At 41.5% G+C, this 72089-nt stretch overlaps 1 protein-coding gene across 1 annotated transcript; it reads left to right on the plus strand.

Annotated features, from left to right (window-relative positions):
- Positions 1 to 21111: 21111 nt before the first annotated feature.
- On the plus strand, positions 21112 to 25187 carry LOC122000981 (amino acid transporter AVT1C-like). Its single transcript, XM_042555506.1, has 11 exons — positions 21112 to 21481; positions 21585 to 21874; positions 22194 to 22408; positions 22494 to 22517; positions 22592 to 22772; positions 22857 to 23076; positions 23745 to 23880; positions 24017 to 24179; positions 24611 to 24654; positions 24752 to 24814; positions 24887 to 25187. The coding sequence occupies exons 1-11, from the start codon at positions 21285 to 21287 to the stop codon at positions 24974 to 24976; spliced, it is 1623 nt and encodes a 540-aa protein (XP_042411440.1). The 5' UTR covers positions 21112 to 21284; the 3' UTR covers positions 24977 to 25187.
- Positions 25188 to 72089: the final 46902 nt, after the last annotated feature.

The raw sequence follows: 72089 nt of genomic DNA on the forward strand, positions 1-72089 counted from the left end.
ATCCCTTTTAACGTTAATACTCATTATTCATGAGTCCCACCGTCCACTCACTCATTTTAACATTATATCATATTAAATAAATATATTTTAAATATGTTTTAAAATATTTAAATTATTATTATTATTTTTAATAATATAATAATCTTACGTTTTAAAATATAATTTTATTATTTTCAAAAATAATATTAATTTTTTAAATATATTTATTAAATAAAATAGATGTTTGTGAGAAAAAGAAATTAATGGAATTATAAAGTTGGGAAAACGAAATTACAACTGAACACCTAAAATTATAAAGTTGGGAAAATAAAATTTATTTTAAATATTAATTCATGGATTGTTGTTGTATTGCCCTCAGATATGCTCAACTAAGTCGGCGCGAAGTTGGTGATGAACTTGAGTGTCACGTAGCTCAGAATTTGTTCGAAGATAATCCTGAAATCCTCAGTTTGAGCCATGGATAGGTTGTGCGGGTTCGTCACCTTCTTCGTTGTACTAATTTGTCATGTGATCTCCCTCATCCTCAACAATCATATTATGCAAAATAAAGCATGCTAACATGATTTGTTTTAACTTTTTCCTATACCAATACCGAGCTGGACCTCTAACAATTGCCCATCAAGATTGGAGCACCCCAAATGCTCGTTCAACATCTTTTCTTGCAGACTCCTGTCTTTTCTTAAACAACTTCCTCTTGAGATCCTCCGGGCAAGGAAAAGCCTTAACAAAAGTAGCCCACTCGGGATATATTCCATCTGTTAGATAATAGCCCTTTGTATATGTAGTTTCGTTCACCGTAAAATTAATCTCCGGCATATTTCCTTGCAAGACGTTGTTTAATATGGGAGATTCATATAACACGTTAATATCGTTACGTGAACCAGCGGCCCCAAAAAATGCATGTCATATCCACAAGTCATGAGACGCGACCGCTTCAAGTATGATTGTTGGTGACCTATGTCCCCTTGTAAATTGACCTTTCCAAACAACTGGATAATTTTTTCATTTCCAGTGCATACAATCAAGGCTACCTAACATGCCAGGAAAGTCATGTCTCTCATCATGCATTTGAAGAAGATGTTGAACATCATCAACATTTGGCCTTCTCAAGTACCTATCACCAAATATTTCAACAACGTATTCGCAGAACTTGAAAAGGCACCTGATGGCAGTTGATTTACCCATACGTAGGTACTCGTCAAGATGATCAGCGGGGACTCCATAAGCCAGTTGACGAATCGCAGCGGTGCATTTTTGTAGTGGTGACAACCCTTTTCTTCGTACAGCATCATCCCTTTGTTGAAAAAATGCTGAATGATTCTCTAATGCATTTACTATGCGGAGGAATAACTCTCTTCGCATTCGAAATCGTCTTCGAAATATTTCATCGTGATACACCGGGGTTATAGAGAAATAATCATTGACGTGTCTCTCATGCCCGGCGTCATGATTTCTTTGGACGAACCTTCTTCTGCGCGTGTCCCTCCTCTGATATGCTTCCATAAGTTGTTGGTGTTGTTGAAGAACCAATAACATCAGTTCTTCACGCAGATCATAAGCTTGCTCATCGATTTCAACATAGACTTCGTCTTCGCTTGTCGAGCTAGAACTTGAGCTAGAGCTGTCTGTAGAATGAGACATTTTTGGAGGAAACACGTTTTAGTACATGTGTTTGAGAAATGATATGATGGTCTATATATATTGTTTTTCTCATGCAACGGCTAGTTTGCAATGACTAGTATGCAACGTCGCATTGCAACGGCTAATTTGCAACGACTAGTTGTAACAGCTAGTTTGCAACGGCTAGTTTCCAACGACTATTTTACAAAATTATAATAATTAAAAATCATATTAATCTAAATGAGAAATACAATAATTAAAAATTACAATCACTCGAAAATATAATAATACTAGAAAATGAACGTTAAATAAACAATTTAGATATTTCATCTTGACCTAATATCCTTGCATAGACATTCATGTATGATAAGCTGCTCCTTAGTCATCTGCGAGGTGTCTTTGTTCAATATTTCATACTCCTTCAACTTCAAGCGACGATTCTTAGCTTCAGATTTGGACAATGCAGATTTTGCCTTAATCTCCTCTACTTCGAGTTGTTTTTGTTTTAAATCGACTTCGGACTTCTTCACGCTTGTGTACTCAGTGAACTTTGTGATAATATTATTGTAGTTTACTGTCAAATCCTCCATGGTCGACTTTACTTTGTCTTTTCCCTTTCTTTTTGCTGCCTTTTGCCCCATTGGACGAGTATCTTCATAATCCAGGTCTATACTCACATCTTGGTTGGAGGAGATGTTGCTTGCTCACGACTCTGAGGTCCTCGTCTTCTTTGTGGCCACAAAGTGATCAGCGGACTGTGGAGTAAACATTAGACGGTCTTTGACAATTCTCCACACATGTTCGAGATTGAATGCAACACCATTGTTTTCGGATAGATATTTTTCGTACGCAAACCTCAATATATCTTCATCACTGTGACCACTTCGATATGAACTATAAATACTATTGTAATTTGCGTTGAATCGATATACCTTCTTTTAGATTGTATTGTGCCAATGTGACCGTATAACATTTGCATTTCTGGTGTTTGAACCTAGGGGAAGATTCTCATTGTAGTAGCTTGCAACCCGTCCCCAAAAAGCATCCGCCTTTTGATCATTGTCGATTATTGGATCATCACTGACAGTGACAAAACTTCTCGCTAAGACCTCGTCTTCAACCTTTGTCCAACTTGAACGCTTTCTTGTACCCTCACCATTTGAAACCGCCTTTTCTAAATTGACCACCTCAATTGGGGATTCACGGTTGGAAAGTTGAGTCTCCGGGACAAAAGTGGGAGTTGCAGGTTCATTCGACATCGAAGGAGTGAAAGACATATCAGTTGTGTGCGGGGTGTCATATCCATGAACAACCGACGGCGTGAAATATGGATGACTCATGTTTCGCCAATATTCGGCTGGAAGCGGTTGATATAGATCTCGAAGGGTATAATTCAGATGATTCATATAATTTCCAAAACCTTGGAAATTTTGAAGATTTTGTGGAGGGAACGACATATTGGGAAATGGATGTGAGTATTGATAATTTGGTGGAATTTGTGGATTTTGGGAAGATGAGTACTCTTGCGAGTTGTTTGTAGAATTCAAGAAATTTGTAAAAAATACCCTATTATTTTCATCCATTTCGGATAGAAAATAAGATGGTAGGAACTTGAAAAAATAAATGGGGAGAGAATTTAAAGAGTAAAATTGAAAGAGTAGTAAGTGGGAATGAAGATATATACACATATGGATGGATATTTATAGTCGAAATTTCAAACTAACCGTTAAAAATAACCGTTAAATAACTAGCCGTTATTTAATTTTTAATTCAAAAATTTACATTTTAAAAAGTCCATTATTAAAAAAAATAGATTTTACATTTGGGGTGGGCCCACCCTTTGAACGCTTGAACGCGTTCAAAAGCTTGAACGCATTCAAGCGTTTTAACGCCGCACATTCATATGCAACGCGGCGTTAAATGCACAGAAACATTATAACGCGGCATTAATGTCGCGTTACAGATGCTCTAAGAGAAGATAAATTTTAATTTTTAACTTGTGCCGACTTAAACATGGGAGGGGTAAAATTGATACTGCCAACCACCACCGATTTGTATTGACATCTCATATCGGAAGCTTACTCAGCGACAACGACTGCTATTGGAGGCCAACCTTAGGCTTAAAAAAAAAAAAAAAAAAGAACTCTATCAGTGCAAACTCGAGTTAAGTGGTGCAATATAATAGGAGGTCCGAAGCCTTTGAGAGACCGATTCTGACTGCATCATCACATTTCCGTCATATAAAATGATAGGATTATATGGGATAAGTACAACAATTATATTTTGTCTAATTCGTTCACTTATTTTGTTAGACAATTTAACACGACAGGCTCTTTTAAACTCATTGGACAATCTTATTGAATATAAATACAAAATTATTAAATGTACAATTCAGATTTATTTGATCTCCCGTGATGACCTTGACGCCTTCAACTCAAGGCTGTCAAATTGAGAAGGCTGAGCTGCAATGGAAAGCTAAACTGCTGTCCGAACTAGTTGAGTGTGAAGTGGGCCAAACGGTCGAGTATTTGAATAGGTTGAGCTGTCGAGTGTTTGAGTGGATCGAGTGCTGAGTGGGTCGAGTTATTGACAGTATGAGTCGGTTAAGTTGTCGAGCAGACCGAGTGCTGAACAATTTGAGTAGGCCAAACAGACAGAGTGCCGAGATGTCGATCCGAGAAGGTCTGAGTGCGGAGCAGTGACTGGGGAGGAATGTTAGCACTGCCGGTACATGTGATAATTTCATCTCCTACAATAGTATTTAAAGGTTTTGTAGGATGTATGTTTCTCAGAATACAACACAACAGCTTAATCATGTATGTGGAGGAATTGTTTCCCAATGAATGAATCGATTATTTGACTTTTTAAGAGAGGAGTCTCCTTGGATTGGATTTTTTTTAATTGGGTATGCAGTTCTTGCGAGATGATTAATTCTGGGATAGACAATCTAATTCCATATTTTACCTATCAAGCAAATTTAAGAAATATGGTGGTTCCATATGTGGTGATTTATATGGTAAAAAAAGTGATTCGTTCGTCTCTAACGTTCTCACTAATTCGTCCTTAGATAAATACGGAGAAGGTAAATCATAGATAATTATTAGCCATTAATATAAATGGTTAAGGCATGAAGAAGATTTACTCAGACGTGTCGAGTTTCGACTTCAAAATTTTATTTGGTAATATCATATCGTAACTATCGTACTATCGTAAGGAGACTCCAAATGTAGTGATCCAGCAATCATTAGCAGTTTTATTACCGTAGGTATGCCTAACGTGAGAATTAAATTTTACTGATTGCTTGGCATAGAAATATATTAAATTTTACTTATTGCTTGGCTTAGAAATAAGCCCTATCTTTTACCATCCGATGGGGCTACAGGAAAGTTTAGCTGCTGTTTAACTCTGCCGATTTAATTATGATCATCATTTTCCTCTATCAATTAGCTCCAAATGTCAACAACTGAACATCAAGTCGATCGTTACCGTTCGAACAATTAGAGATAGGCCATCAACGTCAGTTTTAGGTTGGCAATTATCCGGTACATTCTTAAAACACATATGAAAATTAATTTATGCGACAAATAATTGATTGACGTGCCTGGATTTTTGTCCCGAACGATGTGACATCCCAAGGAAGATTTTGTTTGCACATGGGTCAATGATTTAGTTGGGTTAATTAAATTTACCAGTTTGATAATAAAAGTTAGCAAACACCGTCAAAAGAGATTTAGTTTTTGTGTGTGGATTGATAAGGGAGGTAAGGGGCGGACCTACAAAATGAATGATTAAAGTTAAAATGATGAGATAGTTAAAATAAGGAAAGAAAGCATCTCTCACCGAACTCTGAGCGTTTGCATAGTGCTGAGGTTCATTGGTCCATCCTGATGAGATGGCAGGCCGTTCGAAGAAGGTTGACCGGCCCTTAAGCCAATCGAATCCAAGAAATTTTTAATGCTTTACTATGAAATTAGGAATACAATGTATCTGGTCATTCAATAGCTGATCGGTGTAGGGATGACCCACCTTACAAGCCGGTCGGAATAGCTGAGCCATCTTACACTATGTTTGTGTATCCATTTGGTCAGGGAATTAAACAGGTTACACGCCCGGTCAGACAAGAGGTCAACTGGGTCCGAGACACCTCGACTCAAAATACTGACCAAATTTTTCAGAACACATCTTCATTTCTCTGGTTGGCCCATTATACGTCCGGTCGAACAAAAGTCCGGCCGGGTCTGTAATACTTAATTTCATCATGTCCTAGATGAATTTCCAGTACACTCGGTTCATCATATTATTATTTCCTGAACGGATTTCCAAATAGTCCTCAGTACATAACAAAGTAGCTTAATGCGAGGACATGCATAGAGACGGCAGGCCTTATGGGTCAGCCGAGGTATACTCAGCCGACAACATGAACAAAGAATCCTAACAATCTGTCAGAATAACAACTGTGTCAGAGAATATTCTTTTGGAACTTTCTTCAGGGATTATCTTATGTCCCATCAGCAAACCACTTATGACATCATTTTTCCTTCAACAACCTCAACAATAGCATAAGCTATAAACAACAAAAAAAAATATAGATATGGGTAAATGGAAGATTCCTCAGACAATTAAAATACATTGCTTAGATTGTACACTCTCCTTTACCTAACAACCTCTAACACATTTTTCTATCTCATGATTACGGAGGTTATGACAGGTGGTATATAAAGGGGGTCCTCTCCATTAGAAAGGTACGTTCTCTTAACATCTGAACTCCATTCTCGCGCACGTTTTTCACTGTTCTTCATTCACCCGTCTGGAACGGGACTGACTTGAGCGTTAGACGGCCTTCGCCAAGGACTCCCCCTGGTTTCTCAGCGTTGACGTTTTGTTGGCTCGTCTCCATGTGTGCAGGATTGAAGGGAAAGCATCTCCGTTGAGTAAAAAGTCTTCTCTCGATCAACCACAGATCCACCGTGCCCAGCGAGCCATCTCTGTAGTTTTCAAACAGTATCAAATTTGACGCCGTCTGTGGAAACTTTCTCTTGAATTTGAAGATCGGAGATGGAAGAAGCTGGATGACTCACCACTGTTACCTTAACGCAAGAAGATTTAGATCTGCTCATCAACGCCTGAGCACAAAAATTATTTCAACAGTAACAAGTAGTTATTAGTGGTACTCTGCCGCCACCCAATCCCGTCGTATCAACAACAACCCATCAGAGGGAGAAAAGGAGCTAGGGAGGAAGGCCTAGCTCATTTGCCACCAGCGTCTCACTCACCAGTTGCACACCATCGAGCGCTCTTCCGCACGTCGCCCAAGCACATGGGCCAGGAAGGACTACACCAAGAATCCTATGGAGAAGCGTCTGTCCAAGACGGACGCAGGGGACAAGCTTTAGCAACTTGCAACTCCCCTGAACAAATTAGTACCACATTCTCTTAGAAGGTGTTAGAAGACAAATTGTCGAAACATTATCAATCCCTGGCGATAGGGGAGTACTCAGGGTCAACTAGCCCTGAGGATCATCTCCTCAAATTTTAGCACGCCACCCTCCTGCATTAATATACTGATGGTGTGAAGTGTCGAGTGTTCCTCACCACACTTGCCGGCTCGAAATAAAGATGGGTTAAGTGTCTACCGGCAGAATCCATTCTCAGTTTTAAGGATTTTGGCAAGGTTTTCCTTCATCACTTCGCTAGTAGTTGTCGTTATCAGAAGACAACCCTGAGCCTTTTCTCACTCAAGCATGGGCCCAAAGAGACGCTTAGGGCTTATATAAATAAATTTGATCAAGTGACCATAGATGTTCCTGTAGCCACCATTGAGATTCTAGTGAGTGTCTTCTTCCAAAGGCTCGTCGATAATGACTTCTTCCGCTCCTTGGTTAGGAAACTTCCAAGGAACTTTGATCGCCTGCTAGACCAAGCTTCCGAATTCATTAATGTCGAAGAGGCGCAAGTCACCCAGAGGAAGGAGGTCACCGCACCAGCCATGGCTCCAGCACCCTGAGCGTCGAGCATTATCCACTCCTCCACCTAGGGGACCCGGACGGGTCCTCAGCCTCATCATCAAGAACCATGGCCTCAGGACGTGTAGCATGTGGAGGCGGAGCGAGAACGATATCCCGAGATCCCTCGGGGAGCCCCACGATGGTGGTGCACATACCACTGGTCAACTACTCATGATACCCAGGATTGTTATAATCTGGTAAATCTCCAGAATAACGATCAAAGATTCTGTTGATGCTCCCCGTTACCCAATCACCACCCTTATCAACAGCTAAATGGCTCACCAAGGAGAGACTGAAGGGAGGCTGAGCGATGCCAAAGAACACCCCTATCGCCAGCAGAACGGGCACAAGCTCCCGCCAGGGTCCAACAAGAGCTCCCAACCCGTTAGGAGAAGAATCACAATAACGTTGCTTAGGGCAATATTGGCATGATAGTCAAGGGTCTAACTGATGGAGACTCCAACCGAGTGAGAAAGTCACACATTCGAAGCTATGAGATTCATACAGTCGGCTGCAGTACACAGTAGGCGGTCGAGCCTGAAATCAGTTTCGGGCCTAAAGATTTAAAAGAGATAGAGATACTCCATGATGACGCTTTAATAATTATGGTTGTTATAACCAATTATAACATTTATCATACTTTCATTGACACAAGAAACTCTGTCAATATCATCTTCAAACAAGCATTTGAACAACTGTAAATAGATCCGAGCGAACTTCAACCCATGGAGACTCTTTTGTATGGGTTCATGGGCAATGAGGTTCTACCGCTTGGCCAAATAAAGCTGGTCATATCCTTGGGGGAGGAGGAACCCCTAATGAGGACGCACTGATCAACTTTCATAGTCATGGATGCACCCTCGGCCTATAACATCATTTTGGGTCGATCGGCCCTAAATGAATTCTGATCAGTCGTCTCATCTTTCTACCAAAAAATAAAATTTTCCATGAATAATCAAGTCAAGGAAGTTAAAAGAGATCAGCTAGTAACATGCAAGTGCTACGTAGAAATTGTCAAAACAGAGGTCAACTCCGCCTGAAAAATGTAATGAATGGAGGTCAAGACCATCCGAAAAGCACCGCCCACCCAGGTCTATGAAGAGAAAGAGTAGGTTCAAATCTGACCAGGCCAGTCAGAAGCCACTACGCAAATAGCGGTCGACCTACCTCCGAAGCTTAAAGAAGAGTTTGTTACATGTTTAACATGTAACAATGATGTTTTTGTTTGGGAGCCCAAAGAGATCACGGGTGTCTCACCCAAAGTCATGGAGCACGTACTCCATGTCTTCCCTAAAGCCCAACCAGTCAAGCAGAGAAAGAGAGACTTCAGGGCGGATCAGAACAAAATCATCCGGGTGGAAGTAGACAAGCTGCTAGAGGTCGACTATATTCGAGAGGTACAGTTTCCAAGCTAGTTAGCCAACATGGTCCCAATGTTCAAGCCAAGAAACAAATGAAGGGTTTGTATGGACCTCAATAAAACATACCCCAAGGATTATTACCCCTTGTCGAGAATTAACTAGGTAGTAAATTTGACTTCTGATTATGAGCTAATTTGCATGCTGAACGTCTATCAAGGGTATCATCAAGTATCAACGACCAAGAGAATGTTATCTTTATAACTGCTTAAGGCACTTACTGTTACAATGTTATTCCCTTCGGACTTAAGAATGCAGGCACTACTTACCAATGACTTATGAATAAAATATTCCGAGAGAAGATCGGGCAAAATATGGAAGTTTATATGAACAATATCCTTATCAAGTCCCTCTAAGCGACTGACTTGTGTGTCGATGAGGAAAAACCTGCCAGACTTTAAGGCAGTATGATCTGAAGCTCAATCCCAGCAAATGTTTTTTTCGGAAATAAAAAGCAGGAGGTTCTTTGGATACATTGTGACCGAGTGAGGGATAGAAGTCAACCTAAGTAAAGTTTAAGCCCTCTGAAACATGGCTCCCCTGCGCAATCTGAAGGAGGCACAAAAATTGATTGGTCAGATCACAGCTCTGTCTCACTTCTTCTCCTGGCCTACTGATCAAAGATTACCTTTTTTCAAGATCCTCCGCCAAACGACCAAATTCTAGTGGGATGCTGACTGCGACAATGCTTTTGAGGAGTTAAAAGATTATTCATCCACCCTACTTATACTTGCTAAGCCGATGGCGGACGAACTTTTGTGGGTGTATTTGTCAACCAATAAGCATGCAGTCAGATTAGTATTAGTGAGCCAAGAGAGAAAAGATCAACAACTTGTATACTTTTTAAGTCATTTATTAAAAGGAGCCAAGTGTCATTACACTACACTTGAGAAATTAGTGTATGGATTGGTCTTAGCTGCTCGAAGATTGCGTCCTTATTTTCTTTCTCATCAGATCATGGTACTTACTAATAGTACCTTGGGTTGAGTATTGATTAACCCAGAAGCCTCAGGGAGATTGATTAAGTGAACCATGGAGCTCAGCGAATATAACATACAATATTAACCCCGAGTGACCATCAAGGCTCAAACCTTAGCTGATTTCATAACAGAGGTGCAAAACCCTGAGCCTAAAGGAACTTGAAATATATATATATATGGATCCTCCACTGGTAAGGTAGCAGAATAGGTATTCTAATGATATCCCCCAGGGAAGACAGAATGTAGCTATCTGTTTGGCTGAATTATCTGGCCACTAACAATGAAGCAAAATACGAAACGTTGATAGTCGACTTGCAAACCACCAAACATGTGGGAGTTTCTCAAGTGTTAATTTATTCATATTCTCAATTAGATGCTAAGCAATTATCAAGAAATTTTGAGATCAATAATGAGCGACTCAAGCTCTATGTAGAAGTATTCAAGAAGCTCAGAGTTGGATTCCAAAAAGTGATCATACAAAAGATTTCTCGGGCAGAAAATCAAACAACAGATGACTTGGCCAAATTGGCCCCTGTTATAGTCCCATGGATCCTAGATAAGCTTGTAGAGAAAACACTACTAGGAGCTTGTATTGAGCGATAGGCTGATTTAAAATTATAAAGTGATTGGAGGACACTCATCATTTTATTTCTACAGCAGGATGCCCTACCAGTAGATGGTGAGAAAGCGTGCATGATCAAGAAAAGAGTCGGTTAATTCATTATGATTGGAGATCACTTTTATAAATGGGCTTTCTCATGTCCTTTACTCAAGTGTATTGGATCAGACAAAGTGCAATACATCTTATAGGAAGTGCATTGGGGTTCCTGTGGCAGTCATTTAGGTAGTCAGTCTCTTGCTCTGAAAGTATTACTGGCTGGATATTTTTGGCACACTTTGCAGGTTGATGCATCTTAGTTAGTAAGAATCTGTTTATCCTATCAGAAGCACCAAAACATCTCACACCATCCCATGGAGTTGTTGAAAACTTTCGTTGTCTCTTGCTCATTCGATTAGTGTAGTATGAATATAGTGGGGTCTTTTCCCTTGGCATCTGTTCAGAAAAAATTCTTACTAGTGGCAGTGGACTACTTTTTGAAATGGGTGGAAGCTGAGCCATTGGCCAAGATAACTGAGCATATGGTTATCAAATTCCTATGGCAACATATTATTTGCAGGATCAAAATTCCACATAAACTAGTTTCAGATAATGGAAGATAATTCTAGGGCAGGAAAATCAGTGAGTGGTGTTCAACCTATAGTATCACACAGGTCTTCACATTTGTGGCTTATCCCTAGAGCAATGGTTAAGTAGAAGTAACAAATAAAGAAATTATCAGAGAGCTTAAAACCAAATTGGACCATGTCAAAGAAAGTTGGATTGACGAGTTACCCAATGTACTGTGGGCATATCGCACAACCCTCTGAGGAGCAATAGGTATAACTCATTTTCACCTGGTTTATGGTGGTTAAGCAGTGGTTCGGTCAAGATTAGCATGGAGTTCGATCGAAGGCAGCTGTACGATGAGGACAATGTCGATCGATGCCTCATGGAGATTGATCTAATAGAAGAAGTCAGAGATAAGGTGGTAGCTCGACTAATGACATACCACTAAAGGATGAGGCAAAATTACAATAGAAGGGTCATCCCCTAATTTTTTCAGGTTAGCGATCTGGTCTGAAAGAGGATTAAGCTGGTCGAAGATGTTAACAAGCTGGAACCACAATGGAGAGGACCATACAAAGTGGCGCAAAAGCTTGTCTCGGGCTCCTATTATATCCAGGACACAGAGAGAAAAAATTTAGAGCGACCTTGGAGTGCTAATCACTTACAGCCTTATAGACCTAAGAGTACGCTTGTAATACATTAATGTAATACTTTAAATATTTTTTACTCAATGAAAATGTAGGTAATTCTATCTCAAAAGGTCCTAGCATATTCCAGACTCCCGAGCCACCGGCCAAGTTATAAGCGAGAATGCTCTCATACCTATACTCCAGACTCTCGAATCACCTACCAGGTTGTAAGCGAGCATGCTCTCATGCCTGTATTCTAGACTCCAAAACCACCGACTAAGTTATAAGCGAGTATGCTCTCTTACCTATATTTCAGACTCTCGAGCCACTGATCGGGTTATAAGCGAGCATGCTCTCACGCCTGTATTCCAGGCTTCCGAGCCATCAGCTTGGTTATAAGCAAGTATGATCTCGCGCCTGTATTCCAGGCTCCCGAGCCACCAATTTGGTTATAAGTGAGTATGCTCTCGTGTCTATATTCCAAACTCCTGAGCTACCAGCCAGGTTATAAGTGAGCATACTCTCGCGCCTATATTCTAGACTCCTGAGCCACCGGCCGGGTTATAAGCGAGCATGCTCTCTCACCTATATTCCAAATTTTTGAGCCATTGACCCGATTATAAGCGAGCATACTCTCGTGTCTATATTCCAGACTCCTGAGCCACTGGTCTGGTTATAAGCGAGCATACTCTAGTGCCTATAGTCTAGACTCCCCAGCCATAGATCGGATTATAAGCGAGCATGCTCTCGCGCCTATACTCCAAACTCCCGAGCCAACGGCCTGGTTATAAGCAAACATGCTCTCGTGCCTATATTCTAAACTCCCGAGCGATCGACCAGGTTATAAGAGAGCATGTACTCACGTTTATATTCAGACTCTCGAGCCACTGGTCGGGTTATAAGTGAGCATGCTCTCACGTCTATATTCCAGACTCTCGAGCCATTGTTATAAGTGAGCATGCTCTCGCGCCTATATTTCAGACTCCCAAGCCACCAACCATGTTATAAGCGAGCATGCACTTGCGCTTATATTCCAGACTTCCGAGCCACCAATCGGGTTATAAGCGAGCATGTTCTCGTGCCTATATTCCAGACTCCTGAGCCACTGATCGGGTCATAAGCGAGCATGCTCTCACGCCTATATTCCAGAATCCTGAGCCACCGTCCGAGTTATAAGCGAGCATGCTCTCGCACCTATATTCCAAACTCCTGAGCCACCGGCCAAGTTATAAGTGAGCATACTCTTGTGCCTATTCCAGATTCCCGAGCCACTGGTCAGGTTATAAGCAAGCATACTCTCATGCCTGTATTCCAGACTCTCGAACCACCAGTCAAGTTATAAGCAAGCATGCTCTTGCGCCTATATTCTAGACTCCTGAGCCACCAGCCTGGTTATAAGCGAACATGATCTCGTGCCTTTACATTCCAGACTCTTAAATTCTCACACAAGTTCTAGTTATAAGGCGTTCATTGTGTTAGTCGGTCTGGTTATTCCACTCGGCATCTTCAGCTCGTCTGATTTATTATTCAGTCCGACAATCAATGATGAAAAATTACGTGCCTGGTCATTTTGTTCGGTATCATCTCATCCAATTTAATATTCAGTCTGATAATCAATTATGATAATTCATTCAAAGGTCACATCATAAATATATCAAGGGATCATAGTCATCCACCCTAGTCATTCTATTAGTGTTAGCTTCCCGTCCAGCATATTATGCATCCCGGAGATCCCTTATAAGATACCTCCTTTGCTTGACTTGATGGTTCTACTCAGTGTTATTATCTCACCCAGTCTATCAGGCAGAGTAATAAATATTTCTGGAGGATTTCATATGGACCTATTTTACAAAGAGATACTGGTAGTTTTGAAGATACATGAGAAAACAGGTACAATTTAATAATATTTTATAAATATTTTGGCATTTAAAGTTTACTCCCTTCAACGATTATACAATATGAAAAATACACTTAGTCAAATCTACTCAAGAGATCCTTTGGGAGCTCTTTGAGAAGTTGGTGACGGTCTATATAAGGATTGTTGAGGAGGTTCTACTGATAGATATATGTTCTCCTATAATTGTTGGGTAACCACTCTGGCTGCATGGGAGAGCGTTCTCAAAATGCACTTGGCGAATTTTTTATTGAATTTATTGGACTCAAAATAAGTTTTTTGTCTGGCCTCAAAGCACTTGTCCTCCCTGACTTTGTACATTTCTAGTTCAATCTTTGCAGAGTCCAATTAGGTTTGTAGCAACTTCAACTGGGATGCTTGTGTGCCCAATTTACTCCATTGTTCTAGTATCACTAAGTCCATTGAAGATAATTTGTCAGTTTGCTCAAAGGGTCCAGACATATGAGAAAGTCTCAGCTCCTCTAGCAGGACAATTTTCTGAGCCAGGTCGGAAATAGCTCTGACCTTCATTGGGGTTTCTGCTTAGAGCTTGGATTCGCTAGTTTGTAGCAAGATTTCTAACCTTTTCTTGTCCACTTGGTGAGAATCAGCCAGTAGTTGAGATTCCTTTAGAGTTTTCCCCATGCTTAAGGGAAGCTCGACCTGAGCTTTCACTTCCTCTCACAAGCTGGTTGCTTCGGTGTTTGGAGCGGATGTGGCAGATTCTAACACCTCTACTCATTCTCGTAGGATCTTGTTAGCATGCTCTAAGTCCACAATTAGTTGGCTTAAATGTAGCCTAGAAGCATAAAGTTAAAAAAAGAACAACGTTGATATTTTAATTCATAAGGTAGGTCAAGTTAGGATCTTATTGCAGTAGCATTTTGTGCGTGTTCATATGCACGCCGACACTGTGAACCCTTTTGATTGTCCATGTGTCTTCACCCAAGATTCGGCTAATAGGCTATTTAGCTTTAGTATCCCATAAGAGGATGAAGCAGTAGACCCTAACCCTTGTTGAGAGAGTAATCCATAGGATTGTTTGAAGTACTGGCGGGGGTCAGTCGGAGAGCTAGGCCTTGAAGGAAGAGAGCCCAAAACCCTTGGTAATTCTGAACAAGTGGCTGGGGAGGGTGCCAGTGTCGTCTCGACCGAGTCAGAAGCATGTACACCCTTAGAGAGCGCAAGTGTAGGGCCGACCGAATTTATGATGGGTGCTAGTGTCAAACTCCCCAATATGGTAGGAGTGCCTAAAACCTCCGACGGCGTTGGATGAGCGAACTCCAGCATTGTCTCAACCGGTTTAGGAGCCCATACAATCGTAGGAGGTGTAAGTGTAGTACTGGCTAACCTCACAGCAAACTTAGATCTACGACATTTAGGAGGCATGGCCCTTTTCCTTGGATAGGAAGAACTTCAGTCATGTCAATTGAAGTTCGCTCGTCCTATGGTTGCTCAGGCATGTCTAGAGCATTCGATTAGGGTCTTTCGTGCTTGAGTATGAGTGGAATATCTGAATCAGAAGAATTAAAAAAAAAAAGATTTCTATGGGGGGATCTATAGGGGGGAGGTAGCCAGCAGAGGATAAGGCTTGCTCGGTTTTGCATTCCTTTAGCAGGGCCTCACCCAGGCAATTCAAAGTGTCCTCCTTTATCTAAGGCCTCTTAAAAGGAAATGACAAGATAATAACCTCTACAATAAAAACAAGTATATGTTATGAGAAAAGTCTTCATAAATAACTTAGAGGGGGTGATAGAAATTCCTTACTAAAAGTGGCACTTACCCTAAGGTCAACTTGACTAAGCCCAAAAACGTATAATAATCCCTCTATAGTTAGCTCGGACAGACTAAACTTTAGATCACGCAACCTCTCCAAGGCCTTGCGTAGGTCCTGATCCATGCAGATATTGCCCAAATCTGGGATAGAGGGAAGGTGTTGTTGCCACGCAACTGGTTAAGATGGAGAAGGTGTAACTCGAATGAAGAAGTATTTGGTTCTCCACTTGTCTTGAGGGGGAATCTTATCGAATAAAGTCGCTTTAGGGCAAACATGAAAATGGAACAAGGCATCTGTCACTTGTTCAGGGTAAAAGCAATGATGAAATAAGCAAGGAAATAAGGGGATGCCAAGTAGACCAAAAGCAATACTGGCCCCGCTTAGGATGTAAAGGGAACTTGGAATAAGTTGGTGGAGTGGAATATGAAAGTATTAGCTGACGACGGAAAAGAAAAAATGAACGGGGAAGCAAAGCCCCACTATAACTTGCTCCCTAAAGATAGCGACACTTTCGTAGGAGGAAAGTGGAGACGATCTTGGTTCTGAGGTATGACTACATAGGTGGGGAGCCCGTAGTTAAAATTGAAGTCGTCAACATCCACATTACTAAGAAATGGGGAGCAGAGTGCATACCACACGTTATCCTCAACCATTAAGAGAAGGAAGATGAAGGATTAGAGGACGAAGATTGTGAGAACAACGAAGAAGAAGATGAAGAGAATGCGCTAAAGTTTTGGAAAATTCCTTACAAAAGCCCTTAAAATTAAGTCACTTTTTGAGTCTTATTGAGCAAAGCTGTTGGATCATAACAATAAAGAGACAAGCTAAATTTTGGATCGTAGGATGGTAAGATAAAATTATGGGTATAAGGAAAGGTGTACACTGACCATAATGAGAGTGCACACGTGTTACCAATAGGAAGAGCACGTTGGTAACTAATGTGATAGGTATTTAGCCTGAAGCATCGACGGATTTACCGAGGTGGACTTTGATTTTTGTATAAGCCCTTAGGGAAGCTTGATCGATCCTAGATTCGATCGAGTTTTTATGACTTGCTCAGAAGGACAATAATCAAACATCCATCCAAATTCATCTCTGACCAGTTTTAATTTCCATCAGAGATAAATCCAAATGGGTTTAAGCCTGAATGGTTTTAAAGTTTTACCTCATTAAACTAAAAGAGAACCATGCGATTACATCCCATTCAAACGTCGGTCCAGACAGATTTTCATGATCCTTAGTATATCGCACACACTTAGAGAAAGTAAAAGATACTAGACAACCAAACATTAGAATAAAGATAGATGACAAATTCAACGTAAACTTAACCGTATATATAGTGGATATAAACACCAAGTTCTGTTTCAATTAACTAAAATAAGAAAGGAAAATAAAGAAAATCATAGCAAGTTGGAAAAAAAACTGGGCAGGCGATTCTTGAATAGTTGTTTACGGCCGTCATCTCCAAAAAGAAGAGTTTTGTTGATGGAGCTGGTGATGAGTGCGTTGAATTCGCGTGTTTGAAGGAGGACATTTTTCCTTGTTTCAAAATGCTCATATTCTCCCGCTTGATAGGCCACTAGCTTCGCTCGGGCAACTGTTAATGTCGTTGAAAGACCCACCAGTTCATATTCTTTATCAGATAAGGTGGTCTAGGCAGTCTTTAAGTCCGAGCTCAATGATTCTCGCTCAACATCCTTGCCAGCTAGCTCAGTGTCATATGTAACTTTTAATTCTTTCAGCTGAGTGGAAAGTTGTTCTATCTCTGCAGTTTTCCCGTTTAGCTTTGCCTTCATGCTCCCTTGGAGAGTTGCATCTAATCGAACTTGAGCTTCAGAAGTCTCCAGGCCAGTCTTCAATTTGGTTGTGCTCTCGCGCACAATTTTCACCAACCTTTGAGCTTCTTGAAGCTGAGTCTCTAGCCTGCTTAGCCAATCACTGGAGGGTATAGAATTAGCCTCAGAAACATGTTGCCTCAGGGATTCATTTTCCTGAGTTAGGGAAGACAATTACTGCGCAAGGCTCATCCTCATCACCCAGTGCTAAAAGGCAAATAACATTAGAAACATCCAATATGAAAAACAAGTAAATAAAGTCATATTACTTTGGTTAGTTCATATGAGTATTCATCAGCCAGCTCCTGAGGAGTAAATTCACTAAGCTGATTTCCAGCATCCTCCCAGGAATCTGTTAAATGACCCCTCAATGGTATTTGACCAGTAGAGTGAGGAGCAGTCGGTGGAGCAACTATGGTCTGGGCGGACGATAAATCAAAGATAGTTGAAAATTGGTAAGGCCTCTCAGGTGTGGTAGAGAAGGAGACCGAAGGGGTTCTTGCTCGAGAAGAAGCAAGAGGCGCATGAGTCAAAGAATTGCCCGATGGAGAAGTGACCTCCTGTACTTGGGCAGCTCCCAGCATTGGACTGGTGGAAGGAAGGCTTACAAGGATTGCTCGGAAGATTGCTCCTGTGTCATTTCACGGGTGGGATCTTCCTAGACATGAGATAAACACGGGGAGGGTACTTCGATAGAGGGTGTCTGTTCTTCAGGGACTTGAGCATGGACAAGCCTGTGCCCCTTTTTCAGGACGTCCTTCGCTTCTGTAGAAGAATCCTCAAGCAAGGAAAGAGGATCGAAAAACATCTCCCCCGAGGCTGTGGCCGCACTAGACTCGGTCGATTGGCTGCCAGACGCTCTGCTGAAAGGGACTGCCGGTTGGGCAGCCTGCTCAGCTAACAGTGCTTGCCCCGTAGCAAGGAGCTCCCTTTCCTCTAGGGTAATCTTGTAGTTGACCAAGGATTCATAAATAGCATCCACTATATAAAATAAAAATACCTTAGTTAGTGACAATGCAATAACCGAGTTAACAAAACTTACCAAAAGAGCAAGAAAGCTTCTTTCGAAGGAGGCTCAAGATGAACATGCACAGAAGACCTTCGTACAACTATTTGTTGATTTTAAAGCGCTGGCCGCTTAACTTATTGGAGTTGAGATGAAAATTGGATCGCGCTTATGATTTCCAAGAACAAGAAAAGGAGGAAGGGAAGATTGCCATTAGGTAGACCAAGTAGCGAGTTCCGACATCTCAAGATAAAAGAAGTTAGATTTCCAACCCTTGTTTAAAGAAAGCATATCCTCAAAAAAACAAACTCAGGGCATAATTGAAAAAGAAAAACCCCTTCCCTAGTTTGAATTTTTTGGGGTAACCAAACAGAAAAAGATTGCATGGTGTAGGAGGAATGCCATATAGGTAAAATAATATGAATGTACCACACATGTAGCGGAAGACGTTTGGAGCAAATTATTGTAAAGGGATATGGAAATATTGACTCATCTCCGATAGGAACGGAGGGATAGGAAAATGTAGACCGACTACTAATTGGTCCTTAAAAAAAGTGATGTATTTGTTAGGAGGACGATGAGGATGGGCATCAAAGGAAGGAATGACGATGTGATAACTCCCAGGGATTTCATACCAAAAGCGGATGTAAGCTCTATCGGAGTTATCGAAATTAGAGCAGGTAAAAGTATACTAGGGGGTGAAGGATTCTTGAGCCATGAGAGAACGCAGACTCAAGAAACGAAAAACTTACTAGGTCACTTAGGGCGCAAAAGAGAAGAAGGTTGCAAAGGAGAAGTCGTCGATCAGGAAAGATGAAAGGCGAAGTGTTGAGATTTTGCATCATTTAGGATTTTTCACTAAGTATAAGTTAATCATCGTCGTCCGATTAAAATAAGGGGCAAGCATCGGACTGTTAATATGCAAAAGGAGAGAAGTCGTTGGTCCGTACGAAGAAGCATGTGCTAGAAGTCATTTCAAAAAAGAAGGAATAGTGTCACGTGGCGTCTATCCATAAATAAGCATTTATGATGGAGGTAATAACCAAATCATTCCACTGCTACTGCGCTTCTCCACATGTCCTTGGTAGTCTCTTCTAAAGAAAGCACCTCTAACAAGCAGTTTTTGAAAATTTTTTACCAAGTGTTCAAGGCGCAAAGGGAAACGTGAATTTCCAGATGGCCTTAGCGAGAAAGATGAACGGATGAGAGTTAGATTTGGGTCCAGTCAATTAGCTACACCTCCTTCGACTATACTTGAAGGGGAGGCTAGCGATATGGGATGTAAGGGGTGGACCTAGAAAATGATGTGGTGGTCAAAGTCAAGGTGACAGGGAGGTCAAAGTCGAGGGAGAAAAGCATCCCTCACCGGGCTTTGAGTTTTTGCCTAGTGTTAAGGCTTGCCAGTCCAGCCCGATCGGATTGCAGGCCGTTCGTAGAGGGTCGGCCGACCCAATCTAACCTAAGGAGTTTTTAGTGCTTTAGTATGAAATTAGAAAGATAATGTGTCTGGTCATTCAATAGCCGACAGGGTGTAGGGATGGCTGACCTTACAAGTCGACCGGATGCCCGATCCACCTTATACTATGTTTGTGTATCCATTTGGTCCTGGAACTAAACAGGTTTACATGCCAGGTCGGACAAGAGGTCGATCGGGCCCGAGGCATCTCGACTCAAAATAACGACCGAATTTTTCAGAATACAACTTTATTTCTTTAGGTGGCCCATTATACGCCCGATCAGACAAAAGTTCGATCGAACCTGCAATACTTAACTTCATGTTGCTTCCCAGATGGATTTTTAGTACGCCTAGTGTATCATATTATTACTTCCTAAATGAATTTCCAAATAGTCCTTAATGTGAATACAGACTTAATGCGAGAAGAGACACAAAGATAACCTTATGGGTCGGCCGGGGTATACTCAGCCGACAACATGAGCAAAGAATCCTAACAATCTGTCAGAATAACAACTATGTGTCAAAGAATATTCTTCTAGAACCTTATTCAGGGATTATCTTGTCTCTCATCAGCAGACCACTTATGACAGCATATTTCCTTCAACAACCTCAGAAATAGCATAAGCTATAAACGACAAAAAAAGATAAACATGTGGGTAAATAGAAGATTCCTCAAACAATTAAAGCACATTGTCTAGGTTGTATACTCTCCTTTACCTAACAACCTTTGATACACTTTGTTACTTCATGGTTACGGAGGTTATGAGAGGTGGTATATAAAGGGGGTCATCTCCATTAGAAAGGTACGTTCTTTGAACATCTAAACTCCACTCTCACGCAAGTTTCTCACTATTCTTCATTCATTCATTCACCCGTTCGAATGGACTCTCCTTGATTTTTAGATGTTAATATTTTATTGACTCATCTCCATATACACATGAGAGAAGGAAAGCATCTCCACGGAGCAAAAATCGTTCTCCCGATCAATCACAGACCTACTGTATCTAATATATCTCTAATGATAGGATCATGAATAGTTATTTTATATCCTCGGGGGTATAGTATCGTGGTAAAATATTTAAATTATTATCTAAATATTCGTAATTCGAATTTTAATTATGACATATTTATAGAATTTTTTTTTTCAAATAAAGAACGTAATCAAATGAGGTTAAATTCCTGAGTTAATCCTCACGTGTTTATCTTGATGACAATTACTCCACAGCCGTAGGTTCATAAAGGCGGTCTCCCCTTTCAAACCAAAAGAAAAATCCTGGAAAACAAAAACGAGGTGGCTTGTCGTACGCCACTCGCCGACGCACGTGGTTCAGACTCCTGTCGTAGTGTTGTTCTCCTTCGAAAGAGGCAAAACTTAAAACGAGAAGAAGACGGGAATTCAACTTCATTTGCTTGGTGCCACGATAAATATTAAGTTTATAGGTGATATGTATCACCTAGAAACCTAATATTTGAGATTATAGAGAGAGGAGGAAGAGATGAAGAAAGACGAGAGCGATCTTGCCAGTGCAGTCAAGTTAGAGATTGACGACGAGGGCAACCTCGGCCACCACAATGACGGCGCTGTGATTTTCTGGTCTTCTTCTTCTTCTTCTTGTTCGTCGTCGTCGTCCCGTGGCGACTGCAATGGCGAAGATCCCGATCCTTATCAGACAACCTGGCCCCAGAGTTACAGGTGCCGCTGCTATGCGTCTTTCAGGCATTTACCCTAAAGATTAAGCAAACGATATCTCCCGGTTAGGGTACACTGTTATGATGGCTTTTGATTGCATTTTCAGGCAGTCGATTGATGTTTTTAGCAGCGAGTTGAGTCAAAAAGTTGAGCTCTTGAAAGATTCAGGTTTCGCCCGCGTTAGCAATTCATTCATCAGGAGTTCATTTGCTTTCGACCGGGAGGAATTGAATTCTCCAACACAATCCCTGTTACCTCGTGCTTCAGAGCGGAACCATGTTGGAGCTGATCTAGCCTTCGTAGACACTGTTCCGCCAAAAATTTCACAAACCTTTTCTTCTTACAATGACTTGCCCCCTACGCGGCAATGCTCTACTGCTCAAGCATTGGTCAATGGTACTATTAATTACTTTTTCGATTTTGTTTAATTGATTAGTGACGATAATACAGATTACATGAGGCTAGGAACAGTGCACACTAAATGTTCTAAATGGCAACTCCCAGATAGTTGGAGTATCAAGCTGCTCGTCTACTTGCCTTATGTTGCTCCTCTTAGGACATCATTTAGCTTATATCACATTTTAATCATATGAAATGGTAGGATCACTTGGAATAAGTACAAAAATCTTGGATACAATTACATTTTGTGTTCATCCACTTATTCTATTATATTCTGTTTTGTAAGCTAATTACAAAATGGAACTCCTTTTTTTAGGAATGAATGTTTTATGTGGAGTGGGAATCCTCTCAATTCCTTATGCAGTTAAAGAAGGAGGATGGTTAGGCTTGATTTTACTGTTTGGAATGGGTTCCATCTCATTTTACACTGGAATCTTGCTAAAGCGATGTTTAGATAGCTCTCCCGGACTGAAGACTTATCCTGATATCGGACATGCTGCATTTGGATTGGCTGGACGTGTATTTATATCAGTGAGCCTCCTTATTGATATTTAGCGATATATATTAATGCTTTCATGCTTCATCCATTGCTAACTTTTAAAACAATTTGATGCAGATAGTGCTTTACCTAGAACTCTATGTAAGTATTTGAAAAATCTAAGATCATATTTTAATCTATTGTGCAGTTTTACTCTGACTTCCATTTTGCCACAGGGATGTTGTGTTGAGTTCATAACTATGGTAGGTGACAACTTGGAATCTATCTTCCCAAATGCCCGGACAAATTTCTTGGGATTTGATTTAAGTGCTCAACAGTCCTTTGCTGTTGCAACAGCCATTGTGGTTCTCCCTACCGTTTGGCTGAGAAACCTCAGTTTGCTATCATATATTTCAGGTGATGCTTGTTGAAAAAGTTTTGAATTTTCTAAAAATCATATTCCGATCGAGCTTTAGCCTGAGGTGCCTATTTTCTTGTTAGCTGGTGGGGTGTTTTTATCAATATTGGTGACAATCTGCTTACTTTGGGTCGGTGTGGTGGATAAAGTGGGTTTCCATTCGGGTGGAACTGCACTGAATCTCGTCGATCTTCCGATTGCAATTGGGCTGTATGGGTTCTGCTATTCAGGACATTCAGTTTTTCCAAATATATATTCCTCCATGAAGAACCCATCTCGCTTTCCAATCATCCTACTAATCTGGTTAGTTGCCTATGGAAGTTGTATATGGTACTCATATTTTTCATTGTATAATTCTGTACTTGCTTTTCTGACTATGGTTGTTTAGAAAGTATGTTGAGATGGTATGGATTCGGAATGATAAATTTCAGAGGTAGACAAGTTAAATCAACTAAATGTTAATGCTCACAGAACGAACCAAGAAAAGTGCTTTAATGTTACTAAAAAGATCTAGTACATAAATCCAGAATATATGTGATTGTTATAAAACCAAGGTAGAATAGTTCCGGGATAATGATTTTTTACTATACATCTACATACTTCTAATTTATGTCAACTATGTTTGAATCGAATAATATGTATGGATATGGACCTGAATCATTAGAACTGATTTCTTGGATGGAGGCATGCTCAGTAACTACTAATGAAAGTTGACCAGAGAATAAGCTTGAGAACATATAGATTCGAGATGCAGTAAGAAGGTTTCCTGGCTCCTATGGATTTGTTGTACTTATAGCACCTTCTTGTGATTCATTTTTCTGAATGCAAAATAATCTCCTATACTAATTTCCTGCGCATTAACCTTTTCCTTAGCCATTTTATCTTCGTATATTCTGATACATTATTAAAGAGGATTCTCCTCTATTGTCTTTTTGATATTTATGCTTCAACTAAAGAATTGGTTTATTCAGCTTTATACTATCTACAATTCTGTATTCCGGAGTAGCTACGGCGGGGTATTTGATATTTGGTGATTCTCTCAAGTCTCAGTTTACGCTGAATATGCCCCATCAATATCTTTCTTCTCAGATTGCAGTATGGACTACGGTATATGCAAAATCGTATGCTGAATCTTTCTCTGCAATAACTAGGAAGACCCCTTTCAATGTTTACGGCTCTGTTAGATCAATCAGATTTAGTAAGTACCTTCGAGTCGACTAATTCTCAAGTATGTTCAATGCAGGTTATAAGTCCGTTGACAAAATATGCTTTGACTATAACGCCAATTGCACTTAGCATAGAAGAATTGCTGCCTTCATCTGGGAATTTATGTTTTATTATGGTCTTGATCAGAACGCTTCTTGTTCTTTCAACATTGGTTGTGGCACTTACATTTCCATACTTCGGTGAGGGGTCCTTCAGAATCTTAATTTCGATTGTGCTACATGCAAATGTTTTGACCGCATTACATTACAGATAGTGATCTGTCTGGATTCTCAAGTTTAAAATAAATCTTTATACTCATATTTCGCTGAGGCATTTCAATTTTCCCCGAATCAGTTATTTATAAGCCTTGAACAGTAGATACTGAAATTAATGCTTCACTAGCTGTTAATTTGAGATATGTAAAAGTTTCACTATATTCAACTGTACATAAACTTCCAATTGCTTGGCTGGAATTCTGAACTGCCATAGATTTCAGTCATCAATTTACAATCCTGCATAAAATTCTAAAATATGAGTTTGAATTTCAAGTTCTTTTTTGAGTACCTTAGACTGCTTCTGATATCTAATTCTTGCACATTCAAGTCATAAATGTTTTTCTTCCTGACTGTAGCATATGTCATGGCACTGCTTGGTTCTGTCTTTGCAATGCTTCTGGTAAGTTTCTATCGAACCGATATTGTTTGAAATGACAATCTAAATACAGTATATATCTCACTCGAGGCATTCATTGGCACCTCCACTAATGATGTAGGCTCTCATTCTTCCCTGTGCATGTTATCTCAGCATCAAGCGTAAATCTGCAACTTATCTACAGGTAATGTCTGCATCTGTAATCTTCAAAATTTAGCAGAATTTCTTGCCTAATCGTAATTTTAAATTATTTCAGGTCTCAGTTTGCACTCTCATTATCATGGTAGCAGTGGCATCTTCTTTCATTGGCTCATACAGCTCCATCGAGCAGATGCTTGCTCAATGAAGAGAGTTGTTAAATCTCGAAGATACTGTTATTCTCCATCTTTCATTACACGAAAACAACGACAGCAATAATTAGTTTGGTTCTTTTGGGTTGCCTACTGGATGTTTCCTGCACTCATTGAAGTTTTAATTAATTGTTGTAATCACTATCACTTGTACCTATTTGCTAATTTTGCTTCTAAGATATCAAAACATTGAAAGCGATACCCAAACCCACGGTGCGAAAATATTGAGGTTGAATTGGGAAATGTACTAGCTAGAGAGAAGTCGAGAAACCTTAAGCGTCTGTTGCTAAATTATCCACCGTCTATTTTGCACTGCAGATGAAAAGCGACGGTGTCGCCGTTGTTGTCCTGCCACCGGGCCTTTGCCGTCTTAGCCGATGGCCTGCTCTCCTCTCGTATAACCTTGGTCAGTGCTAGACATAAGGCGCACCGTTGAAGGGGAAGGCGAGGGTGGAACAAACCCTAGCGGGAAGGGAAACAATCATAGGGGTGAGCATTCGGTTAATTTGATATTAATTTTGTATAAATTCTTTTTATTGTTATTTTAAACAAATTTAGTTAATTTAGTGTTAATTGAAATAATTAATTCGGTTAATTTAGTTTTAGTAAAATTTTGATTTGATTCCGTTAGTCAACACTAAATCGATTTTCGGTTAATTCGATTAATTTATGGACCGAATTAACCGAATACTCATCCTTAGAAACAGATGAGGGGCTACATGACGTCGCCGATCTTATTCGTTCTGTTGACTGTGGTGTACATCTACTACACCACCGTGTTCGTGGTGATTGACGGGTGGCTAGCTTGTTCGCGACGGCTGGGCTTACCAACGCCGCTGCGCTCGCGGTGCTCGCCCTCATGGCCGTGGTCACCTATGGGATGGTCATCCTCAAGGACCCAGGCCACGTTCTGTCTTCCTTTACCCCGGACATTGACAACAAGAGTCTCGTTCAAGAGACTCAGACATGACCGTGCTTCGTACCTTAGAAGTTGACATGGCCTAGTCGTGCCTTTCAGCACGGTCTAACCATGCCTTCAAACATGACTATGTCCTGTGATTGCTAAATATGCACCATCTCTAAAATTTTCTACCTTGATGAGTATCTACTCCTTTAGAGAATTATGAGCATATGGAAGAACTCCTGTTAGAATGCTGAGTCTGGACTGCCTCCCTCTAGGAACTATTAAAATAGATCAAGTTCAAATAACGCTTGAACTTCTATGTGATAATTATCTTTGTCAACATATCTACAACATTTTCATAAGTGCAGACCTTCTTAAGTACTACTTCCTCAAAAGAAATCAGCTCTATAATCTTATGAAATTTCACGTTAATATGCTTGGTCATTGCATAATATATTTAATTGTTCACCAAATAGCTAGCACTTTGTTGTCGCAATACAACTTGACTTCATATTTTTGAACACTCAATTCTCTGACCAACTTTGTAAGTCACAACACTACCTTGGTTGTTTCAGCTACTGTTATGTACTCAATGTCATAATATGTAGTATTCCTTATGTATATTAAAATCCACTTGATTGCATCTCAATGTTGTCGATCTGAATTTGAAAGAAACTTGCTCACCATACTTTCGCCGAATCAGATTTTGTCCACACCATGATCTATATTAGACAACCAACTGTATTGACATAGGAAATCTTTGACATGTCTTGAATCTCCTAATCCATCTTTAGGCACTGTTCAAAAGATAATTTGAAATGATACGCTAGAGGTGTACTTTTAGACTTTGCATTTCCCATGTTGAATTTGTCTAACATCTTCTTAATATAAATCCGCTGAGATAGTCATAATCTCCAAGAGACACGGTCTCTATGTATTTTCATCTTAAGAATCTTCTTAGCTGCATCCAAAATCTTCATGTTAAATTTCTTACTCAGCAGTTTCTTTAACTTGTTGATTTTAGTCAAACTCTTCACAACAATCAACATATCATCAATATAAAGTAGCAAGAAGATAAGTGAATCGTCATCAAGGCTCATCACATAAATGCAATATTCATACTCACATCTCATGTACACGTTCTAAACCATGTAGGAGTCAAAACAATTGTACCACTATCTTGGAGATTACTTTAGCCCATAAAATGATTTCTTCAATTTATCGACTAAGTGCTCCTACCCAGGCTAACTAAAACCTTATAATTAGGACATGTAAATATGCTCCAAATCACCATGAAGAAACGATGTCTTCATTTCCATTTATTCCAACTCCAAACCATGATGTGCTACTAAGGCCAATACCACCCTGATAGATATATGTCTGACCATCAGAGAAAATATCTTATCATAGTCAATTCTCCTTCTCTATGAGTAACCCTTTGCTACTAGTCGAGCCTTGGACTTCTCTTACTTTCCTAAGAAGGCTTCTTTCTTCTTGTACACCAACTCGCATCCAATATCTCTCTTCCCTTCAAGAAACTCCACTAGATTCCATGTTTGGTTCTTATGCAATGACTCTTTCTCTTCTGTCATAACATCCACTTATCATTCTCTGAGTTGTGTATTGCCTCCTAAAAAGTAGTAGGATCTTCGATATTAGTGATTAGTGCCTAAGATACTAAGTTCTCAAAACCATACCTAGTAGGTGGTTTGATTACATGTTTGGTCCTCTCTGTATTATAGTATGATGCTCCATGTGCTTTGAACTAGCTTCATCAAGATCATGAGTTTCTAGCTCCACTTGTATAATATCCTTGTTGTTATCATTTTCTGGTATTTGTATCTCTTCCTCCTAACTACGTTGTAATATGGCTCTTTCATCAAATACCACATCTCTACTTATCACCACCTTGTTTGCCTTCAGGCCCCAAAGCTTAAAACGTCTCACCCGTTTTTGATAACCCAGAAAGATACACTGTCTAGATTTTGCATCCAACTTTGATCTGTCTTCACTAGAACGTGCATGTAGGTTGGACATCCAAATACTCTTAGACTAGAGTAATCAACCAGACTTCCTGTCCACACCTCCTCTACAATTTTGCCATTTAGTGTTGCCCTCGATGATCAATTGGTCAAGAAACATGTCATGTTTACTGCCTTCGTCCAGAAGTTCTTCGCAAGCCCTACATTCGACGTAAGACATCGAGCTCTCACAATTATTGTCCTATTCATCCTTTCCACTACACTGTTTTGTTGTGGTGTCCTGCGAATCGTAAAATGTCTCTTGATTCCATGATGCTCACAAAATTTCTAGAACTTTGAATCCGTATACATAGTACCATTGTCCGATCTATGACATTTGATCTTTCTTCCAGTCTGATTCTCTATTTCAATTTTTCACATCTTAAACTTTGAGAAAGTTACTGACTTGTGATACATGAAGTACACCTAGACTTTCTGTTAGTAATCGTTGATGAAACTCACAAAATACACTTATCCTCCACATGATGCTACACTAGTCAGCCCCCAAAGATCCTTATGAATATAGTCCAAAATTTCCTCCGTCTTGTGTGCGACTATCTTGAACTGCACTCTGCTTTATTTTCTAAGAACTTAATATTTGCATAACTTGAGTTTGCACATCTTGATACCCTTCAATATATTTCTTTTATGAAACTCCAGCATCACATGCTCACTCATATGACCCAGCCGTATATGCCACAAGTCTGCCTTATCTGATTTAGATTCTACAATGACAACTCCACCTACAACTGTAGTACCCAACAACCTGTAGATGTTCTCTACTAGTTTTTGTCCTTTTATCAACACCTTTATTGACTTTCATTACTCCGCTCGAATATTTGTAACAACAACTGCTACCATCCAACGTGCCCAATGAAATCAAGTTATTCCATATATATGGTACATGTCTAACATCACTCAACATTTTAATCTCACCATCAAATATCTTAATTATAACATTTCCTATTCCAATGATTCTGCAGGATGTATCCTTATCCATCAGAACCAAATCAGAATTTACCAATCTATAAGTGTTGAACCAATCCTTATTAAATGTCATGTGATAAGAATATCATGTGATCTTATCTGGAAACTGAGTCAGATGGGTCGCGGGATGAGGTGGATGGAATGTTGACCGAATCGCGACGTCCCGGAGGAGGGGTATGCTGAGATGACTTCTATGTTAACCAAGTTGTCAGAAGCCCTCTAGTTAACACTACCTGCAACCAACGACCGGGTCACCCCCGGTCCCTGGTACCCCGAGGTTCGATGTGGATTCAACGAATATATGAGTAACACACTAATAATATAATAATGAAATAAATGAGGGGTGAGTATGAAAAACGTACCCTGGCCCAGGGGGCACCCTCAGATGGGGCGCTGCTCGAGTTGTTGTGATCCGGAAGAGCAGATGACGCCGAACCGGATGAAGAGCTGGATCTAACGATGAGGAGCCGAACGCGGTGACACAAAACCTAATGTGACCTTGGCACGCAGTCTGAGTTATGACATCGGCACGCAGGCCAAGATACTACATCGGCACACAGACCGAGATACAATGATGACAGGAATGTTGAAACATGATATCAGCACGTAGGCTGAGATATGGCACACAACCCAGGATCTGACACACAGGTTGGACGGTGCAAAGACGGGAACATAGCCACGACTCAAGGGCCGGAACACAACCATGACACAGAGCCAGAACAACGGTGGCCCAAGGGTCTAAGCAATGCTGAAAACATACGTCAACATGGATCGGATACCAAATCAGCGTAGGCGATGTATGACCGCGCGGATCGAAGGCGCGACGATGGGGGGACGGCTGCGGCTCAGAGGCCGTTTGCGACGATTGGACCCGACTACGGCTTGTGGCACTCGCCGGTGAGGGGGGTGCTGCCGCATGTGAACAAGGAGAAGAGAAGGCGACAGTCATGAACACCCTTGACGGCGGTGACTGGAGGCGACTGTGCGAGAGAGGGGTGAGGAGGTTAGCCGCGAGATGAGGGGTAACCGACATGGGGCTGCTGCTAGCCGGTGACGAAGAGGGGCGAGTCGGCTGTAAGCTTCCTGGTGAGGCTGCGGCTAGGGGGGAGTCCGTTGTGAGGCTCACGGTGAAGCTACGACGAACCCTCCGGCGAGGCAGCGTCGAACCGAGAAAGGAGAACCTCCTTGGTGGTGTCAATGTGGACAAAGGAGACTTGAAACATGATATCAGCACGTAGGCTGAGATATGACACACAACCCAGGATCTGACACACAGGTTGGACGGTGCAAAGATGGGAACATAGCCACGACTCAAGGGTCGGAACACAACCATGACACAGAGCCAGAACAACGGTGGCCCAAGGGTCTAAGCAATGCTGAAAACATATGTCAACATGGATCGGATACCAAATCAGCGTAGGCGATGTATGACCGCGCGGATCGAAGGCGCGACGATGGGGGGACGGCTGCGGCTCAGAGGCCGTCTGCGACGATTGGACCCGACTACGGCTTGTGGCACTCGCCGGTGAGGGGGGTGCTGCCGCATGTGAACAAGGAGAAGAGAAGGCGACAGTCATGAACACCCTTGACGGCGGTGACTGGAGGCGACTGTGCGAGAGAGGGGTGAGGAGGTTAGCCGTGAGATGAGGGGTAACCGACATGGGGCTGCTACTAGCCGATGACGAAGAGGGGCGAGTCGGCTGTAAGCTTCCTGGTGAGGCTGCGGCAAGGGGGGAGTTCGTTGTGAGGCTCACGGTGAAGCTGCGGGGAACCCTCCGACGAGGCAGCGCCGAACCGAGAAAGGCGAACCTCCTTGGTGGTGTCAATGTGGACAAAGGAGACAGTCGTGCATGCTTGGCGGTGTGAGCTTGGTGTCGTTAGCTTGACGACCGTGCGTTGCTGTGGTGGCAGCAAAAAAATGAGTCGGACATCTCCTCTTTGGCGGCAACGGTGGCTTGAAAAACGCAGAGGAGAGACAGAGAGAGAGAGAGAGAGATAGAGGAGAAAAAGGGAGGAGAGTTGTGCCGACAACGAGAGAGAAGGCGGTGACGGTGGCGGCGTGAAGAGCAGTTGTTGGCCTTGGCCTCCCCTGCTAGTGGTGGAGCAACAAACGAGCTCCCTCCCCTTTGCTACAGTGTCCTCTTTTTTCCCTTAACGCCCTAAATAGTGATATGACCAAATTGCCCCTCTTTCTTTTCCTAATTCCTTCTAAGTCCTCTAGACATATCCACATCATCATGAATCTAGGATCCAAGAATATGTCAATTGGTTTGAACTAGGTGAAACATAAAACATATCACCATTGATGTTGTCATTCTCTAAATTTCCTTCTTCCACTATATTTGCAGTCTTTGATGAATCATCTTTAATCTCTACATTGACTTTTTTTTACCATGTACAATCTCTCTTAAAGTGACCATTTACTTTACACTTATAGCAAATGACCACCTTCTTCTTTCACAATTTAGATCAGACCTTATTATCGTTGTCTGACCCATATCGAGTTTTGCTCTTACCACGTTCCTGATAACCTCTCACCATGAGCCCTTTACCTTGAGATGTCTCATCACTATCTTTCTCCCACCGATGAAATTCCAAAAGAACACTTGTAACTTCCTCTAACTTGAGGGTTTCCTTTTCCACATCAGTAACCAAATTCTCATATGTAGGAGATGATGGTAGAGAATTCAATAACATCAGCATCTTATCTTTGCCTTTGATCTTCACATTAATCCATTTTAGATCACTTACAATTTGATTGAAAATGTTGATATGTTTGTTGGGACTGATGTGCCCGCTAGAAGGGGGGAGGGGTGGATAGCGTCTCACCCAAATTGATGGCTTCCTACGTATTCGTTAGTTGCACAGCGGAATAATATGAAACTAAATACGAATATGAAAGCTAAAGACAAAGAAAGGAAATGCAAACCAATGCACGTCAATGTAATGTGGTTCGGAGATAACTTGCTCCTACTCCACGGCTGTCCGTAATGTGGACGATCCCGATCCTTCGGTGGATTAACCCCCGGCAAACTCCGGCTACTCAAGCAACTCCTTGTGGGTGGAGAAACCTCACCATAACACCAACCAAGAACACTTGGACACAAGAGAACCTTGAGCACGTTTGGTGACTACTAATTACGCTTTAACCAAGTCTAATTTTGTCACCTTGGCCGGCCATCCCAAGCTCCTTCTTATAGAGCTTTGAGCAAATCAGTAAGCTGATTTGCCCATTACCAGTCGACTGGTCCTTGCACCAGTCGACTGGTGTCAGCCCAACGGCTCTCTACAGTGCACCAGTCGACTGCTACAGTACTGCTATAGTAACGCTACAGTACTTCTACAGTACTGCTACAGTAAACCCTAATTCTAGGATTTTACCTCGATTACATTCACTTAGCACTCGTTCTCACCCGACCAATCTAGACCTAGCCTTCTAGCCTCCTTCATCAGCCTTGCGTCCCTCGGATGCCTCCCCATCCTTCACGTCTTGCCTTCTGGAACTTCCATCGGCCTTGTCATTATTGTCGGGTCTTCCTTTGCCAAGAGGCTCCTCACCTCCGGGACTTCATCCATTGCCAAGTCACACTTGAACTTGCGTTGCCAAGACTACATACTTGGACTTACACCGCCAAGACTCATCCTTGGACTTTCCTCCTTTGCCAAGATCACACTTGGACTTTTCTTGTTGTACCTGTATCCTGCACACTCACAATGCATATCAAGTACAATAATAAACCTAACTTAAACCTTTGCCCAAACATCAAAACTTAGGATACCTAGATTGCTCAAACAATGTTGACTCTGATCTGTGTCCTCTAACATCTTAAGCCTAAATAACTTTTGTTTAAGATAAAACTTGTTTGTCAGAGATTTGGACATATATCGGCTTTCCAATTTCTACCAAATTGCCACCGGTGATTCTATTGGTGCATGTTGCATTGATAATAAGATTTTAATATATGACAAATAGGTTAAAGTTAGATGTGGTATTTGTCTAACCTCTTTACCAAGTGTGTAGGAGTTGACAGGTCTAAAGGACCTGACACCAGGTTGAAATCTAGCTAGGTCTGAGGACTTGATAGTTGGTGCAAGGCCCAGATAGATCAAAGGGCCGACCTGATATTTGGCGGGAAGTCTGATTGGGTTTGCGGGACCTGACAACCGGCAGAAGTCCAGTTGCGTCTGCGGACCTGACAATTGCACGAAGACCTGGTGGGTCAAGAGGTTGTTAATCGACTGTAAGTTGGTAAGTAAGGTAAGTCACTAGAGGAGAGTGACTCAGTGAGAACACGTCCCGATTATGGGACAGTAGGCATTGGTCCAGTTTAGGTCCATTTTGGATCCCTAAACTGAGACCTTGACTAGATCCTGGTCTTGAAAAGATAGAGTCTAATTACTACTTAGTATTATTGTGCTAACATTTGTCTTGTAGGTTATTATTTGATTTATTAGATTAACACACTTTGCAGGGCAAGAAGAGCACAAAAAGCCTCAGGTGAATATTACCCAAGGTGCCTTCTAGGGGATGGAAGGCACTTTTAAGGAAGGTGCCTTCAAGTAGTGGAAGGTGCCTTGGCACAATTCATAGAAGGCGCCTTCCATAGGATAAGAATCAGACTTCGTCGTTGATAAGGGCTAGTTTGTTTGAGATCAAATTTGTGGGGTTAGAGGCACCTTCAAGGTCTTTGAAGGCGCCTTCCATAGCCTTTATAAGGGCATCTCAATCTAAGCTTCTACAACAACTTCCATACAAGCTTCTACACATCCATTTGAGATTTTGACTGCTCCGGCTTCCTACTGTGACTCTGCTATGATATTGTTATGTCGGACTACTGGCAAGGAGTCTACCGACATTGAGCATAAGCTGATAATCTTCGAAGGTATTAGGTAAGGAACTTGTAATTTGTGTACTTAATTATTTGAAAAAGGATAAGTGCAGTGTGTTGCACTTGTTCCGTCTTTCTGTGAACTCGATTCCCTTTTCCGGAGGTATCGGAAAAGGTATTTTAGTGAATTACCTATCGATAGATCCGTGGGACCTGAATCTTGGAGTAAGAGTCGTCGAAGGCTCTAAACCAAATAAATTGACCGAGTTTGCATATTTGTTTGCTTGTTCTTTTACTTTGCTTTCTAACTTCCTTTCTCCGCTGCGTACTTTGCTTTTAAATTTGAAAAGAAAAGATAAGTTTTTCAAAACCACGTGATTCACCTCCCCCGCTCTCACGTACGACTCGATCCAACAAGTGGTATCAGAGCAAGTTCTGCTCTGACTTAGTGTAACCACTAATCAAGCCAGGTGGAAATTATTTCAATTTTAGATTTTAGTTTTTTGCATTTCATTTGAATTGGTAAAAGTTTATCTCTTCAAATAATTCCTTCTCGTTAGGTTTTTACTCGAAGTTGGTGCAACACCAATCGAGTTCCTCGATATCTCTTTCTTAAAACTCTACTAATCCAAGACCAAGTCTTGATACCTTCTTCTAGTTTTCTATTTCAGTTCTAAATGGCCCAAAACAAAGAATACAACACCGTTCGTCCACCACTTTTCAACAAAGATGATTTTTCATATTGGAAGAAGAAGATAGGGTATACCTAAACACTGACTTCGACCAATGGTTCAACTTCACCAAAGGATACAAGGCGCCCATCAACAACGTCGGAATTTCAATGGACCTAGAAAATTGGAATCCAGAAATGATGAAAAGTGTTGAAACCCCAAGGATGTTTTGATGTGATCAACCAAGTTAGGTTAGGTTTTGTGGTGTTTTAACCTTGTGTCTAAGTGTGCAGGAGCTTAAGAGCACAAGAAGTCGAGCGAAAGACGCAGCTAGCGAGAAGGACGGCACGGGAGAGAGTCTAAGTGTGCATCCGAGGGACGAGGTGCTGCGGAAGAGTACACGGGAGGACGAGAAGGAAGCACGTGGCATTTCCAAGGGACGAGAAGCCGGAGTGGAAGGTTGCCCGAGAAGGCCGAAATTGGGTTCAGATGAGCCTTATTTTGGTTGGCTGAAATCACCCAAGCGAGTAGAGCACGAGTGGAAGACCCGAACCGAGGCGAGCAGCACCGGAGCAGAGGGCCCGGATAAAAATTCAACTAAGTTGACTTTAGTGGTCCGAGTGCCCCGACCAGTTCGGGCGCCTGGAGCGATTTCGGGCGCTTGGAACCCGATTTTGACTGGATCGCGTTTGACCACGATCCATTGTGAAGGGGATACTTTATCCCCCTTCAAGGTGCCTGGAACCCTCCAGGCGTCCCGACTAAGGCTATAAATATAGTCTTGGTTCAGAAACTAGAACACAACAAGCAATTACATATTCTACACTTGTGCGCTTCTCTTGTCTAGTTTAGCTTCTCATTTTTTGTATGTCATTACTGTAAGAGACTTCTCCGTCTAAAGAAGATCTTTAATGTGCAATTCATTCCTTGGATTAACAACCTCCCTGGTTGTAACCAACTCAAATCCGTGAGCCTCTTCGTTTAGTTTCTTTCTTTATTTAATTATATGCAAGTGTTCTTTTAAAAGTTCGAGAAGGGTATTTCTTTTAATTTGTGCAGTGCTAGTCAACACTTCGATAGCCGACCACTAACGGCCTCCAACAAGTGGTATCAAAGCCAGGATGTTTTAGGAGGACTAACCGTCGATTGAAGCAAAGACGATGGTCAGACCTAGCATATACCCACCAAAATTCGAGGGGGAGTTCGCCAGCTGGAAAAAGCGAATGCAGGTATTTTTCAAAACAGATTTCGATTTACTTTTGATAATGGAGTTCGATTTTATAGCACTGGAAGGGAAAGAAAAATACTAGTGGATGAAAAAGGAGTAGGTCAACTATGTGGCAAACGACAAAGCAGAGTTCCATCTGCTGAGTGTCCTTCCACCACAAGAAGTCAATCAGATCGGCAACTATGACTCAACAAAGGAGCTTTGGGAGAAGTTTCTTGAGCTACACGAAAGGACGTCCGAAGCCAAGATCGCGAGACGGGACTTACTTTGCAACCAGCTAACTAACCTATAGCTTGAAGAAGATGAAACAATTGCGCATCTCCACTCGAGATTAAGGAGCTCATCACCGGACTATCAAATCTCGGAGAAAAGGTAAGTAATCGAGATTCGCTAAGGTATGCGTTAAATGCATTTCCTATGAATACGAAATGGACTTCACTAGTAGATGCTTTTTATATCCCTAAGGACTTAGAAAATATTACCTTAGAAGAATTATTTTCTACGTTTGAAGTGCATGAATCGATATGAGCAAGTATGAAGGAGCCGAAGCACAACATCGCCCTCAAGGCAGCGAGAGACGAACATGAGTCAAAATCTTCTCTTGACGACAAGGAAATAGTTATGATGGTAAGACGCTTTAAAAAGTTGTTTAATTCAAGTAAAATTAACCATCTGTAGGGTAGAAAGAAAAGGACGATCAGATACTACCACTGCAATGAAGAAGGGCACGTCAAAGATAACTGCCCCAAGCTAAGGAACAAGGACAAGGACAAAGGAAAGAAGCCTGTCCAAACAAACAAGTTCAAGACACTAAAAGTGATGTAGGATGATACATCGTCCGAATCGGAAGTCGAGGCCTTCTCTAGACTTGCATTAATGACAAGTAATCAAGACGAGGACTATGATTCAAGCTCATTTGAAATGAGTATCGAGAGCATCGATGAAGAGAGAGCTACATCGGAAGAAAGTAGCAGTTTAAGGGGAGCCACGAATAACGAGATCAACAAGGTAAGCCAGATACGATCTGTTCCGGCCGATAAATTATTTAAGTTTGTTAAAATATTAACTAAAGATTGCTGCAAATTAGAAAAAGAGATTAAAAATTTGAAATTAATTCTAGCTAAATCTTGCCTGTTAGAAGAGCTTGACAAAGTAAAATTAGAAAATGATAATTTGCAAAAAGAAATAAATAACTTAAAAAATCTTGCATGCTCATCTAATACAAATTATAGAAAATTCAATAATCTAAATTAGTATTTTAGATATCACAAGGGACAAATTAGAAATACTTCAAAGAAATATGTCCCTAAGAAATACCTAATTAATCCAATTGGTTGGAACCTATATTGGGTTCCAAAGTCGTGTTTAACTTGAACCTTAATTTAGATTTAGCGCTTTCAACAAAGAAAATTAAATGTTTAATTTCTATATGAGGCTTTGTCCAGAAGTGGTTGATGATCCAATAACCAAGAAGGCCTAGTACCTTGCCACAGTCTGGAAGCCAAAATATTGAAATAAAATGTTTAATTAACTAACTGATAAAGCATTAAATTAGGATCAGTTAATGCTTTAGAAAAAATTTCAAATATTTTCTACTTGGAAATGTCAAACTTAGATTTTTCTTAAAAATATTTCTTTTGCAAAAACTTAGCAAAATTATTTCTTTAATAGTCAATCAAAAATATTTTGCTGGTTGAATTTTTTTTTCTTAGAAAAATTTCTCAAATTTTTTTTGTAAAGTTGTTTAACTTAGAAATTTTCTATTAGAAAATTTATCTTAAAAATATTTTTTAAATTATTGCAAATTTTTTGTGACAACAAAGTAATTTTCAAATTTTTTCCAAGTTTTTTTGGTACCCTTAGATTTTTCTTGTTACCCCATTTTTATGTGATCAAAGAGGGAGAAGGAAAAGATTAAGTCTAGAGGGAGGTAAATTCAATTTTTTTATTTGCACTTTAATGCAGAATTTATTGTTATAATTTTATGTCTTTTTACCCTAGCTTAACTTGGATTGCTCACATCAAAAAGGGGGAGATTGTTAGAACCCCAAGGATGTTTTGATATGATCAACCAAGTTAGGTTAGGTCCTGTGGTGTTTTAACCTTGTGTCTAAGTGTGCAGGAGATTAAGAGCACAAGAAGTCGAGTGAAAGATGCAGCTAGTGAGAAGGAAGGCATAGGAGAGAGCCAACGGGCTCCGTGCGTTCGAGGGACGAGGTGCTACGGAAGAGTACGCGGGCGGACAAGAAGGAAGCGCGCGGCGTTTCTGAGGGACGAGAAGCCATAGCGGAAGGTTGCTCGAGAAGACCGAAATTGGGTTCGGGTGAGCCTTATTTCGGTTGGCTGAAATCACCTAAGCAAGCAGAGCCATAGCGGAAGACCCGGACCAAGGCGAGCAACACCGAAGCAGAGGGCCCGGACCAAAAGTTAACTAAGTTGACTTTAGTGGTTCAGGCTCTCGGACCCATTTCGGGCGCTCGTACCAGTCCAAGCGCCCGGAGCGATTCCGGACGCTTGGAACCCGATTTTGACCGGATCGTGTTTGACCGTGATCCGTTGCAAAGGGAATAAAATTTTATCCCCCTTCCAGCCGCTTAGAATCCTCCAAGCACCCCGACCAAGGCTATAAATACATCCTTGGTCCAGAAGCTAGAACACAACAAGCAATTGCATATTCTACACTTGTGCGCTTCTCTTGTCTAATTTAGCTTCTCATTTTTTGTACGTCATTACTGTAAGAGGCTTCTTCGCCCGAAGGAGATCTTTAGTGTGCGATTCATTCCTTGGATTAACAACCTCCTCGGTTGTAACCAAGTCAAATCCGTAAGCCTCTTCATTTAGTTTTTTTCTTTATTTAATTATATGCAAGTGTTCTTTTAAAAGTTTGAGAAGGGTATTTCTTTTAATTTGTGCAGTGCTAGTCAACCCTTCGATAGCCGGCCACCAACGGTCCCCAACAAGAAGGACCTAGATCGACTTCAAGGCCCTCAACACAATTCAATGCGGATTAACAAAGGAGGATTTGAACCGTGTCGGCCCACATGAAAACACAAAAGAGCTAAGAGACAAACTCATAGAACTACACGAAAGAACCAACGACGTAAAGGTAACAAAAAGAGACTTATTTTTAAATAAATTATTTAACATTAACATGTAGGAAGGAGAATCCACCAGTCAATTGCACGCAAGGATAAAAGACATACTCAACGGGCTCCACACAATCGGACAATCATGTCACGCCCCGGAGGAGTCCCTGTCCGAAGAAATTTCGACAGCATCTCCCCTGTACGGCGGACAATATGAAACTTTACTACATCACCATATACCTCAGCCACATGCGGCTTGAATAATAACAATAATAAACAAACAATAAAACAGACATCCACGCAGTTTATATCAATTTCAGCCTCTGGCTGACACAACCACGCAGTTAAATAGTGATCCTGTCCGAACGCTGAATCAACGGACGCTGGGCACGTGGCACTCTCCGAATTGCTGACGTAGATCTCCGACCGGTTGTATGGAGCTCCGGCGAACCTACAAAGAAGTCGGGCTGGGAAGGGGTTCCCGGCGACGACCCTCCGACGCTCAAGTTAGGCAAGAGGAAACTAGGAAGTGGCTTCGAATATATGAGATTGCGTACCTCCGGTGAAGAATGAGGACCGTTATATAGAGCCAGGGAGAAGCTCATGCACACATATCGAGGTGAATACGTGTCCTCTTACCATACCTCAGTATGGGCTTGTCAGAGGAGCTTGCCTGACACCATACTGCTACAGTCCGAACACCTCTCTGATGGGACAGCGGAACCCTCTGTCGTAAGATCCTGCGTATGGCCTGGTCGTTGAACATACCCGCTATCAGAAGATGTTCCCTTGTCCTTTTGTCTCTTCTTACCCCGTGCCGAGCGTTCGGCCGGTCGGCAGTCCCCTCACGTTCGGCCGGTCTTAGGTGCTGGTCCGCTCGGGAGATTCCCGGTCGTGTGCTCTGCTGATTGTTCATAGTATTGCTGCTTTCTGCCTCGGCCAAGCGGGCTACCCGATCGGCCAGGCTACCCTGTTCCCCATGAGCGTCGAAGACCCGACTTCCCCGTCAGGTTGTTTTTGATTCTGCTTAGACCCCATTCGGCAGACCGGTGTCCCCCCTTCTTCGGTCGATCGTTTGACCTTTTGACTTCCACGTGGCGTTGACTCGCCTCAAAGGGGGTCCCTCGTCCTTACCACCGGATCACTTGCCTCCCCTTCAAGTCTAGTCGAAAGAGGCGATTAGTCCGACTGACTGGACCATCAGTTGCGTCGAGCGACGTCCATATGCGACTACCCTCCGCTCGGCCCCAAGGGGGCAGCAAATATGCCAGTCAACGCCAACATTCCTCGGTATCTTTTCGAAGTTTTCGCCAATCTCCATCATTAAGGTTGAGCACGCGCTCATTAAATGCTTTCCAGTGGCTGAATGCCACATGGCGATGCTGCCGTCATTGTACAGCGGCGGCGTGGTGTTCTGATGGGATCGAGGCGGTTTGAAATGGACGGTGCGATGCGTGCTCTGGTTCTCGCGACCTGAATCCGATGGTGGAGGCCGCTCGGGCTCAACCCTATAAAGCCTTCGCCTCCTCCGCCTTTGCCGCATTTCTGCTCTCGCGTGCCTAGAAGCTTCCTTCGGCGTTTCAGTGCTCCGGTGGCTTCAATTCTCCTTTTTCCGGCGATTCAGCGTTCTTCTCCGATCCTCATTCTTCTCTGTAAGGTTCTTCTTCTTTCTTTCTTTGTTAGCCTTGTGTTTCTTGTCGATTTTGCGTCCTTTGGTCGTTGTCTTGTTCCTCCTCTTCTTCCCTATCTTTGGCCTTTTTTTTTTCGCCTTTCGCTTACTCTGCCGTTCGGACAATGGCCAGTTCTTCTCAACCTCAAGACCAAGCCCTCGGCCCATGGTATACTACCATGGAGTCCCGTTTCGATCGGCGCGACGCTGATATTCTGATGGACTCTTTCGAAATTCCCTCTGATTTTGAAATTATCCAACCCTCTCCCTCCGCTCGGCCACACAAACCGCCGCGCGGAGCTTTTTGTGTTTTCCGCGACCAGTTCACAACCGGTCTGCGATTTCCCATTCATCCCTTCATCGCTGAAGTTTGTAATTTTTTCGGCATTCCGCTCGGAAGCCTAGTTCCCAACACTTTCCGCCTTTTATGCGGCGTCGTCGTCTTGTTCAAAATCCACCACATCCCCCTCCGACCGGAGGTTTTCTATTAGTTTTATTACCCTAAATAGTCCGAGCTGGGCACATATATGTTCCAGGCTCGGCCCGGTTTAGTTTTCTTCAATAAACTATCTTCTTCCAATAAGCATTGGAAAGAATTCTACTTCTACCTTCGTATGCCCGAGCGGGCCCCCTTCCGAACGCAGTGGCAAGTCGGGCAACCAATCTCCCCCGAGCGCAAAAGGTTCAAGACTCGATCGGATTATCTTCATGCTGCCAACATGCTGGCCGGTCTGAAGTTCGACATCAACAAATTCCTTCTGGAGGGGGTTATGTACATATTCGGCCTGAGTCCGATCAGAACCCCCCTCCCGAACGACTTCGGTAAGAATTTTACTTGTACATTTGCCTTGATTGCTAACTGATTTTTTCCTTTTTCCCTTGCAGCGAATATTGTCATAGAGTCGGTGATGGCTGGTATTCTGAAGAGGAAGGCGGCGGCACTCGAGGCCGTGGCTGCCAAAGAGATGGAGGCGCTCGGCATTGAGCCGGTCGGCTCGCATGAAGGGGAAAGCGGGACTCAACAGGAGTCGGCTGCTCAGGCTTCTCTCCCGGAGCCGGCGGTGGGGGCAACTGTTAGCCAAGAGCCTCCCGTCCGGGAGGAAGGCTCCGCTCAGGAAGAAGAGCGGACTCTCCGACAAAAGAGGCCTTGAGTGGAGACTCCCCTTCGATCGGCCACGTCCGCGGTCCAGCCATCCGAACGGGCCACCGCAGCTGCTCGCGGCAAGGCTCCAGAGGTCGAGGCGATTTCGTCCGATCGGACCCCATCCCAGCTAGATGCGTCTGCGGACCCTCTTGATGCTATTCCAGTCAGTGCCCTTCCGCCCGCTCCCCGCCGAGTAGAGCGTTCGACAATTTTGTCCTAATTCTCTGCGCCGGCTTCCGATCCTTCCCCGGCTTCCGCTCAAACTACACCCGGTCGGCGCCGTACCGTCAGGGTCTCACTTCACTTCCCGACCGAAGAATTGCTGCCCGAGGCCGATCGACCAACCTCCCCTGAGCACATCATCACAATGAAGGGGCCTCTAGCCGAAATGTGGGCCGACGCTCGGGCGTGCGTCACGATGATTCCACTCTGCAATTTGGCCAACAGCCACATGCAGCAGTCCACTGGGGTAAGTGTTTTCTTCCGAAGTTTTTTACGCACTCCTTCCGATCGACTTTTAATGATCTTATTAATTGCAGAGATGGGTAGAGGAGATAGCTGTCTCAAACCGCCTGGCGATGGTGGACGAGGAATTGAGAAGACTGAAGGCTGCAGGCGGTCCGTCCGGCTCCCAAGGCCCTTCTTACTCTGAGCTGCAGAAAGAGCTCAAGAAGGCCCAAGACTTGTTGGCTGCCGAGCAAAAGAAGACGGCCGATCAGGCCCACACTTTGGCCGAGCTTGAGCGATAGGTCAAGACGCTCGATCAAAAAATAAGCCTAGCCACCACTCGGGAAAACACGGCTATCTCCGATCTGGAGAAAAAGAACGTCGAGGCTCGGTGCCTGGAGAAAAGGGTTAAGGAGCTGATGGATCAGCTGGCCGGCGAGAAAGCCGCCCGATCGGACGAAGTGAAGAAGCTTGAGGCTGCTTTGCAAGAACATCAGGCAGTTGCCGAGGCCTCCTGAGTGGCCCTCAAAGAATATCAGGATGCTGAGCCGGGCCGGGTCGCTGCCTTGAGACAAAATTACATCCGTTCGGCCGAATTTTCGGAGAAAGTTTGCGAGCGGATGTACACGGCCTTTGAACTTGCCATGAATGCCACGACAGAATACTTAAAGTCCAAAGGGCAACTTCCCGATTCCGCTGTTATCCTTGCTCAGGACCAGGCAACACTCCACAACAACATCCCGACGGATCTCTACGATTATTTAGAATAGAAGTTTATATGTAATCCAACCGCTCGGTTAAAAACTATCACTTTTTGTAATTCGGCCGTTCGGCCTTAATTTCTCTAATGATATGCTATCCCCTTATTTGCTTTTTTCTTTTGCTAATCAATATGCATGCCATCCGCTCGACTTGATATGTCCTGTTTTGCAAACAGGATTTTCGCTAGATGTTCACAAGTGTTTTTGGTTACTTGGCCAAACGGCACAACGACTCACAAGTCGACCTCTTCTGTCTTTATCTTGACGGTCTTCCGGCCGGAGGGTTTATAGTCGCCGGCGCGACTCTCGATTCGACTCTTGATTTTTAACGTCGGAGCTCGACGGTCTTCCGCTCGGAGGGTTTATAGTCGCCGGCTCGACTCTCGATTTTTAACGTCGGAGCTCGACGGTCTTCCGCTCGGAAGGTTTATAGTCGCCGGCTCGACTCTCGATTTTTAACGTCGGAGCTCGACGGTCTTCGGCTCGGAGGGTTTATAGTCGCCGGCTCGACTCTCGATTTTTAACGTCGGAGCTCGACGGTCTTCGGCTCGGAGGGTTTATAGTCGCCGGCTCGACTCTCGATTTTTAACATCGGAGCTCGACGGTGTTCAGCTCGGAGGGTTTATAGTCGCCGGCTCGACTCTCGATTTTTAACGTCAGAGCTCGATGGTCTTCCGCTCGGAGGGTTTATAGTCGCCGGCTCTACTCTCGATTTTTAACATCGGAGCTCGACGGTCTTCCGCTTGGAGGGTTTATAGTCACCGGCTCGACTCTCGATTTTTAACGTCGGAGCTCGACGGCCTTTAAGGCTAATTTCAACACTGCCGCTCGGCGAAGATTGCCAGATGTGTTTTTTTTTATCATTTTTCTTCCTGCATTAAAAGAACACAGGCGACCCAGAGATACACAAAATGAATTACATCAGTGCACCTCTCACCCAGCTCGATACGGCTGGAGATGATTTGCACTCCATGGTCGGTCTAGCTGCCGCCCATCTTCATCCTCCAAATAATATGCACCTGAGCAGAGTTTTTCGATGACTTTGAAGGGACCCACCCAAGGAGCCTCCAGCTTGCCAACGTCCCCGACCGGCTTCACTTTCTTCCAGACTAGGTCGTCAACTTGGAATGCTCTAGGGATCACGCGTCGGTTGTAGTTCTGCTTCATTCTTTGCCAATATGACATCAGCCGGACGGACGCCTTGGCTCGCTCTTCGTCAATCAAGTCCAACTCCATGTTCCTCCGCTCGGCATTGTCATCATCATAGTTTTGGATCTGGATGGACTCTACGCCGACTTCAACTGGGTGCTTCGCCGCCGTACACCAAATGGAATGGCGTGACGCCCGTTCCTTCCTTTGGGGTCGTACGGATAGCCCATAAGACACCCGGCAGCTCGTCCACCCAGCTTCCTCCTATGTGGTCAAGTCGAGCCCGAAGAATTCTAAGGATTTCTCTGTTGGTTACTTCCGCTTGGCCGTTGCTTTGGGGATACGCCACGGAAGTAAAGTGTTGTTCTATGCCATAACTTTTGCACCAGTCTTCGAGCTGCTTCCCGGCGAACTATCGTCCGTTATCAGATACTAGCCGGCGGGGGATGCCGAACCGACAGATTATATGCTGCTAAATAAACTTTTTGACCATCTGCTCGGTGATATTGGCTAGTGGCTCGGCCTCCACCCATTTGGAAAAGTAGTCGACCGCCACTAGTAGAAACTTCCGCTGACCGGTCGCCATAGGAAATGAACCCACAATATCCATTCCCCACTGGTCGAACGGACAGGATACGGTAGATGCTTTCATTTCCTCCGCCGGTCGGTGGGAGAAGTTGTGATACTTCTGGCAGGAAAGACATGTCGCGACGGTCCGAGCGGCGTCTGCTTGGAGGGTTGGCTAGAAGTATCTGGCCAGCAGGATCTTCCTAGCCAGCGATCGTCCGCCCGGATGTCCCCCGCACGATCCTTGGTGCACTTCGCGGAGGTTGTACTCCGCATCCTCTGAGCTCACACACTTCAACAGTGGTCGGGAGAAAGCCTTCTTGTAGAGTTGGTCTCCAATGAGCGTGAACCGACCGACTCTCCTCCTTAATAGCTAGGCCGCTTCCCGATCGGATGGTGTTGCCCCCGACCGAAGAAACTCCATGATAGCTGTCCTCCAATCGCTCGAAAACACGAGGCCCTCCATCCGGTCGACGTGCGCCACCAAAGATACTTGTTAAATTGGCTGTTGGATGACGACCGGTGATATTGAACTTGCGAGTTTGGCTAACTCATCTGTTGCCTGGTTTTCCACTCAAGGTATCTTCTGGATAATGACTTCTCTGAAGTTGGCCTTGAGCTTTTCGAAGGCTTCAGCGTAGAGTTTGAGCCGAGCGTTGTTAATCTCAAAAGTGCCCGAGAGCTGCTGAGCGGCAAGCTGAGAGTCTGAATGGAGTGTTACCCGACCAGCCCCTACATGCCGGGCGGCCTGCAAGCCGGCTATGAGCGCCTCATATTCCGCTTCATTATTTGTGGCTCTGTAATCCAGCTTGACGGATAGGTGCATCTTTTCTTCTTGGGGAGAGAGTAATAATACACCAATCCCGCTCCCGAGTCGAGTGGACAATCCATCCACAAATATTTTCCACATAGCTTCGGGCTCTGGCTTTTGCACTTCTGTGACAAAATCTGCCAAGGACTGCGCCTTTATCGCCGAACGGGGTTGATACTGAATGTCGAATTGGCTCAACTCCGTGGTCCATTTGATGAGACGCCCGGACACTTCTGGGTTCAACAGCACTCTTCCCAAAGGGCTATTTGTCCGGACGATGATAGTATGTGCCAAGAAATAGGGGCGAAGTCTCCGAGCGGCGAGGACCAAAGCAAAAGCCAGCTTCTCGAGCCCAATATAGCGAGATTCAGCGTCTTTTAAAATATGGCTTAAGAAATACACGGGTTCTTCTCCGCTCGCCCTCACTAATGCCGAGCCTACTGCTTGCTCAGTTGAAGATAAATAGATACAAAGCGGCTCACCCACAGCTGGCTTGGCTAGCACGGGCAAAGAGTTCAGATATGTCTTCAGTTCTTCGAACGCCCGATCACATTCTTCATCCCAATGAAACTTAGTGGCTTTGCGCAAGATTTTGAAAAACGGGAGGCTCCGATCGGCTGTCTTCGAGATGAATCTGGATAATGCTGTTATCCGACCGGTCAAGCGCTGTACTTCCCTCAGATTTCTTGGGGCGGCATATCTTGTAGTGCTTTCACCTTGCTGGGATTTGCCTGGATGCCCCGCTCGGTCACTATATAGCCCAAGAAACGCCCGCCTTTTGCTCCGAACAGACACTTCTGAGGGTTCAGCTTAACTCCGTACTTCCTCAGTGTTCGGAGAGTCTCCTCCATGTCTTTAAAGAGATCGGCCGCTCGGACGGACTTGATGAGAATATCATCCACGTACACTTCCAAATTTCGCCCGATCTGCTCCCTGAACACTTTGTTCATCAAGCGCTGGTAAGTTGCTCCCGCGTTCTTTTTGTCCGAACGACATTACATTGTAGCAGTAAGTGCCGTCGGCTGTAACGAAGCTAACCTTCTCTTGATCTTCTCGGGCGAGCGGCACTTGATGGTAGCCCTGATAGGCGTTGAGCATGCATATCAACTCACAGCCGGCTGTGGAGTCCACCAGTTGATCGATCGGGGCAGAGGATAAAAATCCTTTGGGCATGCTTTATTGAGATCCCGAAAATCGATGCAAACTCTCCACTTGTTGCCCGGCTTGAAGACTAGTACCACGTTCGCCAGCCAGCTCGGGAACTGGACCTCGCGTATGTGGCCTGCCTCCAGGAGCTTCTCGACCTCCGCTCGGATGATGGCATTTTGTTCGGCGCTGAAGTCCCTCTTCCTTTGCTTCACCGGTCGAATGTCCGGTCGGACGTGGAGCTCGTGCTGCGCTATACTTGGTGAAATTCCAGGCAGCTCATGTGTTGACCAAACGAAGACATCACAGTTTCTCTGGAGACATTTGATCACTTCCTCTTTCTGATTCACCTCCAGATCGGCCGCAATGAATGTGGTGGCCTCCGATCGGGTCGGGTGAATCTGCACTTCCTCTTTTTCTTCATACACCAAAGAGGGTGGTTTTTCGGTTATGGCGTTTACCTCGATCCGTGGCACCTTCCGAGGAATTAGCTTCAGCTCAGACCATCTCGACGTAGCATCGCCGAGCTGCCAGCTGGTCTCCTCGCACTTCTCCCACTTTATCTTCCACCGGGAACTTGATTTTCTGGTGGAAGGTGGAAACGGCCGCTCGAAACTCGCTGAGTGCCAGTCATCCCAGATAACGTTGTATGCTGAGGGAGCGTCGACCACGACGAAGTTTGCCGTCCGCGTCCTTCTGAGCGGCTCTTCTCCCAGCGAAATAGCCAGTCGGACCTGTCCGACCGGCAGAACTTCATTGCCCGTAAACCCATAGAGGGGGGTTGTCATGGGCAGCAGCTCGGCTCGATCAATTTGCAGTTGGTCAAAGGCCTTTTTGAATATAATGTTGACCGAGCTTCCTGTATCGATGAAAACACGGTGAATGGTATAGTTAGCTATTACCGCTTTAATAAGGAGAGCGTCGTCATGTGGCACTTCGACTCCCTCCAAGTCCCTGGGCCCGAAACTGATTTCGAGCCCGCTTGCCCGTTCTTGACTGCAGCCGACCGCATGAATCTGGAGCTGCCTAACGCTCGCCTTCCTTGTTCTATTGGAGTCACTTCCGGTCGGCCTGCAAGCGATGATGTTGATTTCGCCTCGGGGAGTGTTGCTTCTATTTTCTTCCTCCCGTGCAGACGGCCTAGGCCACTCCTTAGATACCCGGGGATTGTCCTCGTGCCTCCGAGGACGATACCAATCGGGAGACTGCCGTCGATCAGCTTCACGGTGTCGCTGTCGCCTATCGGATGATAGCGATCGACGATGGCCACCCCTTCTTCTTTAGTTTGGGCCGCTCGGCAGCTACCTCTTGAACAGCATGGGACCTTGCGTGGTGAGGGCGGCCTGCTTCGATCCTCGGTCCCTTGGGCGACTCCTGGCGAGTGACAGCCTTCCGCTCGACAGGGGCTGGCCGCTCAGTTGAAACTTCTTTTCTTCGGGCCGCCTGGGCTTCCTCCACATTGATGTATTCATTGGCCCGGTGTAACATATGATCATAGTCTCGGGGCGGCTTCCGAATGAGCGGACGGAAGAAGTCACCGTCCACGAGCCCTTGCGTGAACGCATCCATCATCGTTTCTGAGGTGGCCGTTGGAATATCCTTGGCCACTCGGTTGAACCGTTGGATGTAAGCTCTGAGCGGCTCCCTGGGCTCTTGCTTAATGGCGAATAGGCTAACACTGGTCTTCTGGTAGCGCCGACTGCTTGCAAAGTGGTGGAGGAAGGCCGTGCGGAAGTCTTTGAAACTTGTGATGGATCCGTCCGGCAGCCTCTGAAACCATCGTTGCGCCGATCCCGAGAAAGTGGTAAGGAACACCCGGCACTTTACTCCATCTGTGTATTGATGTAGGGTAGCTGTGTTGTCCAACTTACCCAGATGGTCGTCCGGATCGGTGGTTCCTTTGTACTCCCCGATCGCCGGTGGAACATAATGCTTTGGCAGAGGGTCCCGCAGGATGGCCTCTGAAAATTGCCGGTTGATCCGCTCGGGAGAAGCGTCCGTTCGGGGGGCCTTGCCTTTTCTGTTGTCTCGCACGGGCGCTTTGTCGGATGAAGATCCTCGATCGCGATTAACTGCTGTGACTTCAGGAGGCGTACGGAATAAGGCCCGATGAAATTGAACCGTGGCAGGTGGTGCTTCCGCTCGGCCTCCGGAAGCTGACGTAGCTTGTTGCTCCGGCCGCTCGACCTGTGTCTTCAATTTCTGTTGCTCCACGAGTTTAGCGGCTCTTGCCTCGATTAGAGCATCGAGCTCCTCCTGGGAGAGCATCACGATGTGCGATCGTCCAGCTTCGTCCATCTCTTCCACTCGGATGCAGGTGCGTTCCCACAGACGACGCCAAATTGATCCTGTCCGAACGCTGATTCAACGGACGCTGGGCACGTGGCGCTCTCCGAATTGCTGACGTAGATCTCCGACCGGTCGTATGGAGCTCCAGCAAAATTGATCCTGTCCGAACGCTGAATCAACGGATGCTGGGCACGTGGCGCTCTCCGAATTACTGACGTAGATCTCTGACCGGTCGTATGGAGCTCCGGCGAACTTGCAAAGGAGTCGGGCCGGGAAGGGGTTCCCGGCGACGACCCTCCGACGCTCAAGTCAGGCAAGAGGAAACTAGGAAGTGGCTTCGAATATATGAGATCGCGTACCTCCGGTGAAGAATGAAGACCCTTATATAGAGCCAGGGAGAAGCTCATGCACACATACCAAGGCGAATACGTGTCCTCTTACCATACCTCAGTATGGGCTTGTCAGAGGAGCTTGCCTGACACCATACTGCTACAGTCCAAACACCTCTCTGATGGGATAGCGGAACCCTCTGTCGTAAGATCTTGCGTATGGCCTGGTCGTTGAACATACCCGCTGTCAGAAGATGTTCCCTTGTCCTTTTGTCTCTTCTTACCCCGTGCCGAGCGTTCGGCCGGTCGGCAGTCCCCTCACGTCCGGCCGGTCGTAGGTGCTGGTCCGCTCGGGAGATTCCCGGTCGTGTGCTCTGCTGACTATTCATAGTATTGCTGCTTTCTGCCTCGGCCAAGCGGGCTACCCGATCGGCCCGGCGACCCTGTTCCCCATTAGCGTCGGAGACCCGACTCCCCCATCAGGTTGTTTTTGATTCCGCTTAGACCCCGTTCGGCAAACTAGTCCCCCCTTCTCCGGTCGACCGTTTGACCTTTTGACTTCCACATGACATTGACTCCCATCAAAGGGGGTTCCTCGTCCTTACCGCCGGATCATGCTCTTTAATATATTTTAAAACAATTTTATTTATGAAAAGCAAAAAAGTCATTTTGTTTAATTAGAATAGTCAAAAGATGCGATAAAATAATAAATGTATGTGGATGCCCATCAATTTCTGATACTCCATAAACTCTCTCCATAATCCATTATTTCTCGTAACCTTCTTATGTAAATACATGAACATAGGAGTTTTATTCGGGTACGACGAGTAGGGATGTAAATAAACTAAACAGTTCGTGAGTTATTCGGAGCTTGATTCGGTAAAAAGCTCGTTCGAGTTCGTTCGTTTATCTTATCGAGCCGAGCTCGAGCTCGATTTCGAGCTCGACAGTTTTATCGAGCCGAGCTCGAGCTTAAAGATATTCGGCTCGTAAGCTCGCGAACATGTTCGTTTATGGGTTCACGAGCTAAAAAAACGAGCCTTAAACTGAGTCAAAAAAGGAGCCCTAAAACGAGTCAAAAAAAACAAATTCTAAAACGAGCCTTAAAATAAGCTTTAAAATGAGTCAAAAAATGAGCAAAAAACGAGCTCTAAACGAGCCCGAGCTCGCTTAACGAGTTAGGCTCATTAACTTTGATAATCGAGCTAATAACGAGCCGAGTTCGAACTGTTCGCAAGTTTGATAAATCTAAAATGAGCCGAGCTCGAGCCTTGTGATAAAAGCTCAATTTGAGCTCGAGCCCGAATATAACTTAAACAAGCCGAGCTCGAGCCTAATATTGTTCGGTTCGGTTCGATTCGTTTATATCCCTAACGATGAGGACGAGCGTTTCACTTTTTTTTTTTTTTTTTTTTTTTTTTTTTTGCCACAATGAACATATGAGTTTTAACATGATTATGTACATATAAATAACTATGTATATATTTGTTTCAATTATGAGAAAGGAAAAGGTCAATAATTTCAACACGTTATCAACATGATAGTTTAATTACTTATTTTTTAATTCAGCGATAATATTGAAAATGTATTGATATATGTTTATAATTTTTTTCTCCATCAAAACTAATCACATGTCAAGAAGTTAAATTTATAATTCCTTCATACTTTATTAGCTATTATCCAATTAATCATTAATTAGTTACTTATTTATATGATTTGCAATATTTTAAAAATAGGGCTCCAAAGAAAATTAGAAATATGTTGGATATGATTCTCCTTTAATTATAAGATATTTAGAATTAATGATGGGAAATGTTTTTACGTCGCTATTTGCATATTGTCACTTTCCAAAGTTAGAGAAAATAAAGAGTTCCCAAAGAAATTACTTGGCATGCATCATTATCACAATTTGTTCCTCATATATATAAATAAATGTAAATTTGAAGTTCAAAGAATAACACTACAAAAAATAAAGGATTTCGGGACAAAATTGGGGACGAATTTTGAAAAAAAATTCATTGCAAAAATTTTTGCGACAAAATTTGGGACGAAAATTTTTTCGTCCCAAAATGGTTGATGCCAACTTTTGGAATGAATTATGGATTGTTGCAAATTTGGGAACGAATTTGGGGACGAATTTGGCGACGAAAAAAATTTTCGTCCCCAAATTCGTTGCAAAAAAGTATAGAAATTTGCAACGAAAACTGTTTTTGTTGCAAACCTAGGAACAAATTTAGGGACGAATTTACATAAATTATCCGCCAAAATTGTCTTGATTTTTGCAACAAATTTGGGGACGAATTCGGTGACAAATTATATTTTGTTGCCAAGTTTGTCCCTAATATTGCAACGAATTTGGGGACAAATTCGGTGACAAAATTATTTTTGTTGCCATCTTTGTTCCTAATTTTGCAACGAATAATAAATTTGTTGCAAAACTGGCAACGAATTTCGCAACAAAAACTTGCCAAGTTCATTGCACACCAGATAAATTTTCGTCCCAGAATTCGTCCCAAATTCTGGGACGAAATTTGGGACGAAATTTGTGGATTCGTCCCAAAATTCGTCCCAGAATCTGGGACGAATCCACAATTCGTCCCAGATTCTGGGACGAAATTTGGGACGAATTTTGTGGATTCGTCCCAAAATTCGTCCCAAAATCTGGAACGAATTCTGGGACGAAAATAATTTTGTCCCAAATTACGATAGAATTGGGACAAATAATTTTCGTTGCCAAATTCGTCCCTATTTCAAATAATTTTTTCCAGCTTCAATCTCTTTCTGCAATACAATCCAAATACATACAAACCAAATTCAAATAACAAATAATATGCATTCAACACATCCTAATTTAACATTCAACACATACAAATTTAACATTCAACACATCGATCAACTCATAATTCAAGAAGTATAAAGTTTGCAACAAAGTTTACAATATCCATCTTGTTCAAGCTACTAGAAAATATGATACAAAGTTCAACAACCCAATGTTTTATAAATCCATCATCCAACCAACAACACTAAGAATACATATAGTCATCTTCATGAGCCACAAAATCTTTGATCCCCATCAAATCTCTTTTGCCTACATAACAACAAACAAATAAACTAGATCATGTCTAACAAGAAAGATTGTAAATATTATACGATATGACCATGTAAAAAGAATAATTGGAAACAAAACATAAATATGAAATTCCTTAAACATTCTAATAAAAGCCCTAAATATAATAAAAGTCATATTTACCAACGATATGAATCATCTATGTCATAACAACGGTAAAGAAAATTATAAGAATTATTTTGAAGCTAAGTACATGTATCGTAACTACGATACAACCTAATATAATTGACACATCATATAGAGAAAAAGAGAGAGATATTGTGAAGTATGATATTAGGGTTTAAATTTTCTCACTTAGTTAACTTTATTTTTCATTTTAATTTGCTGAATTTATAGGTTTGTCTTTGGTTGATATTTAATGTAAACTAAAGGATGTTTAAAATAATTGTTCATTTCATTGTGTTAACTAGTTGACAATTTCATATGAATAACTTTAGCACATTTTTAACAACTCTTTACAAAATATTAAGGTAGGAGGATGCATCGTTATCTAGTAAAGAATTTTAGAATAGTGTAATGTAATTCTAGATGAAATATAAAACTTTTATGTATCTATATAGTTTTGAAACTATACATAGATCAAATTCAGAACTTTTATGCATCATTATCATTGAAGACAAAACAAGAAAGAGTAACTTATCAAAAAGAATGAACACAATTAAACAACTATTTAAAGTTAATTTTAACATAATTATTTAAAGTTAACTTTATATAATTAAACAACTATAACATAATTATTTAAAGCTAACTTTATATATAGATCAGTCAATGCATATTAAAGAACTTAGGAATACCGAAAAGAGGTGAACAAATACAATTGTCTTCAACTACACTGAGATCGGACCAACTTGAGACCTGCACAAACAACATTATCAAATCAGGAAAAAAATAAAGTCAGAGTATTAGAGACTTCATTCATATTGCCTAATTATGCTTTAATTTTGTTACTGGTACACAACTAAGAATCATATAGATTAGTCTACGTCAAAGATAAGTCATCTCATACATTGACAGTGGAACAATGCAAGAAGACAACAGACTTAACCTACAAATGGCAGAGTTGAAAAGTTAAAAAACCATTGATTAATGTGTAAAGCAGTAAACATAAGAAAAAAAAATCATCATACATTATTAAAATTACCAAAAATCATCACCGCCATCATCGTTATCATCGTAGGCATCATCATCGTCATCATTGGGAGGATTCTGACATTGAGCGGAGCTCAACTGAAGGTGTTGCATAATAAATTCTTGTTGTCGGCGCATTTCTCTAATATCTTTCTCCAAATTAGCCCGTTCTAGGTCTCTTTGCACCCTTTCTTGGTCTCTTTGCGAAATTATTTCCTTCAGATGACTAACCTCATCAGTCAAGGTATTTACTTGGGTCGTAAGTGCTGATGTGGAGGAAGAAGTTCCAACTAATCTTTGGGTTCTACTCAAGGAACCCATCCCCAATATCCTTCCCCCTTTTGGTCCTCCACTGGCCTCTAACCATAAACTCAAATTATTGCCAACAGACTCCTCAGACCCCTGACTATCGATGCCAGCTTGTGAGCATGTTTGAGCTAGCTCGAGTTGATCATATTTTTCCTGTTTTGTAAAACACATACGATATTGATTAGATATAATAGAAACACATATAATATTAAGACAATAATGGTAGGTAAATAATTAAATTTAAACCATATATTAAGGTAAAATAAAATTAATTCCAACCTTGATCGCTTTTGCTCTCGCCCCACTCCATGTGTTATCTTTTTTTTTAAAAGTGCGAGTGAAAGCATCAATGAAAGAAGGCTCCTTCCCTGTCTCCTTGGTCTAAAAAAACATTATTTCAAATAATGAAATAATTTGATATATATTAAAAATTTGTGAAAGAGTGAAACTATTACCATTCTCCGTCTATGCTCATCTATGTTAATGGAGCCTCCCGCATATATAGCACTTGAGTCACCAGAATTGTGAGATTGATTCATTCTATTCAGGTCACTCCTTTGTTTACTTTCCTCCGTTGCCCAAAATAGAGTGATCCTCTCCCAATTTTCTTCAGTGATGAAGTTTGGTTTTTTCCGCCGACTCTTTGCGTGACTTAATACATGTCTAATGTGATCGCCACATTTCTTTTTAAATATTCTTCGTATCTCCATTTCGTCATTCGGGTCCCAATTATTTAAGCGCTGAAATAGAAATTTATTTTATTATATAATCACTGTAAAATTGAAGTAAAGTTAAGAAAATTTACTTTGAACTCGCTCCACCAAAGTTGTTTTGTGGCTGGTGGAGTGCTTGAATATGTCAAAGAATCCCCTCCCCAATGGTTGTTCACGATCCTATTTATTTCTCGAACAACTTGTACCGGATTTTCAAAGCTGCATTAAATTACAAAATAATGATATTATATAATTAAGATAGATCTAACAAATAAAATATTTTATAGTACTTACGAATCACCGATGGGGACTAAAGGGGCTCTATCATTCCTAAACTCAGCAAATGAATTTCTTGCTGAGTCAGGAGGATCTGAGTGGACAGGTAACTGTTCTGGGTAAGGTACTTGTGGCGGCGAATATGAAACCGGTGCAGAAGGTACATGAGAAGGGCCCGGCTGATGAAGGGGTGGCATAGGTACACTGGCAGGGGAATATGATGCCGGTGGAGAAGACACATGGGATGGGCCTGCTTGAGTAGGGGGTGGATTAGGTTCACTGGCAGGTGATGGATGTGTCTGGTCCTGTGGTCGCCGTCTACGTCCACCACGTCGAAATATATGCTTGAAATTTCAACAATTTAATAAAGTTAATTACAGATCTAATACATAACAAAGGATAATTAAAAACTTACCATTTTTATGTAAAGATTATGGAAAAGGATGGAGGGGAAATTTATGAAATGTGACCTCTGATGACCTGTAGGAATAAATACAATGTGTTAACAGATAAAGTAAATCAAATTATAAAAGAGACAGTATATACAATAAAATATGGGAAATTTCTTTAAATAAGCTAACAAAACTTACCCATCATCAAAAATCAAAGTCATCATTGTCATTATCATCCTCATCCTCCTCTTCCTCTTCCTCCTCCTCTTCCTCTTCCTCTTCCTCCTCCTCCTCCTCCTCCTCCTCCTCCTCCTCATCATCATCATCAATTTCACTTCTATCTACGTTGATTACTACACCGTTGGGATCTCGTAAAGTTGGAATAATATATTCCTCAGTCTGAAAGGTGTTTGAAACTTTCTCTTGTTGATATGCAATGTTTTCCCAACGTGCCTCAATTTTTTTTCGTGCTTTAGTTTTACAAACAGCCCACCAATCAATCTTATCACGTTTCAAACTCGGATATGAAGAATAGAATACTTGAATTGCTTGTTGTGCCAACACAAATGGTTCATATCTCTTATAAAATCTCTTATGATTTATTTCAACTAAATTATAATGTGGATGCACTTTCATCCCTCTAACAGGGTCAAACCAGCGACACATAAATAATATAACTTGCATTTGTGGTCCTGGGTATTCTACTTCTATAATTTCATCCAACAAACCATAAAAATCATTACTTGGACCTCCTTCATTGGATGACGATACGCACACCCCACTATTCATGGTATTCTTGCCCATTCCATAGTCTTGAGTATGAAAATTATATCCATTTATGAAATATGCTGGCCAAGTGCGTACGCATGAATTTGGACCCCATGACAGATGGATTAGCCATTCTTGTTCAAGGTGAGATTGATTAGCTTGAACCTAAGGTCAAAACACAAATTGTTAAAAGTATGCATATGTATCAACAAAATATAGATTTTTTACTTACATATGATTTGAACCATGCAGCAAATTCTTCTTCACAAAATCGATCGAACTCTTGTGTCGATAATTCAGAATATAAGTTGGTAAATATCCTACTCAAAAAAATATATTGTTACACAAACAATTGAAAAAATAAAAAAATAAAAATAAAAATATATACTTACTCGTAATATGATGATACTTCTGGACAATTTAGTAAAATATATGTTTGGGCTGCCCGCCATTCTTTACCAGTTAAGTATCTTTGTTTACATGGTCCACTTGGTCGACCAAGGTAGTTAAAAATTGAAAATGAGGTAACATTTGGATCAATAGGACCCTCATCATTTCTGCCCGCTCTTCGCCTTTTGCATTGAACATGAGGTTCAAAATAATATGATGCAAAAGTGGTGACTTCCTCCACAATGTATGCATTAACAATAGAGGCTTCAACTCGTGCTTTATTTTTCACCTTTTTCTTCAAATGATATAAGAATCTGTTGAAGATATATAAAATTATATTAAATATATATATATATATATATAAATAATCCAGGAGTAGAAATATTTTTTTTTCATTCAAACATTCAAATTATACAAATAAGACACTCTACCTTTCAAATGGATACATCCACCGAAAATGAACGGGTCCTCCAACTTTGGCCTCATATGGCAAGTGAACCAAAAGATGCTCCATGGAGTCAAAAAAAGAGGGTGGAAATATTCTTTCCAAATTGCACAAAATGATTGGAATATCTCTCTCTAACTTCTCCATGTGTGAACGTTTCAAAACTGTTGAGCAAATATCATGTAGGAAAATACTTAACTCCGTAATCGCTCCCCATACAAATTGTGGTAAGAGTTCCTTAAAAGCAATAGGAATCAGCCTTTGCATTATGATATGACAATCATGACTTTTCATACCAATTAACTTCCATTCTTTCATATCAACACATCTTCCAAGATTAGAGACATACCCATCTGGAAATTTCAAAGATTTCAACCATTCACATAGGACACGTCTTTGATCCTTATTTAATGTATAAATTGCCTTTGGCTTTGGTCCTCTACTATTTTCATCGACATCAAGAGTGGGTCTTTTACATATGAGTCGCATATCTTTTCTTGCATTGAGATTGTCTTTTGTTTTTTCGGTGATATCCATCACAGTATTTATCAGATTATCAAAAACATTCTTCTCAATATGCATTACATCGAGATTATGATGTATCAAATGACTAAACCAATACGGTAAATCCCAAAATATACTTCGTTTAGTCCATTTATGTGTACTCCCATATTCATAATTTGTACCATATGGTTGTTCAATAACAGAGGGAAAGTGATGCACTCTATACCAAATATCTTGACCAGTCAATCTCAATGGCGGAAGTGTTCTTTCGATCCTATTTTTAGTGAATTCATCTTTATTCTTTCTGAACTTATGATTTGTTGGTAAGAATTGCCTATGACAATCAAAATAACTTGGTTTCTTTCCGTGTTTCAATCTGAATGACTTTGATCTCTCCATACATATTGGGCATCCCAAGATCCCAGCAGTACTCCAACCTGATAGCATACCATAAGCTGGAAAGTCATTTATGGTCCAAAGAAGAGCAGCCTTCAGTATAAACATCTGGTTAGAATGAACATCGTATGTAGGAACACCTTCATCCCATAGTTGTTTAAGTTACGCTATCAGAGGTTGCATATAAATATCTATTAACTTTTTTGGATTTTGCGGACCTGGTACAACCAATGTTAAAAACATATAAGGTGTTTTCATGCACATCCCAGGCGGAAGATTATACGGCGTTAAAATAACTGGCCAACAAGAATAATTTCTTCCTGATTTACCAAATGGAGCAAATCCATCAACACATAGACATAATCTAATATTTCTAGTCTCCTTTGCAAAATCTGGATATGTTCTATCAAAATTTTTCCAAGCATCTGCATCTGATGGATGGCACATTAAACCCTCTTCTGTTTGATGAGTTGCATGCCAAGTCATGTGTTCCGCAGTTGCCTTTGATGCATACAATCTTTGTAACCTAGGAGTTAAAGGTAAATAAAACAACTGGCTGTGTGCTTTACGTCGTTGTTGACTCCTGGTTGTCTTATACCTATCTTGATTACAGAATTTACAAACCTCTACTTCTGCATCATCTCCCCAATATAACATACAACCATCTCTGCAAACATCAATTCTTTCAACTGGAAGACCTAAATCTTTCACCAGTTTTTTCATACTGTAAAAATCAAGAGGCAAACTGTGATCACGTGGCAATGTATCGTCAAACGCTTGAACAACATCATTAAAACAATCTTGCGACATATTATGATCTGCCTTTATATTTAATAATCTGGATGTGAGAGATAATTTAGTCTGACTGTCACAACCGGAATATAATGGTTCATTTGCAGCACTCAATACTTCTTGAAATTTGTAATATATTTCATCCAGACCTGGTACATCAGGCTCCTCCAACGGCAATGTATTAGTGGCAAACATTTGTTCACTTGTTGGAGGAAAACTAGAACTTGCACCAAGCGTCTCGGGAATATAATTCTGACAACTTGCATCAATTACCATCCTCTGATATGGATTGAATTGTTCATAATAACTCTGATCCCCACTAGCAGAGGCTTGAAAATTCCGTCCATAATCCTCATCAGATATGAATGGTTCGCCATGACTTGTCCAATTATAATAATTCGGAGTAAAACCAAATCTACAAAGATGTTCTTCAACTTTATCGGTGGGTAAAAATTTTCCATTGTGACATTTTCTACACGCGCACCTTATCTTCTTGCCATCCATATACATAACTTGAGTAGATGCAAAATTTAAAAATTGCCTCAGTCCAGTGATAAACTCAGGAGTTAACCCCTGACGATTAGGCAAATTTTTGTTATACATCCAACTTCGCTCATTCTGCATTTTACCTGAATTCAACTATTCAGTTAAACATTATTAAAAGTTACTATAGATAAATCTTATCATTGAAGACAAAACAAAAACAACAGCTAATCAAAAAGAAGGAACGCAATTAATCAACTATAATATAATTATTTAAAGCTAACTTTATATACAAATTAGTAAATGCATAATAATGAACTTAAGAATACCGAAAAGAGGTCAACAAATACAGTTGCCTTCAACTACACTGAGATCATGCCAAAATGAGACCTGCACAAACAACATTATCAATTCAGACAGTAATTTTCGAATATTAACTTAAATTTCAGAAGGTGCACAGTGGCAGCCATACGCCGTCCAGCCATCGCCAGGCAGCGGGCAGCCACACGCCGGCCAGGCAGCGACCTACCGGCGGCCAGACAAGGACTGCCCGCGGCCAAACAAGGACTACCGACGGCCGCCTGGCGACGGCCACGCAGCGCCTGGCGACGGCCAGGCAGCGCCTGGCGGCGGCCAGGCAGCGCCTGGCGGCGGCCAGGCAGCGCCTGCACGCAGGCAACCCACGCCGGCAAGCAGCCCCGCGACGCCGACAGAGAGAGATCAGAGAGCAGAGGGCAGAGGGCTTACCAAACGAAAACCTTCCACCGCCGATCGTCGTAGATCACGCCGTCGTCGGTCGGAGATGTGGCCGAAACCTGGAAATCGCAGATGGGAAGAAGGCGGAACGGGGGAGAGAGAGGAAAGAAAAGAGAGAAGGGAAAAAGAATCGGGTTGGGAATTAGATCTAGGGTTTTTAGGAACAAATATTTTTTGTTCCCAATTTCGTCCCTATATTTGGGACAAATTTCTGGATTCGTCCCAAATTTTGGGACGAATCCAAGATTCGTCCCAAACTTTGGGACGAATCCAGGATTCGTCCCAAAACTTAAATTAATTTAAAATAAATTAAATCAAAGACCGAAAGCTTATATCTTGACCTAGATACATCGGAATTTGATGAAACAAATTTCTATGCGTTCGTATCATTGCCCTGATCATAAATATGTCACCATCCATAATTTTTAATTAATAATTTAATTTATTCAAATTTTTAATACAAAATTAGGTCAAATTGAAATTAAAAAATTCCAAAAATAAATATATTTGGTAAAAAATATTTTTATGGATATATTTATGATCAGGACAATGATACGAACGCATAGAAATTTATTTCATCAAATTCCGATGTCTCTAGGTCCGTATATGAGGCGTCCCATTTTATTTTATTTTTTTTAAGATAATTAAATTTTTGGGACGAATCTCTGGATTCGTCCCAAAACTTAAATTAATTTAAAATAAATTAAATCAAAGACCGAAAGCTTAAATCTTGACCTAGAGACATCGGAATTTGATGAAACAAGTTTCTATGCGTTCGTATCGTTGCCTTGATCGTAAATATGTCACCATCCATATTTTTTAAATATTATTTTAAGTGATTCAAATTTTTAATACCAAATTAGGTCAAATTGGAATTAAAAAATTCCAAAAATAAATATATTTGGTAAAAAATATTTTTATGGATATATTTACGATCAGGACAACGATACGAACGCATAGAAATTTATTTCATCAAATTCTGATGTCTCTAGGTCCGTATATGACGCGTCCCATTTTGTTTTTTTTTTTAAGATAATTAAATTTTGGGACGAATCCAGGATTCGTCCCAAAACTTAAATTAATTTAAAATAAATTAAATCAAAGACCGAAAGCTTATATCTTGACCTAGAGACATCGGAATTTGATGAAACAAATTTCTATGCGTTCGTATCGTTGCCCTGATCGTAAATATGTCACCATCCATATTTTTTAATTAATAATTTAATTTATTTAAATTTTTCATACCAAATTAGGTCAAATTGGAATAAAAAATTCCAAAAATAAATATATTTGTGAAAAAAAAATTTTATGTATATATTTACGATCAGGACAACGATACAAACGTATAGAAATTTGTTTCATCAAATTCCGATGTCTCTAGGTAGATATTTTTTAATACATATATAGGTTGCTATTAACTAAAAAGGTGTTGTGCAGTGAACGGTTGTAAATTAGTGTCTGAAAACTTAAATATGGACCTAGAGACATGAATTTGATGAAAAAGTTTCTATGTTCATATCGTTGCCTTGATCGTAAATATGTCACCATCCATATTTTTAAATATTATTTTAAGTGATTCAAATTTTAATACCAAATTAGGTCAAATTGGAATTAAAAATTCCAAAATAAATATATTTGGTAAAAATATTTTTATGGATATATTTACGATCAGGACAATGATACGAACGCATAGAAATTTATTTCATCAAATTCTGATGTCTCTAGCCGCGTCCCATTTTGTTTTTTTTTAAGATAATTAAATTTTTGGGACGAATCTCTGGATTCGTCCCAAAATTTGGGACGAATTCCTGGATTCGTCCCAAATTTTGGGACGAATCCAGGATTCGTCCCAAAACTTAAATTAATTTAAAATAAATTAAATCAAAGACCGAAGGCTTATATCTTGACCTAGAGACATCGGAATTTGATGAAACAAATTTCTATGCGTTCGTATCGTTGTCCTGATCGTAAATATGTCACCATCCATATTTTTTAATTAATAATTTAATTTATTTAAATTTTTCATACCAAATTAGGTCAAATTGGAATAAAAAATTCCAAAAATAAATATATTTGTGAAAAAAAAATTTTATGTATATATTTACGATCAGGACAACGATACAAACGCATAGAAATTTGTTTCATCAAATTCCGATGTCTCTAGGTAGATATTTTTTAATACATATATAGGTTGCTATTAACTAAAAAGGTGTTGTGCAGTGAACGGTTGTAAATTAATGTCTGAAAACTTAAATATGGACCTAGAGACATCGGAATTTGATGAAAAAAGTTTCTATGTGTTCGTATCGTTGCCTTGATCATAAATATGTCACCATCCATATTTTTTAAATATTATTTTAAGTGATTCAAATTTTTAATACCAAATTAGGTCAAATTGGAATTAAAAAATTCCAAAAATAAATATATTTGGTAAAAATTATTTTTATGGATATATTTACGATCAGGACAATGATACGAACGCATAGAAATTTATTTCATCAAATTCTGATGTCTCTAGGTCCGTATATGACGCGTCCCATTTTGTTTTTTTTTTTAAGATAATTAAATTTTTGGGACGAATCTCTGGATTCGTCCCAAAATTTGGGACGAATCCAGATATTCGTCCCAAACTTTGGGACGAATTCCTGGATTCGTCCCAAATTTTGGGACGAATCCAGGATTCGTCCCAAAACTTAAATTAATTTAAAATAAATTAAATCAAAGACCAAAGCTTATATCTTGACCTAGAGACATGAATTTGATGAAACAAATTTCTATGCGTTCGTATCATTGCCCTGATCGTAAATATGTCACCATCCATATTTTTAATTAATAATTTAATTTATTTAAAATTTTCATATCAAATTAGGTCAAATTAAATTAAAAATTCCAAAAATAAATATATTTGTTAAAAATATTTTTATGTATATATTTACGATCAGGACTATACGAATGCATAGAAATTTATTTCATCAAATTCCGATGCCTCTAGGTCCGTATATGAGGCGTCCCATTTTGTTTTTTTTTTTTTAAGATAATTAAATTTTTGGGACGAATCCTGGATTCGTCCCAAAACTTAAATTAATTTAAAATAAATTAAATCAAAGACCAAAAGCTTATATCTTGACCTAGAGACATCAGAATTTGATGAAACAAATTTCTATGTGTTCGTATCATTGCCCTGATCATAAATATGTCACCATCCATAATTTTTAATTAATAATTTAATTTATTTAAATTTTGTATACCAAATTAGGTAAAATTAGAATTAAAAATTCCAAAAATAAATATATTTGTTAAAAAATATTTTTATGTATATATTTACGATCAGGACAATGATACGAACGCATAGAAATTTATTTCATGAAATTCCGATGTCTCTAGGTCCGTATATGAGGCGTCCCATTTTGTTTTTTTTTTTTTAAGATAATTAAATTTTTGGGACGAATCCAGGATTCGTCCCAAAACTAAATTTAATTTAAATTACATTAAATCAAAGACCGAAAGCTTATATCTTGACCTAGAGACATCGGAATTTGATGAAATAAATTTTTATGCGTTCGTATCATTGTCCTGATCGTAAATATATCTATAAAAATATTTATTACCAAATATATTTATTTTTGGCATTTTTTAATTCCAATTTGACCTAATTTGGTATTATAAATTTGAATCACTTAAAATATTATTTAAAAAATATGGATGGTGACATATTTACGATCAAATTAATGATACGAATGCATAGAAACTTGTTTTATCAAATTTCGATGTCTCTAGGTCAAGATATAAGCCTTCGATATTTGATTGTCTTTTTTTAAAAATAATGTCATTTTTGGAACAAATCCTGGATTCGTCCCAGATTTTGGGACGAATCCTGGATTCATCCCAGAATTTGGGACGAATTCTGAATTCGTCCCAGAATTTGGGACGAATCCAGTATTTGTCCCAAAATCTGGGACGAATTCTGAATTCGTTCCAGATTTGGCGACGAATTTAGCAACGAAATGTTCTATTGTTGCAAATTTGAAACAAAACTTTTTTGTTGCAATTTTCGTTGGTTATTTGGGTCGAAATATTTTTTCGACCCAAAATTTGTCGCAATTTTGGGACGAATAATTTTCGTTCCAAATATTTGTCCCCAAATATATGTTTTTTTGTAGTGTAATACATTTACAAAATATTACAAATCAATTGTATGATGAATTCACTAACATGAAAAGAGTGACTAAGTTACATATATTAGCTGTTAATACTTAGGGCAGAGATGTCGAATATAAGGATGAGGAAAATGTAACAATTTATATTTTCCTTTGCAAGTATAATAATAATTAACAATTAAATTTTTACCAACACTAGATGCTTAATGTCATAATGGGTCTTGTTGTAAAAGCTTGCTCGAGCATAGATTTGGCGTAGTAGGATCGCAACACAATAGTTGCAAAGAGATAGAGCATGACAATCAACTTGAAGCTTCTATAAGAATTATTCTGTTGAACTGTAGCTAAAGACTTCTTTTATAATACATTGGCGGTACCACAGTTCATTTGGGGCACTTCAATGCATACTTTTTTAATCTGAAACTTATCCTTTTAAAGCCGTCTCCAATGAATTTGAGACTCCTCCAATGCGTCAAAGCTCATCCTTGCAACTTATCCAGTGCGCTTATTAATTTTGGGATGCCTCCAATCAACTGAGGAGCCTCTAATAATATGAGACACCTTCAATAATATGAAGCCTCATATGTTAACTAAAATCAATATATCCTTACAATACATAGCCAGAAGAATAAATCCATGAAAATGTATTATAATTGTGAATTAAATGTTGGTGCAACATCCCTCAGGTCAAGGTTGACCTAGTTGACCAAGCTTGAGTCTTGGTTTGGGTTTCGATGTTTGACAATGCAAGGTTGATTGAAGAAGAGTCAAGTAGGTCAAGGATGACCGGATACTTGACTGGGAAGTCCTAACTGGGATGTTAGGCAGGAGGAAAATCCTGGTGAGTGAAGCCATGTGAAAGACCTAGTGAGTGAAACTAGACAATTGGGAAGTCCTAGTGAGTGAAGCTAGGCAGGAGAAAAATCCTGGTGAGTGAAGCCAGGTGAAAGACCTAGTGAGTGAAGCTAGGAAATTGGGAAAGTCCTGGTGAGTGAAGCCAGGCAAGAGAAATCCAGAAGGGTCAAGGTTGACCAGACATCTGGTGAGAGTCCAAGTAGGTCAAAGGGATTGACCGGATACTTGGCACGAGAAAGAAAAGTCCAAGTAGGTCAGAGGGACTGACCGGATACTTGGCAAGAAGAGAAAAGTCCAAGTGGGTCAAAGGAATTGACCAGACACTTGGTGAGAGAATCCTAGCCGGTCAAGGGTGACCGGATGCTAGGTCTTATGTACCAACAAGTCATGGTTGACTAGATGTTGGTTTAGGGGGCTTTGGACTTGGTTTTGGGCAAAAACCAAGGTTTGGATTGATCCGTGGATTGATCCAGCAGGTTTGGATTGATCCGTGGATTGATCCGAGTTTGGATTGATCGTGGATTGATCCGGCGAGTTTGGATCGATCCGGTGGATCGATCGGAGATCTGGATCGATCGGTGGATCGATCCGGAAGAATTGGATCGATCCGCCGATCGATCCGGTGAGTCCCTGCGAGAACCCCTCCGGATCGATCCGTGGATCGATCCGAGGAATCAATCGATCGATGGATCGATTGGGCCTTCCCCGCGATAAGTCTTTGGATCGATCCGTGGATCGATCCGAGGCCTAGTACGAGCGCCCGGATCGATCCGTGGATCGATCGAAGCCTCTCGATTTAGCAATCAATCGATTGGGATTCGACCGTTAGCGTCGTTTATAGGCTGTTGGCGTGCGATTCCTTGGCGAACTTCCTTTGTTTCATCTCGAGCTCCTCCACGGCTCTCTCAAGCTCGTGATCGCCAGTTCTTGAAGGTTCTTGGAAGCTCTCCGAGTCAAGAGGCGGATCAAAGGCAAGAAGATAAGCTAGGGTTAGGGTTTTCTGCATTCATTGTAAGCTTTGTGCTTGTATTTTGTTTCCCTTTCCTTCTTCTTGTACCGAGAGTCTTGTGGACTTCTCCGCCCTCAGTAGTTACCGAAAAGGAGTGTTTCATAGTGGAGGGTGCGTGCGTGGTGTGGATCCTTGGATTAGTCACCTCCTTTGGAGGTGGATACCAAGTAAAATCCTAGTGTTAGCGTGGTTGTATTTGTTTCTGTATTTTCCGCTGCATATTCTTGAAGAAACAAGCAACGCCAAGCACCGAGCGAACGCGACGAGCTATTCACCCCCCCCCCCCTCTAGCTACTTTTGGTCCTAACAAGTGGTATCAGAGCAAGGTTGCTCTTCACCGGAATCACCGCCGGAAGGGGCAAACATATCAAGAAAAGCTAGAGGGTGAAGAAGTTGGAGCAATTTCTTCAAGTTCAAGACTTTATCAAGCTCAACTTCAAGATGCAATTCCAAGATGGGCTTGGATTTGACACAAGGGTGGCTCCACCATACACTTCTATGAGTTTCGATTCTTGGAAATCAAGAATCGAAAATTTTCTTATGATGGAGATAGAGCAATGGTTTGCTCTAATGGAAGGCTTCAAGGCTCCAAGAAATTCAAAGGGCAAAGTTCTAAAGAAAAGCAAATGGAGCCCGGAGCAAGTCCATGTAACGACCCAATTTTCCCTATTTCAAGTTCTAAAAGTCCATAAATATATTTGGAAATACCTTTAAAATATTCTAGAGATTTTTAGAAATTTTTAGAGTATTTTTACGTAATTTTTGGAATTCGTTTGATATTTTTTCCAAGAGAAAGAAGTTTTTTAAAAAAAGAGAAGAAATATGTTGAAGCCAGGTTTTGAACCCACAACCTCGACCCGAGCCGAACCTTAGCCGAAACCAGCCCAACCAGCTGAGCTACAAGATTTTTGTTAACCTTATATGGAGCGAAATATATATATGCAGTAGCTGGAACGTTTGAAATAAATTGGAGAAAAAGAGGCGCGGCTGAGAATCGAAGCACAGACCTGTGGCTTCGAGCAAAACCCAACAGACCAACTGCGCTAGCGGTCAGTGTTAATCAAATATGTAGCGACAAATATATAAGCTATAGTTAGTAATAGGAAACCTAGTTTTAAAAAGACCTAAATTTTCTTCCCGAACCCAAAACTTCTCCTCTTCTCACGCGACGGCGTCGCTGGTTTCGGGCGGAACCGCAGCAACTTTGGAGCTTCTCTCCGGCGACCGGCGAAGGCTTCTTCCGGCGAATCTTGCGGATCCGAGCTCTCCTCGTCAAGGAGAACACCCGGAAAGGAAGGGATCGCCGAGATTTTCACCTTCTCCGAACCCTAGAAGCTTTAGAATCCTCTTTTCCGGTTGTAAGTTCAAAACAGCGAGGTGAGTTGCTACTCACCTGCAGTAGGATAGCTCCGAGTTTTGTTTTCCTTGCTGCCGTGATAAAGGATTTTGGTTTTATGATTTTGCTGTGAGATAGATTTCTGAAGCATGTGGTAGGAGGGGATTTCTGATTTGTTCTTCTTGATTTCGAATCATGCTGTAAAGATTATGCTTGTTCTTCTTGATTGTTGAAGCATGCTGTAAGGAGTTTTGTCTTTCAAGATTTCTGCCGTGAGTGTTCTATAGGTTATCGCTTGATTTCTAATTCTTTTTGGAAGTTAGAATGTTGGAGTTATGTAGCCCTATCTTTGCATGATTGTCTATTCCTTTGTATCGAATAGGTTAGTAGTTGTTTGAATTGGGTTTATACTCGGTGGATTTTTGGGCTTTTCATTGTTTAGAATTGCAAAGTACACCCTTCCATATGACCCTATCCCAGCAGGTTTTAGGTTGAGTTGGAGTTGCTGTGCAGGTTTGGTGGTGTTATTAATCCTTAACATGATGCTAGACTTAGTGTTATTAATCCTTAACATGTTGCTAGACTTTGTGTTATTAATTCTTTGACACAGATTTAAATTCCTTCTTAGTGTAGTTTAGCATATCAGTGCATTTTTGTAACCACGAACAGCTTTACTAGAGCTTAGAACAACCCCTTTGGAGCTTATTCCAGTTCAAGTTTTCTTTGAGTTCACTGCAGAAACGTACAGCTCTATTAGAGCATAGGACAACCTTTCTTTTTGATAACTCAGCAAGTTTAATTTTTAAAGTTTCAATTCGGCAAGCTTGATTCCTTTATTTCACAATTTGTTGTGCAGAATGGTTGCTAGGGATTTAGCTGAGTAGTTAGTGAACATCGAGTTTAAGTAGAAGCAATATCCATTTTTCTCTAGCTCATTAGGCATGATTTGGTATAGAATTCAGCCTAGTTTTCTTAGGTGTATATATGCCTCAATAGTTTTCTCTCGAGGTAGGAATGTTTGCAGAATTTTGTAACATTCACAATGCAGATTTGTATTAGTCTTATATGCAGATTTTCTAGTTTTCATTTGCTATTATTGAGCATGTGCATTTTTTAATTGCTATGAGTTGAGCATGATCAGTTTTCTTTATTACTGAATACACATGAGCAGTTTCTTTAGTTTTCATTTGCTATTTTAATAAGCATGAACAACCATGTATTCTAGTGGAAAAATAAGAGTTCTATCAAATTCTTTTAGAAGCATTACAAGTAAAAAGAAAGAAAAAGAAAAGAAAGAAAAGGCCAAGGCCTTAAATAAATCCCAAGGTCAAGACTTTAGGGATTTTAGCACACAAGGTGCTTATTAATATGCCAAGGCATTTAAAGAAGTAATTAAGATAATAAGTATTTTACTTTTAAGAAGAGGCTAGTACCCGACTTCCAAGGTTGTCGTTAAACAAATCCAGGTGTTCAATTCCAAGGTCTTGGCCCTGGTAGACCAAGGTCTGCTCTTGTAGGATTGGCGGCTCGCTACCCCAACCTATTAGGGAACGCGCATAATTGGTACTAAGCCTGGGCCCAAGAGAAGTTGATTATTATTTTCAAGTAATAAAGTATAAATTTTAAACAAGTGAAATAAAAGAATAAGATTAGAGTAAAAGAAGTAAGTTTCACTTTGTTTTAAAGATCAGCAAGTTTAGTTTTCTTTTATGCTAGCAGCTTTTACATGTTTAGTTTCTTACATGTTATTTATTTGCTAGTTGATGAGCATGTTTAGCTTTATATGTTAGCATTCCAGTTAGTTTGCTTTCTTTATTAGTTTATGAGCATGAGTAGTTATACATGTTATCTTTTCTGTTAGTTGATTTCTTTGCTATTTATGAGCATGAGTAGCTTTACATATTAGCATTCAGTTTTAGCATGTTTTTATTTGTATACATGCATATCAAGTTTTTGTGAGTTAGATAGCGCTCACTAAGCTTTATGCTTATAGACTGCACTTTCTCCTACTGCAGATAAAGAAAAAGGAAAGCTAATATGAAGGAAGGCGACAAGGAGATGCAAGAGGGGTGTGTGATGTCTGCACTATGGAAGTTCTAGGGATCCTTGCGAATAAAATGAATTATGATTTGTTCTTTGAGTTAATTAAGTCTTTATGTGTTAAGGAAATTTGATAACTGTTTATAAGGACACTTGATACTGTGTTTGCTATTCAGTTGTGGTTGTGGATTAGTTTTCCTTTATTGTTGCTGAGTTAGATTTATTATACTGCGTGGTTGTTAGTTATGTTTTCCAGCCGCTTGTGGCTGAGTATATATACTGCATGTATTGTTGAATATGGTCACCGGTACAGGGGAGACTCTGCCGAAATTTTTCAGTAGGGTTTCCATGTGGTTCTTAATCACACCGGTTAAGTAGAGTTAGTAGTTAAGTAACGGTCATCCTTAGAGAGTAGTAGTAGTAAGAAGGGTGGTCGTTACAGTTGGTATCAGAGTAGTGTTCCATTCTCCAGCATCACACACATATCAGCATCATCCTTGCCGTCTTCAAGTAAGAAAGTATTTAAGTTTTCTTTCTTATGCTTTCCTTATTATTTGCAGTATAGAGTATTTGCTTGTATGCGCTTTAGTAAGATAAAAAGTTTGTTTCTCTTTATGCATACATATGTATGTTTAGAAAGGATTATGTTTAGAAAGGATAAAGAATATATCAAGTCTTTCTTTTCTTTGCATAATTAGATGTCAAGAAGAGGACGCCCCCGCACCGCTCGTACTGAGGACCAGGCTCAGGAGAACGAAGAGCCCAGAGCAGCTGAACCAAATCTCGCTGAAGTTGTTGCTCAACTCCAGAGACAGGTAGCAGAGCAGCAGCAAGTGATCGTCAATCTGATGGCGAATCAGCAGCCAGTTCCTCCCACTCCTCCAACAATCACTGTGGAGACTCCAGTGGTGACTGAGGTTCCACCAGCCGTCCTGGAAGTCCCCACAGCACCTAGAAGACAAGAAGCATATCTGATACAGTGGCTGAAACTGAAGCCAGAGAGTTTCTCAGGCACGACTGAGCCCTGGGATGCTCAAGCTTGGTTTAAGACACTGAAAAGCACCATGGAACTTCTTGACTGGCCAGAAGTCGAGAAAGTCAAGTGTGCTTCATTTTGCCTATCTGGAGATGCTCGTATGTGGTGGGAGAGAGTTAAAAGTAAGAGAGCAGTTAATCAGATGAGCTGGGCTGACTTTGAAGCAGAGTTTTATGAAGAATTCTTCCGTCAGCGGATTACCAATAAGCATTATGAGGAGTTTATAGAATTCAGACAAGGTGACCTGTCAGTGGAAGAAGCAGTAAAGAAATTCAATAGGCTAGCTCGTCTCTGTCCAGAGCTAGTAAGCACGGAGAAGGAACGAGTCGGCCGATGCTCGGGATGCCGAGGCCGATGATAGCACTTAATGTGAGTAGTGGAGCTCATCGGGCTCGGGCTGGAGAAGAGGTGGTTAGTAGAGCATTAGTTCTTGAGCACTATTTGGACGACATCGAGCCTGCGTGAAGTCGGTCAAGATCGAAGATAAGATAGGTGGGAGTCGAAACCTCGAGAATAAGCGAGCTGGAAAGGCAAGGGTAATGAAAAGCGGTGGAACTCGGGAGGTAACGAGAAAGGAGGACCGTGAATAAGCGGACCAAGATCCCTCTGTCCTAAATGTGGGAGAACACACCGAGCCTGTCTTTTGGGTAGGCGGATCTATGCATGTGGGCGGGAAGGACACATGGCTAGAGAATGTCTAACAAGCTCAAGCACCTTAGCCACGGCCAATACAATATGGAGGCAAACCTCGGCTACATTATATACTGCGACTTTGGAAGGACCTCGGATCGGTCGAGGAAGGTTGGAAGCCCCACGGTTCCGGCCCGGTGCGGTATTCTCCTCACCAAAGAAGAAGGCTGCTAGTGCCTCGGCGGTCGTGTGGTCAAGTAGTTATTTTTCGTATAGCTCTTGCACTATTTGATCTTGGCGACCCATTCTTTTGTATCCATACCTTTTGCCAAAAATTACGGTACTCTGAAAACATGAACTCCAAGTTCTGGCGACCCTACACGGGAAGTCATGGAATCAACCGATGGCTTGGTACATGTCAATTTCGATCGTGAGCTATGTATAAATCGGTGGTCCTCGCCATGCAGATTTCGATATCATTTGGGTATAGATTTCCTCGGCAAGTCTGATTGCTTGATGGGCTGCGAGAAGGAAAGTGATCTTTAGTCGAAGGTGAATCATCCTTTGAGTTCACGGGGGTGCCGAAGGGAAGACCCGAAGTTCCTTTCTTCTCTCACAGCTCACCGGATGTTAGCTAAAGGGTGTCTTTGGTTTTCTTCGCACATTGTGAGTCTGGAAGAACAAGAAAGACCCAGCGGGAGGAAGTTCGGGTGATGCAGAGTATCAGGTATTCCCGGAAGAACTACGGACTACCTCCCAGCAGTGGAGTTTGAGATTGAGGCGGTTCCTGATGGGTCCAATTTCAAAAGCTCCATCTGCATGTCTCAGTGAAAGAACTACGAGGAACAACCGGGGCTGCTTGACAAAGGCTTCATCCGCCTAGTCATTCACCATGGGGAGCTCCTGTGTTGTTCGTCAAGAAGAAAGGCGGATCTATGCGGATGTGCATAGATTATAGAGCTCTAAATCAAGTGACAATCAAGAACAAGTACCCCTCCCGGGATCGACGACCTATTTGATCGGTTGAGAGGGCGACGGTGTTCTCAAAGATAGACTGCGCTCTGGGTACCATCGGCTAAAAGTGAAGGAAGAGACATACCCAGAACGACTTTCGGGACCAGATACGGACACTACGAGTTCGTAGTCATGCCTTTGGTGTGACTAATGCACTGCAGTTTTCATGGACTGATGAGCAGTGTTCAGAGAATACCTTGATAAATTTGTCATTGTGTTCATCGACGACATTCTAATCTATTCCAGAACCCCGGAGGAGCATGACACGCATTTGAGGATAGTCTGCAGACTCTTGACAAAAGCAACTTTCGCTAAGTTCTCAAAGTACGAGTTCGGTTAGATCGGTGGCATTTCTAGGTCACATAATTTCTAAAGAAGGCATTCAGTGGATCCGGCAAAAATAGAAGCGATCAACAATGGAGTAGACCCGAAGCGCCGGAGATCGGAAGCTTCACGGGTTTAGCTGGGTACTGAAATTTGTGGAGGACTTTTCCAGGATAGCCTCTCCACTTACA

Source organism: Zingiber officinale, chromosome 7A (genome assembly GCF_018446385.1).
Source record: "Zingiber officinale cultivar Zhangliang chromosome 7A, Zo_v1.1, whole genome shotgun sequence".
In the NCBI taxonomy this organism is placed as follows: domain Eukaryota; kingdom Viridiplantae; phylum Streptophyta; class Magnoliopsida; order Zingiberales; family Zingiberaceae; genus Zingiber; species Zingiber officinale.

Coding starts and splice junctions, on each gene's coding strand:
- LOC122000981 (XM_042555506.1), top strand. CDS start 21,285: ATGAAGAAAGACGAGAGCGATCTTGCCAGTGCAGTCAAGTTAGAGATT. Junction 21,875..22,193: donor TGCTCAAGCATTGGTCAATG/GTACTATTAATT, acceptor TCCTTTTTTTAG/GAATGAATGTTTTATGTGGA. Junction 24,655..24,751: donor CTGTCTTTGCAATGCTTCTG/GTAAGTTTCTAT, acceptor CTAATGATGTAG/GCTCTCATTCTTCCCTGTGC.